Genomic DNA, 63,954 nt, shown 5'->3' on the forward strand with positions numbered 1-63,954 from the left:
TCTGTCTCCCGAGGCCAGCTGATTACGGGATGGGCCGGTCTCTATGTTTACAGTTTGAACATTCTTTATTAGTTGATCTTTAAGCACTTTACTCATGGGTTATCATCATTATCTTTTGTTTTTGGTGTTTCTGTTCTTTTCCCAGCATTTTTGTCTTTGTTGTTGTTAGTTATTTTACCGCCAGCCTGTATTTTGATTTATTCTCCTTCACCTCTATGGCTCTTCGAGATGGTGTTGGGATGTGTTGTGGCTCTATGAGCTGGACTGGTTAACCACTCCTGATTTATTCAATTCAAAGCTTCACACACCAAAGCCATCATTTTACATTTATTGCCCACTTGATGGCACAGTACAGCAAATTAAGCACCATGAAGCTTTGGCCCATGACTGAACCAATTGGATGGAAAGCTTAAATGCTTCATCTCGCAATCACTACAATAAATTATGAGCTTATAAATTGATATGGTGAAGGGAAAGTGGAAACACATTGGGAAAAAGGTTGTGATGTGACTGTGCTTGTGTTACATGGTTTGTGACTGCTTATGTTACTAGGGACAACATTTTTTTATTCATATTCATTTTTATTTAAAAAATAGCAGCTTCTCCACAGTGCTGGGCTTCAGGCGGTTTCTTTTTTATTTAGACGATCTCGCCTGCTTTCGAAAACACCATGGGCACGGATGAAGCTGGGATACAAAGAAATGTAATTGCAAGTTTGTACAAGTTGGGAAAGACATGTTTGTGTCTTGCCACAAAACACAGACCTATTGCATGTGAGTTACGCCATCCCACATGATACTACTCACACGAGCAAGTTTATGCATTCCATGAGGTAACATTGGGACTCTACAGTGCAGACAGGTGAGAGAGTTAGAGGCAAGTTGAAGACGCTACAAAGAAAAAGAAAGCGCAATACAGGTAAGAGAAAACAAAGGGAGATTAACAGACGACCGCCAGAGAAAGGGAGACAAAAATGGCGCTCTACAAAAACATGAAAGTGGACAGCGAAAATAGAGCTTTTTATCCAGAATGGACAGAGTCATTTCTGTTCATACTTCCCACTGGGAGCACTGAACCAGTGTGTCTCAAATGTTCAGAAACGGTGGGACTTATTAAACTAAATATTGTTCCAGGCTCACCAATGAGCACCTTCACATGTGTATGAGAATGGCCCTGACTACATTCAAGCCCAGAGCCCAAGCCTGGCAGGATAAGCTAGAGCTCAATTCTCTCAATGAGCAAAAAAGTGGGGGATGTAAGAGGGGAAGAAAGGGAAACTCTGTTCTGAGGTAAACTGTTCAAATGTAAAGATGTGTAAAATGTACTTCACTAAAGTGAAGACTTGCTTCCAGAGCAAACGAAAATACAAAACCAAATAAAAGTTTCAAACGAGGTAAAACATCACATAAATACGATTCACAAGGGATGTTAAAATATATTTCACAACAGGATACATTTACACAACATAAACTTAACACATACAATGTAACGAAAATAAGATTTAATAACATTTATTGCGGACCGTATTTCTACCCAACTTACCACCTGCAGACAGAAGACATTGATTCTGCCGCAGGATACCCACAATGCCACGTGACTACCAAAATAAAAGCCCTCATCCATTTACGCAGGATTTAACAATATATATACCGATATAACCTAACTATTTATTACGTAACTTATCAACCCGTTACAATTACAATGCTAAAATAAATTCCAGTGGAGTTCAGAAGCTAGTGTGTGTGTGTGTGTGTGTGTGTGTGTGTGTGTGTGTGTGTGTGTGTGTGTGCGTGTGTGTGTGCGTGTGTGTGTGCGTGTGTGTGTGTGTGTGTGTACGTGCGTGCGTGCGTGTGTGTGTGTTTGGGAGGGGGGCTCGAAAATAGTTTTACCTCCAAAAGGGGGGCCGTTAACATAAACTTCAAAACCAACGTCTATGAAACATAAACCGTAAAACTAATTGCCAATGTTGAAACGTTGAAAGACAGGACATGGACGCAACTGTGCGCATGCGTCGTCTAAATCAGGTATCTGAGTCCAAATCGGGTCGCTACAGCACCGTTCACCGTCACTGTCAGGTTGAGAGCGATCGCCATCATGCGGTTCTTTCGGTAGTCCCACAGCTGAGCGCGGCACTCTGTGATCTCGATCACCTGGAGGGGATCACATCTCGCTTCACCACGACGACCAGCAAAATGTTCATCAGCGCTGTTCTCGTTTGAACAGAGGTAGTGCTGACTGTAGATGACGTAGTGCCTGAAAAAACAAACACGGGTTGTTTCTGGTTGAAGACAAACGTCATAATCTTTGTTCATTGTTTGGTACGACAACAGGGCGTCTCTGTTGATCACAGATGGAGTGGATCGACGCTTGCGTGTGTGTGTGTGTTGGTGCTCCTCTTGTCATGTCTGGCCACGGTAACGTCCCTTTGTTGTCTTTGTTTTGTTTAATGACTTTTTAGGAAATGTTCGGTTATATGTAACCAGCAATACAAGTTATGTTTTCCTGTAACATAAAACAGCGGTTCTTAACCTGTGTTTTTTGTAGCGCCCCCTGGAGGTTCACCAGATTATTATTAGAGATTTATGCAAAGAACTGAAATACTGAATGCAGAAATTAATTCAGTGATATATATTAACAAATATGGAAAATACTTTTTATGTATCGTTAAGTGTGTGTGTGTGTGTGTGTGTGTGTGTGTGTATGTGTGTGTGTGTGTGAACAGCAGTACCAAAAAACTGGATGTTTTCAAACGTGTTTATTCACGATTATATTTCTTTCACATTCATCGGTAGAACAGAGCAGTTTCCATGGTTTTTAAAGATAAATCCCACAAAATCTACAAAAGTTTAAATCCATGATCAACAAAAAATATGGAACCAATCCAACATCAATGACAGAATAAAGACCTTTTATCCTTCCAGCTTTCACTACACCACAGACAAACCATAATGTGCTCCTGGCTCCAGAGGGCGCTATCCTACCATAGCTAAGCTTACAGTTACAAGTGCTTGTGGTTGTTATTGCCTCTTTAATGGCCTGTAGTTAATCTACCAGATGGTTGCCTGGGGGTGCAGTGGTGTTATAAATGGCACCCATATCAAACTAATGAGAGTAAATTGGTGAATGGATGAAGGCCTGCACAGAGGGAGTTTACTGTGCAGGCACTTTTTTGCAGTCCAAACCTTTCCCCTGATGTTTCCTTACCAGGGCTGCTTACATACAGCTCGCCCTGTGTCTTCTCTTAAAACTTCATCTTTTATGATATTGTGACGCAACTCAAGCCTGACGCTGTGTGCTAGCTCTGCTCCAGCAAAAGACAGTTTTTGGTCCAAAATAAGGAATCAGAAGATGTTCCAGAGTGAGCACCCATGTCTGGTTTGCATAGATGATCTTTATTGTTTTGCTTTCTTATGTTCCACCTCGAAAACACATTCTCATGACTCCAGAAACCTGCATCAGAAATACAATGACGTCATTGTACTTTTATTATATTCAACAGCTCGACTGCAGAAGGTTCAACTCAAACCTGCCACTGTGAATATGAAGCTGTGAGCATAAGAGAGTATAAGTATAAAGTAAACCTGCATCCATCCATTCTCTGCTACCTATCCGGGGTCAGGTCGCGGGGCATTCCAGGCGTACCTTTTTCCAGCAATGCTTTCCAGTTCCTCCTGGGGGATCCCAAGACGTTCCCAGGCCATGCGTGTGTGTGTGTGTGTGTGTGTGTGTGTGTGTGTGTGTGTGTGTGTGTGTGTGTGTGTGTGTGTGTGTGTGTGTGTGTGTGTGTGTGTGTGTTTTCAAGCAATGCCTCCAGGTTATCTCTGATTTGGTGGAATGGTCCACCAAACGGGAGGCAGTGGCTCAGTGGGTAGAGCTTCCGCTTGGAAGCTTCAGCTTGGGAACCGGAGGGTTGCCGGTTCGAGCCCCTGAGCAAGGCACTGAACCCTCAATTGCTCCCCCCTCTGCGAAGGGTGGTAAAATGTAATGTAAGTCGCTTTGGATAAAAGCGTCAGCCAAATGATCGTAATGTAATGTAATGTTTCCTTTCAAATGGTCTGAATCCAACTTGACCTATCAAGGAATGAAGGTTTCTCCATGTCTAGATGATCATTGGAAGCTGAACCTTCATCCTTACTATTCTTTATCTGAGTACCTGCGCAGTCCCAGCCAAAGGAGGTTGGTGAGCGGGAAGGTGGCGTTACCCAGCACCTCCTCCACCTCCCGCTGCTCCTGCAGGCTGTGGATGGTGAGCAGGTCCCCGTAGAAATCTCTGCAGTAGAACAGGGCGTCCGACCAGCACAGCATCCTGTTCACCACAGTCACATTCCTCTGCCCAACCACAGCAGTGAAGGTGGGTGGAGGTGGGACCTCTTCTAGAAATGTGGACAACAGGACACCAGTCACACTCATCAGTCTTTGTTATCTACATATTTTCAAATAGGACTTTAATGTCAGACTGCCTCTGGATGTAACATCAGATAGCTGCTTATCACTTACCACTCACTTACACTTCAACCTCACATAACGTCATAGTTTTCCCAGAGCCATGAAGGTACACATTAACAAATTGACCTTCCATCCTTGCACACTGAAAGGTGTGGGTCTCTCCAGATGGGATGGAGGAGATGAAAGCACACCTAAAGCCAGAGTTAAACTTATTACAGGGTTACAGAGATGATCCGTCTAATCACCAATCACATCAACCTGAACCCAATTATTAAGATTAATGAACAAGACAGATAGAGGAGGAATCACAATCATCTCCTGCAGGATCACCTTGGGTTGGTGTTGCCGTCGTGGTCTGGTGAGTTGCCAATGAGGATCTCAGCACCGTTGAGCCTCTCAGGAAGTTCATATCTATTGGTGATTTTGATGTAACTGATCCTGTAGACACCTGGCAGGTGCACTCTCCACCAAGGGTTTTCCCCTCCATCTGTGTGGGTGCAGGACCCAGCATAGTAAGACGGGTTTTTGTTCCCATCAATGGCCTTCTGACCACCATGACCATCATGACCACCAGACATTGTTGACTGCACTGCTGTTCCAAGTGTTGCCACATTTGTTAAAGAAGCGGCTGGAATGTGAGAAAATAAACATTAGTGTCAGTACTTCTAATGATAATAACAGATTTGTTAAATTCAAGAATATTAAACAAAAGATGTCCATGAAATCTGCATTTCTAAGACTCTGAAGTTTTCTCAGACATTTCATTTTAATCATAGCACAGTTGACATTTATTGGGAATGTGTAAATTTGGAACAAACAAAAACACACACTTTTGAATGTTGTTGCAAAAGATGAATCAGGTGGGTCTTAAGTTTAAGTATAAAATGTTTACTGTTTGTAAGATGTGAACCCCAGGAAGACGAGCTGAGCTATATAGCACAGCTCATGGGGATCCTACAAATAAACAAAGAAATCTTACCTGCTAAATATGATAAGAGCCATAACTGGAAGACAACGCCTGAGAATGAAATTACACCAAGATTCAAAAACCATGTTTCAAAGATAATCACTACAAATTAAACTCAAAACTGCACATTTAGCGCTCAAAAAATGGGAATGTCATACTCACAAAATGGGTCTCTAAAGGTCTTTGTCGGCTGCATGTTCTCACTGAACTGTCATGTCAGAGCCTCCAACGATGGACGGAAATAGTCTGTCTGCTTCTGTTTTGATGCTACAAACCTTCGCAAAGGATGGAAATATTTTTGCATTAGACTCATTATAATGAGGATGTAGCTCATTTACCATGCAAAGGTATTTAAACTTGATCCATGTCCTTCCTGGACACCAATTTCCTTATCACTGAACTGTAAAATCAACAACTCGCTTAAAAACAAAATCCAACACAGAGACACAAGCATTGAGGTCACAGCCATCTGGACATGTGTGATTGAAGGATTCAGTGACTTGCTGATTAGAGGCTTGAACCAAGGATGTGAGGTCACTGGATGCATCCTGACACCAACAGCAATCCAGAGGAATTTGCGTACCTGTCAAGTTTGAGACGTTTTGGTCAATAAGCTCCTGACATCCTTTTACAATAAGATAATTACTGAGCAACCTGAAATCCTGGCACATTCAACCACTGATGTATTTAATGCATTCACTCAGTGGTTGTATTGGAAAGTAGTCGTCCCCTGGTCCTCTGAGTATGTACATTTGGTTTCCAGTCGCTCTAGTAATCTATTGTGGTCGACAGTATGGAATCCAGCACTCAGATCCAGTAATACTAAGACTGAAATTTTGCCACTGGCTTTGTTGAAGTGGATGCCATTGAAGATGAAGATGAAGAACCATCATAATCATATTTACAACAATCATTCTCACAAAATGCGTCTCTGTAGGTCTTCGTCGGCTACATGTTCTCACTGAATCTCATGTCAGAGGCTCCAACAATAGACTGAAGTAGTTCATCTGTTTTTGTCACGATACTATGAACATACACATAGGATGTAAATATTTTGCATGTGACTCATTATAATGAGGGTGTAGCTCATTTACTAATCAAAGGTATTTAAACTCGAGCCATCCCGGATACCAATTTCTTTATCATTCTACCGTATCGTCAATATCTTGTTTCAAACACACACCAACACAGACACAAGCACATCTGAGGTCATGAACTGTTTCATAGACACGTGTGATTGGAGGATTCAGTGTCTCTTCAAGTGTTGCTGATTCAAGTGCTCAGCAGCACTTCAGCAATTCTGAGAAAACAACTTACACTTGATAGGACCTATCAAGTATGAGTCGTTTTGACCATTAAGCTCCTGATTTTAATGTTTACTGAACAAAGGTATAAAAGCTTGTTTCAACAGCGTTTTTGAGTTGAAAGGTAATACACAGTCAATCAACTGAAAAAGTTTCATTAAGCACTTATCATTAATCATCATCAAAATCCGCAGTAAAAACGATGTATTATTATTTACTTGTCTAATTTAAATAAATAAAACATAAATGGAGACAGAACTTTATAACTTCATTCAACTTATGAACTTCAAAAACCACATCAATGAAACGGAAACCCTCGAGAAGGCTTCCGCTCTCGCTGCGGTCTCAGGTAAAGTCTAGAGCAGGGGTCTCTAACCTTTTTGCCTCTGAGAGCTACTATGACAAAATAAAAGTGTCAGAGAGCTACTCATGTTTTACATTATTAGTAACATTTATCCACATGGCTGATTCTCCACCCAAACCAGCTGAATAAGCGTCTTTTTTGTGAACATTTACAAAATGTCGATATCTAACACTCACATTTTGTATCAAATGCACTTCAGTACAGCAACATGAGCTTGTTTCTTTCTGTATACATTTTCAGTGTCAAGCTCACACTAATGAATTCACATATTAATCTAATCAAAAACAAAACAATGTTATTACTTATTTTACAGACACGATTTCAGCCTGTCCACATATCACTGTCACAATTTCCCTTCACATTCCCTATAATTTAGGGAATTCCCTGTAGTTCCCATATCATCTGTACTTCAGATCATGCATTCAATCTGTTCTGATGTTAGTGAGATGACAGAGTGTGTGGCACTATTTTCATGAGGAATTAAAGAAGCTTGGAGTGTTCTTGCAGAGAAGCGTGTTCTCTGTCGTACAGTTTTGGAATATTTTTTTCAGAGTGTTTTCCTGTTTGGAAGAACATACATTGGATTGAGAGCCTGGGTGGAGCTTCTAAATCCCAACAGTTGTAGAAGCACTGACAGTAGCAGGCATGCTAGCCTGCCTTTTTTCTTCCAACTGAACTGTTGGATGCACAGTTCTCATGTCTGTGAAGGTTTTTTGTGGACCCTGCTTCACATGACGGCTTAACCCTGCAAATCCTGAATTCTGCCTTTATGTTGTCACAATTGTTAAAATGCATCCAAATGCTGCTTTTTTCCAGCTGTCACTCATCTTTTTGCGCACTGCACTCACCGCACATCTCTCTCTCTCTGCTTCTCTCTGTCCTGCTCTGTACCTGTAGTAGACCGTCAGCACGCCCTGCCCCTCCCTCCTTGATGTTGTGATCCTTGTCTGTTTTCACGTGATTTGGTCGAACGGCACAACATCAGTTCAAACGTCCAGTCTTCTCCATATGACGGCACGGAGAAGACCATCCAATCATTCTGTCTTGTATTAAGTTGCAGAAAAAATAAAAACGGCTCTCGAACAGGAGCCAGCCCCCAAAGTTCCCCTAAAAGAGCCGGCTGTTCGAACCGGTTTGTTCGCAAACGACATATCACGCCCTGCCTCCAGCCTGAAAGTCCTGTGAAAAAGTTGATGTTCACTTTGGTAAAGTGCCGCTCCACAGACGCTTTCGCACCGCAAATGAGACATGCACACACTTGTCATTCCCATTCATACATTTTTTGAAATTCCTCATGAAATAGTATATTTGTTGCCTTTTATCGGGGCTATTTTCCGCGGTCATCTAGCCTGCTAACATCGTCAAATGTTACAATGTCACATAACCAAACATGACAGCAGTGTCATTTGTTGGACTGACAGCTGATTGGCTTATAATCGTTTTGTGACAAAAGTGGGCGAGATGTCTGTGAATTTGGTTGAATAGAAATGTAAAAAGCTTTACCAAGTGTGTGTTGTCAAATGTATGTATTCTACGCTAGCTACTCAGAAACGGGTGGCGAGCTACTGGTAGCTCGCGAGCGACCTGTTGGAGACCACTGGTCTAGAGAACTATGTGCTTGATTAATTTTAACCATCATCTCACAAGGAGCGCATGAGAAGGATTGTCTTCATGGCCTCTTCACCATGCGCATTTAGTAAAGACAATAGCCAGTGTTGGTTATCTTGCTGAAGGTAGCTAATCAGTACTTATGGGGTTGTTGTGTTTACTCCGTTTTACAGCACAGTGGTAGAGACACGCTCGTTAGCTTACATCTAACTAAATATAACAACTCAAAATAATGTAGTTGCTTGTTTTTCAAGTTAATCAAGTTTCTAGTTTCAAGTTTATTGTCCTTTGCACAGAAAAACACAGGAAAATACTGTACATTGTAATTTTTTATGACGAGACATCAGCAGCAGCATATAGAAAATGAAATTGACATTGAATTTAGTGCAAAAATTGAAATTCAGTCCAAAAGGTTTTTTTTAGGAAAATGGAAGCAGAAAGCAGACCAGACTGAATAACAGCAGAATAAAAAATATATATACAGACTAAAACTATACGGTTTCCTATAAATAAATCTAAAGTGGCATGAGTGCCAATGATAGCGGAGTGCAAAGTCACTGGTTGAGGAGCCTGCGATGGCCTGAGGGAAGAAACTGTTTTTGAGTCTTGTAGTCCGTACCCGGATGCTCCGGTAGCGTCTATCAGGTCCTCAGCAGAGCAGCTGCCATACCAAGCAGTAAGGCAGCTGGAGAGGATGCTCTCGACGGTACATCTGTAGAAGTTGGTGAGAGTTTTGTAGACATGCCAAACTTCTTGAGTCTTCTTGAGTGTGTGTGTGTGTGCGTGCGTGCGTGCGTGCGTGCGTGTATATCAAAATGTGCGCCCACTGTAAAACAGTACTGTCCCTTTAAGAAACAGAAGCCATTGTTTATCTTTCGCGAGAATGGAATGCGGAATGGGAAAGTGCGTGGAAAAACCCTGCCTTAAGCAAAGATGGCAGCTGTGCCGTCATGTAATCAGATTCTCTGAGTTTCATTTTCTATTGCATGTTGTGTTTTCCCTTTGTAGTTGAGACTGAAGATTCGCCACAACCGTTGTCATTTTATACAGTAAAGTGAGGTAAGAAATTATATCTGCTTTATTTTCACCTTCCTGCCAATCCCTTACATCCAACTCTATTAAGGCTGTTAAGTATTATTTTAAACCGTCAGGAAATAAAAATCCCCCAACTGTACTTTCTGTCAAGTGTTATCAACTACCAGCTACATATGTAATGTATGTAATGTTTACTATATGTATGTAGATGTGGACCCCTAGGAGGACGAGCTGAGCTTTTATGGCACAGCTCATGGGGATCCTACAAGTAAACAACCAATAAACAAATCTTACCTGCGAAATGATAAGAGCCATAACTGGAAGACAACGTCTGAGAATGAAAACATACCAACAATGTTTGAAAGATTAAGAGTACAAGTTAAAATTATACAATACAATATTTAATTTGGTGAATCTTCATCCTAGTTGTTGCATTAATGGTTAAATGGGAGATTTTTATAGACTTCTCTCAACTCTGACTGCCAGCCTTAGAATGAAATCCCATTGAACTCATTGGCTCTAAAATCATCAAACATGTGACAGTAGTACAACATGTTCTGATTAAATACTCCTTAAATTCATATTTAGCTTTCTCAAAATGAAAGGAATATCATACTCACAAAATGCGTCTCTGTAGGTCTTTGTCGGCTGCATGTTCTCACTGAACTCTCATGTCAGAGGCTCAGACGATCGACAGAAATTGTTGTTCTGTTTCTGTCACGATGCTACAAACCTTCGCAAAGGATGTAAATATTTTTTGCATTTGCCTCATTATAATGAGGGTGTAGCTCATTTACCAAGCAAAGGTATTTAAACTTGATCCATGTCACTCCTGGACACTAATACCACGCAACTGTGCTGCCAACAACTCGCCTCAAAGCAACATACCTGTCAAGAGACATTTTGATCAATAAGCTCCTGATATCAATGTACATCCTTTTACAATAAGATAATTACTGAGCAACATAATTATTGAGGTTTACGGCTGGTTTAGCCAATGGTTTCAGTTTAGGTTCACAGAAGAATCCAAACTTTAATGTGCCTTTATTTGCATGACATTTGCACTCGACGAGAAAGCTTCCACCCGCAGCCCTGTTTGTGTTCAATCTAGCATGGCAGCATGAACTGTACTTCATTTATAGACAAAACAACTTCAGTGCCTGTGTGAACTGATAGGCTTCTTCTTCTGATAATAATTAATAAGTATTTATAATTGTATTTACTGGCAAAGAATATTGGACAAAAGGTCCAGGTAAGCTTCTTTCAAGAATAAGGTGAAATAGTTCATGATAAAGTCCCCACTCTGTTAATTTTGATACAGGTCAGATGCGTTCAGAAATAAAATGGGAACATAAAAAGGTCAAACCAGGCTGGATCACAAACTAATTAAACATCATTAAAAAAAAAACAGAGATAGACATGCACTCTTCATGTCTAGAAGCTTACGATAGACCTGCACTTATCAGATATAAATGTACAATGATGTAAAAACTTGTAGTGGGCATTGTCTACAAGACAGACAACATGAAAGTCATGCAGGGGTCATTTGGTCTTAATCTGACCTCTTGGACCTCTACTTCCTGCTCTTTCTCCTTTGGCTCCTCGTCAGCAGCCTCTTCTTTTTCTTCTTCTTTGGCGTCTCTTCTGCCGCTGCTATCTGTGCCTCTTCTAAGTAAAAGAGAAACAACACACTCATAAGGACACTCAGCCACATCAAGTGAGTCTATGTTTGATCCTAACCTGGTTCACTCTCCACCAAGGGTTGGTCTGTGCTGTGACTGTGTGGGAGCAGGACCCAGCTACGTAATTTGGGTTTTTGTTCCCATCAATGGGCCTCTGAGGATCACCACCAATTTCCATTGTTGACTCTACTGCTGTTCCAAGTGTTGCCACATTTGTTAAAGAGGCGCCTGGAATGTGAGAAAATATTTTTTTAAACACTAGAATATTAAACAAAAGATGTCCAGGAAATCTCGAACAAACAAAAAAAAACATTGAATGTTCTTGCAAAAGATGAATCAGGTGGATCTTAAGTTAAAGTATGTAATGTTTACTGTTTGTATTTAGATGTGAACCAGAAGAAGAGCTGAGCTTTATGGCACAGCTCATGGGGATCCTACAAATAAACAAACAGATCTTACCTGTTAAATATGATAAGAGCCATAACTGGAAGACAACGCCTGAGAATGAAAATATACCAAGAATTTTTCAAAGATAATCACTACAAATTAAAATTAAAACTGCACATTTCACTTAGGAATATATCAGAAAATCAATAATTTTGTGAATCTTCATTCTAGATGTTGCATTCAGGCTATAAGGGAGATTTTTATCTACTTCTCTCAACTCAAACTTCCAGCCTTGGAATAAAATCGCATTGAACTTGTTGGTGCTAAACTCATCAAATGTCAGTAGTACAAAATGTTCATATTAAATACTTCTTGAATTCATATTTAGTTTTCCAAAAATGGGAATATCATACTCACAAAATGCATCTCTGTAGGTAATAACTGTGTATTATTATTAACATTATTAACAACTTTTAAACATAAACAGAGACATAACGTGCGTGCATGCGTGCGTGAGAAAAAAAGACCAAAAGACTTTGTTTGTAACCATGAAATAATATTTGTTTCACATTCATTGGTACAGAGCAGCTCACAGTGGCTTTTAGTAAGCAAATTCCACAGGATCTACAATATTTCAACTCCATTATCATCAAAAAATATTGAAGTATTTAAAACATTATGACAGAATAATGAAAGAGTTTTTATCCTTACAGTTTTCACTACACCACAGACAAACCAAAACATGCTCCTGGCTCCAGAGGGCGCTATCCTACTATAGCTATGCTTACAGTTACAAGTGAATCACACAGAGTGTCTGCTGACTCTGAATGGAGGCAGCTTGAGTCAGATCCTCCACACGTTACGTCTGTAGGAACTGAAGAACTCAACTCTGTTCACACCTTCCTGAGGATCTGTGACGACAAAGAGAGGGAGGGGTGAAGCACTGTGGACACAAATGTGTCTCAGGTCCTCTGGAATTGTCTCTCATGCACGGAAAATCAGACCACAGAGGCTGATAGTTGGCTGACACAAAGTTTAAGGGTTAATAATATGCAGCAAACAATTTTATGACTAAAAGGAAGGAAGATGAGACTGGATCCTGACCTGTCAGACAGATGAAGTGAACGTGATCACCACAATCTTGATCCTGCCACAGGAAGTTGGTATTTTGGTTCATGCCACCGCAGGGACTGGTGAACTGCCAAGTGGAGGTGTTTTCTTCCCAGTTGACATAACTCAGGGCCTCACCGGACATCCAGAACCACTTGCCGTCCATCAGGTACCTTTGGAATGGGACAACAGACCTTTCAGCTATGAATAGTGTAGCTGTGGATGTAAACAAACACATCAACAGCTGGATGAAGACAAATCAAGGTTGTGGGTATAAACTGCAGCAGATTCCCATGAAGACGCAGGTTCTTCCTGTCAACATGACAGTTTGTCACAACTAGAGCTTATGGATTGTAACTTAGCCTTTAGTTAATCTACAAGATGGTTGTCTGGTGGTGCAGTGGTGTTATAAATGGCACTGAAATCAAACTAATCAGGGTGAGTTATCTTTGAGAATGGAGGAAGGCCTGCACAGAGGGAGTTTACTGTGCAGACACTTATTTGCAGTCCAAAACTTTCCCCTGACGTTTCCTAACCAGGGCTGCTTACATACAGCTCGCCGTGTGTCTTCTCTTAAAACTACATCTTCAATGGCATCATGACAACAACTCAAGCCAGACACTGCGTGCTAGCTCTGCTCCAGCAAAAGCCAGTTATGGGTCAAGAATACGGTATCACAATATGTTCCAGAGTGAGCATCCCTGGCTTGTTTGCATAGATGATCTTTATTTAATGTGCGTGGGTATGCCTCCAGGTAAACTCTGATTTGGTGGAATGGTGTCCTTTCAAATGGTCTGAATCCAATTTGACCTATCTAGGAATGAAGGTTTCTACATATCTAGATGATCTTTAGAAGCTGAACCTTCATCCTTACTATTCTCTATCAGAATACCTGCGCAGTCCCAGCCAAAGGAGTTTGGTGAGCGGGAAGGGGGCGTTACCCAGCACCTCCTCCACCTCCCTCTGCTCCTGCAGGCTGTGGATGGTGAGCAGGTCCCCGTAGAAATCTCTGCAGTAGAAGAGCGCGTCTGACCAGCACAGCTTCTTACCCACCACCACCACATTCCTCTGCCCAACCACAGCAGTGAAGGTGGGTGGAGGTGGGACCTCTTCTAGAAATGTGGACAACAGGACACCAGTCACACTCATCAGTCTTTGTTATCTACATATTCTCACATAGGACCTTAAAGTCAGACTGCTTCTGAATGTAACATCAGATAGCTGATCATCACTTACCACCGTACACTTCAACCTCACATAACGTCACGGTTTTCCCAGAGCCATGAATGTACACGTTGACAAATTGTCCTTCCATCCCTCCACACTGAAAGGTGTGGGTCTGTGAAGCTGGGATGGAGGAGATGATAGCACACCTAAAGCCAGAGAGTGAAACTTATTACAGGGTTACAGAGATGATCCGTCTACCAATCACATCAACCTGAACTCAATTATTAAGATGAATGAAGAAGACAGACAGAGGAGGAATCACAATCATCTGCGACAGGATCACCTTGGGTTGGTGTTGCCGTTGTTGTCTGGTGAGTTGCCGATGAGGATCTCAGCACCGTTGATCCTCTCAGAAATTTGATCTCTATTGGTGATTTTGATGTAACTGATCCTGTAGACACCTGGCAGGTGAACTCTCCACCAAGGGTTGGTCTGTGCTGTGAGTGTGTGGGCGCAGAACCCAGATGCGTAATTCGGGTTTTTGTTCCCATCAATGGCCTTTTGAGGATGACCACCAGCTTCCATTGTTGACCCTCCTGCTGTTCCAAGTGTTGCCACATTTGTTAAAGAGGCGGCTGGAATGTAAGTAAATAAAAATTATTGTCTACACTTTACTGACAAAACAGATGTTTTAAATAGTAGAATATTAAACAAAAGGTGTCCAGGAAATCTGCATTTCTAAGACTGAAGATTTCTCAGACATTTTTTTCAATCATGGCACAGTTGACATTTATTGGGAATGTGTGACTATGGAACAAACAAAAACACATACTTTTGAATGTTGTTGCAAAAGATGAATCAGGTGGATCTTAAGTTAAAGTATGTAATGTTTACTGTTTGTATTTAGATGTGAACCAGAAGACGAGCTGAGCTTTATGGCACAGCTCATGGGGATCCTACAAATAAACAAACAGATCTTACCTGTTAAATATGATAAGAGCCATAACTGGAAGACAACGCCTGAGAATGAAAATATACCAAGAATGTTTCAAAGATAATCACTACAAATTAAAATCAAAACTGCATATTTCACTTAGGAACATATCAGAAAATAAATAATTTTGTGAATCGTCATTCTAGTTGTTGCATTCAGGCTATATGGGAGATACTTCCCTCAACTCAAACTTCCAGCCTTGGAATAAAATCACATTTAACTTGTTGGTGCTAAACTCATCAAACATGTGACAGTAGTACAACATGTTCTGATTAAATACTCCTTAAATTCATATTTAGTTTTGCAAAAATGGGAATATGATACTCACAAAATGTGTCTCTGTAGGTCTTTGTCGGCTGCATGTTCTCACTGAACTCTCATGTCAGAGGCTCCGACGATGGACGGAAATAATTTGTCTGCTTCTGTTTTGATGCTACAAACCTTCGCAAAGGATGTAAATATTTTTGCATTTGACTCATTATAATGAGGACGTAGCTCATTTACCAATCAAAGGTATTTAAACTTGATCCATGTCCTTCCTGGACACCAGGAAGGACATATTTCTTTATCACGGAACTGTAATATCAACAAAATCCAACACAAAGACACAAGCACAGAGGTCACAGCCATCTGGACACATGTGATTGGAGGATTCAGTGACTTGCTGATTAGAGGCTTGAACCAAGGATGTGAGGTCACTGGATGCATCCTGGCAGCAACAGGAATCCTGAGGAATTTACAGACCTGTCAAGTTTGAGACGTTTTCGTCAATAAGCTCCTGATATCAATGTACATCCTTATACAATAAGATCTTTACTGAGCAACCTGAAATCCTGGCACAGCCAACCACTGATGTATTCAATGCATTTACTCAGTGGTTGTATTGGACCATAGTCCCCTGGTCCTCTGGTCATGTACATTTGGTTTCCAGTCGATCTAGTAGTCTTTTGTGGTCGACCGTTTGAAATCCAGCACTCAGATCCAGTAATACTCAGATTGAAATTTTGCCACTGGCTGTGTTGAAGTGGATGTCATTGAAGATGTTAACAAGAGCCATCATAATCATATTCACAACTATCATACTCAAATGCATTTCTCTAGGTATTTGATGGTTGCATGTTCTCACTGAATCTCGTGTCAGAGGCTCAGACAATAGACTGGAGTAGTTTGTCTGTTTCTGTCACGATACTATGACGTAATGATGTAAATATTTTGCATGTGACTCAATATAATAAGGGTGTAGCTCATTTACCAATCAAAGGTATTTAAACTTGATCCATCCTGGATACCAATTTCCTTATCACTGAACCGTATTGTCAATAACTCATTTCAAACACCAACACAGAGACACGACCACATCAGAGGTTGTGAAGCGCTTCATGGACATGTGCTATTGGAGGATTCAGTGTCTTGCTCAGGAGCACTTCAGCAATTCTGACAAATCAACTCACACTTTATAGGACCTATCAAGTATGAGTCGTTTTGACTATTAAGCTCCTGATTTTAATGTTTACTGAACAAAAGTATAAAGCTGGTTTTAACAGCGTTTTTGAGTTCAATGGTTAATAATCAATCAATCAACTGAAAAAGATTCATTAAGCACTTATCATTATCAATATGCGCAGCAATAACTGCGTATTATTATTTACATGTCTACTTTTAAACATAAACAGAGACATAACTTCATAACTTAATTCAACTGGTGAACTTCAAAAACCTCGTAAATGAAGCGTAAACCATAGAGAAGGCTTCCACTCTCGCTACCGTCTCAGGTAAGTCTAGAGAAATATGTGCTTGATTAACTTTAATCATCGTGTCACAAGGAGCGACTGAGGAGGAGTTTCCTCTATGGCCTCGCAGCCGTGAGCGCTTAGTAAAGACAATAGTGTTGGCTATCGTGCTGAGGGTAGCTCATCAGTAGTTTTGGTGTTGTTGTGTTCACTCTGGTTTACAGCACTGTGGTAGCGACACGCTTGTCAGCTTATGTCTAACTAAATAAGGCTATAAACCTTCACCCGGTTTGTCATCCAGTAATATGTTTTATTAAGCACAATTGTTGACTCAAGTAACGCTGTTACTTGTTTTTATAGATCTACTTTTTCAACTTCACCACACGATTTGTTACTTGGGAGTGTTACCCTGGACATTTAAGAAGGGGTGTGTGTGTGTGTGTGTGTGTGTGTGTGTGTGAAAAGACTGTTTTTAACCATGAAATAATATTTGTTTCACATTCATTGGTACAGAGCAGCTTACAGTGGCTTTAAGAAAGCAAATTCCACAGCATCTACAATATTTCAACTCCATGATCATCAGAAAATATGGAAGCAATCAAACATCACCGACAGAATAATGAGAGAGTTTATCCTTACAGCTTTCACCACGCCGGGGGCAAACCATAATGTGCTCCTGGCTCCAGAGGGCGCTATCCTACTACAGCTACTCTTACAGTTACAGGTGAATCACACAGAGTGTCTACTGACTCTGAATGGAGGCAGCTTGAGTCAGATCCTCTACACGTTACGTCTGTAGGAACTGAAGAACTCAACTCTGTTCACACCTTCCTGTGGATCTGTGACGACAAAAACAGGGAGGGATGAAGAACTGTGGACACAAATGTGCCTCAGGTCCTCTGGAATTGTCTCTCATGCACGGAAAATCGGACCACAGAGGCATAGTCATATGAGTCTATGACTAAAAGGAAGGAAGATGAGACTGGATCCTGACCTGTCAGACAGATGAAGTGAACGTGATCACCACAGTCTTGATCCTGCCACAGGAAGTTGGTATTTTGGTTCATGCTTCCGCAGGGACTGGTGACCTGCCAAGTGGAGGTGTTTTTTTCCCAGTTGACGTAACTCAGGGACTCACCGGACATCCAGAACCATTTGCCGTCCATCAGGTACCTTTGGAATGGGACAACAGACCTTTCAGCTATCAATAGTGTAGGTGTGGATGTAAAAAAACACATCAGCAGCTTGATGAAGACAAATCAAGGTTGTGGGTATAAACTGCAGCAGATTCCCATGAAGACGCAGGTTCTTCCTGTCAACATGACAGTTTGTCACAACTAGAGCTTATGGATTGTAACTTGGCCTGTAGTTAACCTACTAGATGGCTGCCTGGTGGTGCAGTTGTGTTATAAATGGCACTGATATCAAACTAATGAGGGTGAATTTATTTTGAGACTGGAGGAAGGCCTGCACAGAGGGAGTTTACAGTGCGGACACTTATTTGCAGTACAAAACTTCCCCCTGATGTCCTCTTAAAACTACATCGTTCATGGCATCATGAAGACCACTCAAGCCAGACGCTGTGTGCTAGCTCTGCTCCAGCAAAACGCAGTTATGGGTCGAGAATAAGGAATCACAAGATGTCCCAGAGTGAGCATCCCTGGTTGGTTTGCATAGATGTTTGCATAGATCTCTATTGTTTTGCCTTTTCAGGTTCCAGCTTGAAAACCCATTCTCATGATTCCACAAACCTTTATCAGAAATACGATGATGTGGGAATGAAAATACCCCAACAAAGTTTGATAAAGTCTACAAATTGAATTTCAAACTGCATTTACCATTCAGGAACATACCAGAAAAAAATAATTTTGGGGACTTTTTTTTAATCAACTTCTCTTAACTAGCCATAACTTACTTTGCCTTGGAATAAAATCTCATTTAACTCGTTGGCTCTAAACTCATACAGGTGAACTTTCCCCTTCAAATGGTCTGAATCCAACTTGACTTATCTAGGAATGAAGGTTTCTCCATGTCTAGATGATCTTTAGAAGCTGAACCTTCATCCTTACTATTCTCTATCAGAATACCTGCGCAGTCCCAGCCAAAGGAGTTTGGTGAGCGGGAAGGGGGCGTTACCCAGCACCTCCTCCACCTCCCTCTGCTCCTGCAGGCTGTGGATGGTGAGCAGGTCCCCGTAGAAATCTCTGCAGTAGAAGAGGGCGTCTGACCAGCACAGCTTCTTACCCACCACCACCACATTCCTCTGCCCAACCACAGCAGTGGAGGTGGGTGGAGGTGGGACCTCTTCTAGAAATGTGGACAACAGGACACCAGTCACACTCATCAGTCTTTGTTATTTACATATCCTCACATAGGACTTTAAAGTCAGACTGCTTCTAGATGTAACATCAGATAGCTGATCATCACTTACCACCGTACACTTCAACCTCACACAATGTCATAGCTTTCCCAGAGTTATGAATGTAGACGTTGACAAACCGACCTTCCATCCCTCCACACTGAAAGGTGTGGGTCTCTCCAGCTGGGATGGAGGAGATGACAGCACACCTAAAGCCAGACAATGAAACTTATTACAGGGTTACAGAGATGATCCGTCTACCGATCACATCAACCTGAACTAAATTATTAAGATGAGTGAACAAGACAGACAGAGGAGGAATCACAATCATCTCCTGCAGGATCACCTTGGGTTGGTGTTGCTGTTGTTATCTGCTGAGTTGCCGATGAGGATCTCAGCATTGTTGAGTCTCTCAGAAGCGGAACCTCTATTTGTGATTTTGATGTAACTGATCCTGTAGACACCTGGCAGGTTCAATCTCCACCAAGGGCTGGACTCCGTTAGTGTGTGGGTGCAGGACCCAGCAGTGAAAGTCGGGTCTGTGTTCCCATCAATGGCCTTCTGAGCATCATGACCATCATAGACTGATGACTGCACTGCTGTTCCAAGTTTTGCCACATTTGTTAAAGAAGCGGCTGGAATGTGAGAAAACAAATGTTAAGTACCTGTACGTCTCTACCTCTTCTCTATTTCATTGCTGTTTGATGTAATTCGTGGCACGGTTGACTCACTCACTCAGAAATGGGGGCAAGTTATCTTTTGGTTGTGACTAATTCCCGACCTACCACGGGAATGCTGTGTTCCTGTATGTGCAGAGGGGAGAGGATTCCATTTCTGAGACTTGAGCAGTGAGGTGTGGAGCATCCTACCAGGTGATAAAGTGTGTTTAGTTTCTGTGTATTATTGGAATAGATATCACAATGTGTGTTCCAGTATAACTTGTAAGTAAATGGAAAACATTTCAGTTGTGTTTGTGCTGATTTAAATGTCATTCTTTAATGGTTGTGTACATGTCATGTAATCAGATTCTCTGAGTTTCATTTTCTATTGCATGTTGAGTTTTCCCTTTGTAGTTGAGACTGAAGACTCACCACAACCGTTGTCATTTTATACAGCAAAGTGAGGTAAGAAATTAAATTTGCTTTATTTTCACCTTCCTGCCAATCCCTTACATCCAACTCTATTAAGGCTGTTAAGTATTGTTTTAAACTGTCAGGAGATAAAAATCCCCCAACTGTACATTTCTGTCAAGTGTAATCAACTACCAGCTACATATGTAATGTATGTAATGTTTACTGTATGTATGTAGATGTGGACCCCTAGGAGGACGAGCTGAGCTTTTATGGCACAGCTCATGGGGATCCTACAAGTAAACAACCAATAAACAAATCTTACCTGCCAAAAATGATAAGAGCCATAACTGGAAGACAACGTCTGAGAATGAAAACATACCAACAATGTTTGAAAGATTAAGATTATTATTATAAGTAAGTTAAAATTATACAATACAATATTTAATTTGGTGAATCTTCATCCTAGTTGTTGCATTAATGGTTAAATGGGAGATTTTTATAGACTTCTCTCAACTCTGAACATGTGACAGTAGTACAACATGTTCTGATTAAATACTCCTTAAATTCATATTTAGCTTTCTCAAAATGAAAGGAATATCATACTCACAAAATGCGTCTCTGTAGGTCTTTGTCGGCTGCATGTTCTCACTGAACTCTCATGTCAGAGGCTCAGACGATCGACAGAAATTGTTCTGTTTCTGTCACGATGCTACAAACCTTCGCAAAGGATGTAAATATTTTTTGCATTTGCCTCATTATAATGAGGGTGTAGCTCATTTACCAAGCAAAGGTATTTAAACTTGATCTATGTCACTCCTGGACACTAATGTCCTTATCACGCAACCTTGCTGCCGACAACTCGCCTGAAAGCAACATACCTGCGAAGCTTGAGACATTTTGGCCAATAAGCTCCTGATATCAATGTACATCCTTTTACAATAAGTTAATTACTGAGCCTGGTTTAGCCAATGATTCCAGTTTAGGTACACAGGAGAATCCAAACTTTAATGTGGCTTTATTTGCATGACATTTGCACTCGAGCAAGAAAGCTTCCACCAGCAGCCCAGTTTGTTTTCAATGTAGCATAGCAGCATGAACTGTACTTCATTTATATGCGCAACTACTTCAGTGCCTGTGTAAACTGGTAGGCTTCCTCTTCTGATAGTAATTAGTGAGTACTTATAGTACTGACATGGAATACAGGACAGAAGGCTTTAATGTTTTAAAAGAGAGCAGAGCGAGCCATGTCAGGAGTTACGTAAATGATCGGTCCACTTGTTATAGCTTTGACAGACAGACACACCAAAGGGCTTAGGTCATTGAGAGGCTTTATACACTGCCTGGCCCAAAAAAAAGTTGCCACCTGGATTTAACTAGGCCTAGGTCTACGTTCAGCAACATTATGTGCCCAAAGAATGAGGTCAGCTGACTACCTGAATATACTGAATGACAAGATTATTCCATCAGTGGATTTTTTCTTCCCTGATGGCACAGGCATATTCCAAGATGACAATGCCAGGATTCATCGGGCTCACATTGTGAAAGAGTGGTTCAGGGAGCGTGAGACATAATTTTCACACATGGATTGGCCACCACAGAGTCCAGACCTTAACCCCATTGAGAATCTTTGGGATGTGCTGGAGAAGGCTTTGCGCAGTGGTCCGACTCTCCCAGCATCAATCAATCAACGAAATATTAGTGTGTGACTTTTTTTTTTTAGGTGGCGGTGGGTTTTTTTGGCCAGGCAGTGTATTTACAACATTCATCCAAGGTTCTTTCAAGAACGAGGTGAAATATTTCATGACAAAGTCACCACTCCGTTTATTTTGATACAGGTCAGATGCAGAAGTGTTCAGAAATAAATTGGCAACATAAAAAAGGTCAAACCAGGCTGGATCACAAGCTAATTAAACAATTAAAAAACGATTTCTTGATCTCGGACATGCACTCTCCATGTCTAGAAGCTGGCACTCATGGCAGTCCTGCACCGATCTGATATTAATGTACAATGATATAAAAACTAAATATACAGAATCTCAACTCTTTAATCTTCCTCTTCTTCCTTCACCTTCTTTTTCTTCTTCTTCTTCTTTTTCTCCGTTGCCTGCAGAGAGAGCAAGAGAGAGGAGTGAGCATTTACCACATGACATATAACCTGAAACTGATACGAGAGTCATTTGGCCTTAATCTGACCTCTGTGACCTCTTCTTCCTGCTCTTCCTCCTTTGGCTCCTCGGCAACAGCCTCCTCTTTCTTTTCCTTCTTTTTCTTCTTCTTCTTGGGCGTCTCTTCCGTCTCCATCTGTGCTGCTTCTTCTATGTAAAAAGAGAGAACATGAGAGGACGCTAAGCCACACGAGGCAACCAACACACACAGGTGAGCTACAAGTGGACCACCCACCTTCTGCTACTGGTTCCTTCTTGGGCTTTTTGGTCTTTTGTGTCACTGGCGTTACAGGCTCTTCAGCCTCCTCTACCTCCTCAAACTTCCTCTTCTTTGAGGTGGAGGGGATTGTAGAATCCCCAGATGGATCGTACATTTTCACTTCACTGTAAAGGGCAAAAAAAAAAAAAAAACTTTCAAACACCGTCTGTATGAATTGCGCAATCCAACGAGGGATAAGGAGCATGTGGTGACCGTTTACCTCTTGTGCTGGTATTTGTCCGCCTTCGCCATCGCTTTGCCCGTTCCACTGATTCGCCTGATCTGCAAAGGAAGCACGGAGACGATACGATCAGACCACCAGCTAGTGCAAGCACATTCCGGTGACACTTCTCTATCTCCACAGGGTTGCACTTACTCCTTTCTCCTCCAGCTGGCGCAATCTGGCCTCCAGTTTGGCCCGGTTCTCCACTCCCATTTCGGCGTTTGTGTCCTCTCCCAGAGCGTCGTAGCGAATAGCCAAAGACGCTTTGGCAGCCAGCATCCTGGAGATCTGGGTGACAAAATAGAGCTGGTGTTATTTATGCACGTGATTTTGGCAACCTCCAACAGGGCGGTGTGTTGACCTTTCTTGTGACCTCACCTTGCCCTTATTCTTGGCAGTGGTCTGGCCCACTAAAGAGGCGTGGTAGATCAGGCCGTACTTGGGCGTGTCTTTGCGGGTCTTCAAGGCTCTAAAAAGAGCTTTTTCTGCTCCCAGAATCTGTACGGTGGAGGCCGGATGTTTGGCCAGATTGAGCAGGGAACCTTGGTCGGGAGGAGGGGAAGACAAATTAACACATGTGCTCAAAAATAACCCCAATGATACGTTTGTGTGTGCGTGTGACAATGTAATTGTTTGAATCGAGTTGGCGAGTCGGAGTTTTAAGTTGGACGCCGTGTCACTTAAACGGTTAACATCAAGCTCAGATGAGGTAGTGACTTAGAACCATCAGGTGTCAGGACAGTGACATTCTGTCTTCATCATCACCGCTTGACCGTTCTCCTCTACGCCCTCTCCCCGCCACTTACCGGCATGAGAGATGAGACGGGCGCCCACCAGCTCGCCCACCATCACCGTCAGGTTGGGAGCGATCGCCATCATGCGGTTCTTGAGGTAATCGTATAGCTGAGCACGGTACTCTGTGATCTCGATCACCTGGAGGGGAAACAATCACGCTTTTACATCACGACGACCAGCATAATGTTCATGGGCGCCGTCATCGTTAGAGCAGAGGTGGTGCTGACTGTTCAGATGAGGTAGTGACTGAGAAACCCACACGATTTTGTTTCAGGGTGAAGACAAACGTCGTCATCATCACTACAGTCAGTTTGAGCTCGGCACAGTTAGAGAAACGTGCCAGATAGGAAGCGGACATACCTGGTCACACAGGTGCTTAATGTTGTTTATGTCCTGCTCTGACACTTCTGTTCCCATGGAGATTTCAGCAGCGAGCTTGACCTCGCCCTCGATCTCCTCTGGGAGGAGGTCGGAGAGATCGCTGCCAGCGACGTTTGTGCGCTCACCTACAGGAGAGGGGGCGAGATCACGGTTTAGCGCTTCGCCATTAGGCACCTTTTAAACAATTACATGTTGCGTCTGCTCCTCTCATTACCAATTTTGAGCACGGTTTTGCAATAAGCCATGTTGTCCGTGACGACTTTTCCCAACTCGGGGAAGTGCCAGCCATACCACTCTCTGCAGCGCATGACGTAGTTGTTGAGCTCTTTGTCCAGATCGTCTAGAAGAGCTGAAAAGACAGAAAAGAAACACCGGAGTTCAGATTAAACCTTACAAAACACAGCGGAGGATAATATCGTATAAACAACAAAACTTACAGATGGCCTGGACGATCATGGTGTCCACTTTGTCTGGGCTGAACTTCAGCTTGTAGCGGGACAAACTGGAAAACAGTAGAAAGTGTATGACTGCACTATTAAGTCCATGTGAGAGACGGTTGTGCGTCACTCGTTGCCTCAGCGGTAGTGACGAATGCTGAGGGAAATCCACAGGGCGTTTCAGACAGCAGGGTGTAATCACAGGCAGCGGACACTTGATGTGGACCGCGTCCGAGTGTGGCCTACCTGTGAGCCAAACCCAGGGACATGGCGCTGATCTCTCTAGGGGGCAGTCCAGTGATGAGCCCCTCCATCTGGTTCCTGATGCCCCTCATGAGTTCAGCCACAGCAGGACTGTGAATGCAGCTCAGGTTGAGTTTTTCCTGGAAACCAAGGTCAGGCGTTCAAGTCAAGACATCTGACATCTTCATCTCCGTTAAATTATTCATGCGTCAAGACTATTTACCTTGATAACCCCGCCCAGTTTGGCGTCGCTGATAGCCAGCTGCTCGTGAGCTTCCGTGGCGGCGACCTTCTTCAGGATTTTCTTCAAACTCTTGCCGATTTTCCCCTCAACTAGGGCGGTGGCGGCTGTGTGGCAGAGGTCGTACGCGTTAACACACTAAACATCCAAGGAGTAAACCACACAAAGCAGCATGCTGTGGTCTCAGCGGTAGTGACCAATACTGCAGAGCCTCATGTTTGATCAGAAGCAGAAATGCATCACAGACCACACAGATCTTTGTTACATGTGCTGATATGTTCAATGTCTTACCTGCAAGAGCCTCTGTTGTGTCCTGAAACTTCTCAAAGTGCTTCAATTTCACACTGGGGAGCAAAGGAATCGTTTTTAACATTTATTCCACATCTTACTCAACTTGTTGATAGTTTCACACAGCATCTGCCTGAGCACTTACACTTTATTTGCCTTCTCCGGAGTCTCAAACTCCTTCCACAGGCTGTCCACCTCCTGCAGTTTGGATTCATCGATCACCTGGAATTAGACACGAGTTTCCCTCTCATTAGAGAACAAACTAAGTCACGCTCGTTTCGGAACTAAATGGTTTTTAAAAGGGCTCTAGGTGCCGATCAGCATTTATCACAACAAAGAGTTATTTTACAAAGTAACCATCGACTGTGCACAAGAAAGTTCCGTTTACAGCCCGTTAACCTCGGCGCGCACACGTGGTTTCCGGGCCTTCAGAGCACTAACTCCATCCTGAAGCTAAATACAGGACCGACACGCGTGGACACACAGTAAACCGACATAACATCGGAATAGATCGTTACTGAACAGCTGTGCGAGTTATTTTCAATGCACATCAGTAACATTCACACAACTCCAACCTGGGAAGCGTTTACTAGCAATGTGGCTAACCGGGCTAGCACCGGTAATGTTTTAAAATATCCATACATTCCTTCATTGTCACGGAACCGGAACCTGATACGTACTTTAAAGATCGCGTATCCCGCGGCGGTCTCGAACAACACAAGCATTCTGCCGGCGGTTGGAGTCTTGTATGGGGTTGGTTCGCTCTCTGCGTGGAGAGTCTGCGGGTCACCACGTTGCTGCTTCGTCTCCCTGTGAGACACACATGTGGCTAGAGAGGGAGAGCGCCCGGAAGCGGAAGTAGTCTGGTTGCCAGATCCGTTCTAAATAAATAATAAATACCAAACGCGGTTTTCACCAGTTTATCAGGAAAATTCGCGTTACACAAACAAAACGGTGTTGCTGTGGGACAAACTTCACATGCCGGCACTTTTACCAACATTTATGTGGAACAAAGTATTATCCTATGGCTCTGGCAACCAAGAAGACCGACGCCTTACATCTCGCGAGAAGACACATCAAGCGCCATATCTAAAAACGTTAAATAATTCCTTTTAGTCGAACCTGTCACTGGCAAGTTATATCACTTTAAAAAGCGGTCTGAATTACAACGAATTATTATTATCATGTAATTACTATAAAAAATGTATAAAGTTTGTGTCCTTCCTGATGTTGCGGAAATGACGTACGCGGATGTGTGTCGGAGAGCAAAACATGTGAGAGCAGCATGGCTACAAACCTAAACCTAACGCTGAGTTAACTTCGTTGACGACGTGAGGGAAGACTTCTGGACCGACACTATGGACGGAGCGGGACACTATCCTCCGCCGGACTTTGGCGGTCCACCTCCAAACTCTTCCAACATCTTCCAGACGCCACACCAGAACCACCAGCAGCATCGAACCAGCAGCTTCCAGCCCAGCATGTGGAGCTGGTGCGAGACGCCGGTGGAGCCGAGCTGGGAGCACGGCGGCCAGGCGGGCTGGGGTTACGGGTACGGGCCACCTGCAGGGCCTGGTGGGGCTCCAAGACGTCCTTACGGTGAGTAACATGCGGGTGTGTGTGTGAGAGATGACATGTCTTAATATTGTTTACTTTTCTCTAAATCGGTTAAAATGGCAACTTGTGATTTGATCCGTTAAAGAGCACACAGTGATGGAATCATGTGTGTGTCTGTGTCTGTGTCTGTGTCTGTGTGTGTGTGTGTGTGTGTGTGTGTGTGTTGTCATAGCTGTAACTGAAGTTTGTATCCTCAGGGCAGAACTTTGGTCGTGGAGGACATCAAGGTGGAAGACAGAATTACGGACCACCTACCAATCACGGGAAAAGGGTAACTTCCTTTATAAAACATCACATATGACATCATCATGTCCTGACAGGATTTGTGTTTACCAGAAGGCTCCGTGTTTCTAACCCACAGCAGAAAAACAAGAAGGAACCAGAGTATTCCCATTTTTGTGACACCTGTGACCGGGGATTCAAAAACCCGGAGAAGTATGACGAGCATGTTTCTCAACACGTCAAGGTAATTCATTACTTTTTTTTTGTACTTTGTGCGTTTGTGTTTATCTTGTGGTGTTTTTGATGATCCTCATCCCAAATCATCATCTCTCCTAGTGCTCTGTGTCCGACTGCAACTTCATGGCTCATGAGAAAATAGTCTGCTTCCACTGGAAAAATGTAAGCGATGCAGATACCATGGTGCAGATTAGAAGATTGTTCCAATTCCTCCACTAATATCTCTGTTTTCCTCTGCTCACTCTCAGACACACGCACCAGGAGCTAAAAGAATCAAGCTGGACACTCCGGATGATATCTCCAAATGGAGACAGGAGAGACGCAAGTTAGTCATCATGAACTGAGACAGTAAATCATGAAACTCTCTACTTGAATAATTGCTGTTGCTTAATAAAGTCTTGATTTGTCTTTCCAGGAACTATCCCACGCTTCAGAATATCCACAAGAAACAACAGCTTGAGGATGTCCGGGCAGAGGGGGGAGGCGTCTTAGAAACGGCTCAGTTTGGGTGTGTGTAACTTTTATCGACGTGCAAATTCAGTGTGAATCAATGTTTGGAATCGATGTCCAGTTTTTGTCACTTGCCTAGTTTTCTCTTTTGCCTTGTAAGCTAGTAAGTCAGAATGGATATCCAAACCTAACCTTATCCGAGTCTAACCACATTCATGTTATGGGGCAGACGGATGAGAGGCAGAGGCCGCGGACGACGAGGTCGGGGTCGTGGATGGGGCGACAGAGGATTTCGAGGGCACAAACCACAAGAACACAACCCTCCCGCCCTCACCCAGCCCCCCAGGGAGGCGGATCCACTGGGAGCACTTGTCAACAGTGACCCAGGTGATTGACTCATCTGACTTACGGTATCAAACAACAAAACATGTTTGATTTCAACATAAATCCAAGTTTGACCTCTTACATTTCATGCTCGTACAAACAGGACTGCAAACTGACTGCTTCAGTTCCGTGTCTTATGTCCTTCCAGATTCAGACAGGGAAGGCCGGGTCGTTGACCCCAGGGGCCTAGTTGTGGCCCCTAAACAGATGAGCTCTGGCCTGGGTTCCCTGATGGCCAACTACGGCTCCATGAGTGAAAGTGAAGACGACGAGGGACCAGAGTGTAAGTGAACTGCATTCCTCTCGTCAACATGGCACCACATGCATTTACTCGGCACCATTACTTTCAAGTGGTAGTGCATCATCCATCTTCTTTGCGTTGCAGCCACGCCCATCCAGAGAGTCAAAGAGCTGGTGCAAGAAAACCAGGCTCTCTTAAGCGCCGCACCAACAAAGGCCCAGGACAGCCGACCCTCCAGAGGCGCTGAGCCTCTCACATCACAGAACACGGAAACACCCCAGCTTTATCCGGCACCAGATGGAGCCTACGGCGGAAGAGGCCGAGGGGGAGGAAGAGGCCGAGGGGGAGGAAGAGGCAGGGGAGGACGTGGTGACAGGGGAGGACGTGGTGACAGAGGAAGGCGGCGAGAGGCGACACCTCAGGAACGACGTCCTACGCTACTTGAGATGGTGAGGAGTCAGTTGATATTCTGCAAAGATAATCCACTTTTCACTTTTCCCCCTTTCACTGTGTTTTTCCTCAATGATCCCAATTTTCTTCAGTTACTGGCTCCAGATGTCCGACACGAGAGGAACGTCCTCTTACAGTGCGTGCGCTATGTTGTCCGAAACAACTTTTTTGGCCTGGAAAACAAACCTGCGACCCAGGTGGAGATGGAGGCCGCGGCAGCTGTCAGGACTACGGAGCACGACTGCAGGCAGGCAGCGCCGTCACAGCCTGCCTGTGTGGTGAACGGAGGGAAGAGTTCAGCAGGCGGTGAGACAGGAACAGTTGACGAGTGCGGGGCACCAAACTGTAACGTGACTGAAATCTCTGTGGAAGAACTGTCACGGCAGCGACCAGTGGACTTGGCCCAAAGTGAAACGGCCTCATCTAAGCACGGTGCAGGAGATCACATGCATGCTGCTGAAGAGACGACGGCTGGAAAACGTCAGAGCCTCCATTTGTCACCCACAGATAAAACCACATCTACCTCCTGTGTTTATGATGATGACATATGGGAGAGCCCTGCTGCCGCTCTGTAAAACCCCTGTGTTTTTGTTTTCCTGAAATCTCTAACCAGGACAATCGCTCATTGTCTTGGTGTTATGTTTCTGTTGAGAGAAATGTTTGTTTATTTTGTAAGTAATTATGACTATTTCAATATTACTGACTTACTAACTGTATCCAGTTACATTTTGTATCATATTGAGGAAGAGCATCCCTTTATTAATTGAAATAAATCACATCTAGAATGTTCTGACAGAAAACTGAATTTCGTTATGATTTGAGGATTACAAGATTGTTAAGATGTTTATTTGTCTTCTAATATGATAGTCAATATATCTTTGACGTTGATTTAAAGTTAAGTTAATGCATTGAATTGCCTTTCGAAGAAGGACCCAGCTACATAGTTGTAAATGAACGTAATTCTGTAACAAAGAATAATTGCAATGTGAGAAATATGAGAAGTTACTCTTTGTCGGGGAATCGAACCCCGGTCTCCCGCGTGACAGGCGGGGCTTACTCACCACTGTACTGACGAGGAGCAAGACCCTAAGTCGTGAGTAATGCCAAATTAATGATATATTGGACACAAATCGGATGGGCGCTTCGTTACTGAAATGACAAATCGAGTACAAACAAACTCATTTGACAGCGTTTGTGTCCAGGATCAAAAGTTGCCCCGCCCGTCTGGTGTAACCCGGGCTATAAAAGGAACCCGATATATGCGTCGCGTCGCTTAGATACCGATCACCTATCATGACAACCTTATTGTTTTCGGACCGTGTTGTAGCTTTATTATAAGTAGCTATCTTATCTTGAAAATAGCTATCTGACGCCATTAAGTAGCGCTCTCACGCTAAAGATAGCTACCTGACGTCATTAGTAGCGCCCTCGTATTGAAAATAACTATTTGACGCCAAAGTTGTGTGTCGGTATGTAAACTTTTTAGAGGGTAAAACTGTTAAACTTAAAGTTCTGCGCATAAAACTACTTTGCGTGTGTCTCCGTATATATTTCGATACATTCGTGGCGTTTTGTCAAACTGTTTGAATGGCGCAGAGTTGCGTTCGAGTCGAGCCACCGTGTGTCCGCTTCAACGACGTGAGAGTCGGTAAGGTGTACAAGACGACGGTCACGGCGATTAACATGGGGAAAACTTTGAAGAAACTTATTTTTGAAAAACCAGAATCAAAGGTAAGTGTTTCATAACCCCGTTTATGTTGTAATAGTTTGTTGTTGTGGTTTGAGTTAATATGTAGGGATTTGTCTGTGTTTTCCAAGGTATTCTCAATGTCTCCTTTTCTTCAACCTCCTGTCTAGTTGTTCAAATTCACTGCACCCAGTCCCTCCGGCCCGGTGGCTCCTGGTCTGTCCGTCAGCTGCCTGCTGGAGTTCAGTCCCCTGAGCGAGGAGGAGCTCACAGGCCACCTGACGCTCAGTGTGGACGACCTGGAGACCATTGAGATCCCACTGCTGGTGTAGGCGCCTCATAATCATCCCTGTTGGTCACACACACACATCTGAGGTATTTATGCTCTCTCTGTCTCTTCCTCTCTAGGTTCCCATGGAGATGTTCACTCCAAATAGACCCTGAGCTTGACTTTGGCCGTGTTTTAGCCAGCAGCCAGGTGATCACCAAACATCACCCTTTGACCAATCGGGGAGCTGCACCAGGTTTGTCCAGCATCTTGTTCTTGGTTCAGATGATCTCTTAAGCGGGTCTCTTTAACGCGGGTGTAGTTTAATTTCACCATAAGCTGATCTCAACACTTACCCTCATCACCCAAGCTTGTTTCTCTGTGTGTGTTGAAGGAACGTTCCAGGTACAGTACAGTGGAAGCCCCTCAGTCACACTCACACCTTGTAGTGGTGTCATAGAAGGGGGCAACACTCAGTGGCTGAAAGTTGAACTTCGCACAGACAGACCGATTTGGATTGAGGAGACGGCACTGTAAGAGAACAAACAAGTTTATGAGAATGTATAACAAATTAGGTCTTGCACTTTCTGGACTCAACCACACCTGTCTTGTCTCTCAGGGTGAAGCTTCAAAATTGCTCTCCTGTAGTTCTAACCATCAAGGCTGAAGTTGTGGAGCAGCACCTGGAGCTCTTAGACACCCAGGTAATTCTACTTGTATGAAAGCAGGGACACTCCTCTCCTGCACGGACCCGTCACTTAAAACTCAACATTCTGCCATTTCACAGGGTGTTCCATTGTCCTGCCTCTGGTTTGGACCCGTCTACTTTGGGACGTCCCGTGTGGAGGATGTGGTTCTGAGAAACAACACACCTCAGGCGTGCAACTGGGTGTGTCTGATGCATGATACGGCTGTTGGGACTGAGACGGTGAGTCATTAATTACCTGAGGAATTGTGTTGTTGCCTATCTGAACAGTTGTAGTCCAGAATAAGAAGTAAAGTTGGTGTTTGTACTAAACAGAAGAGAATCCATGTCTCTGTGTAGGGAACAGATCTGCAGGAGAGCACCGATGCCGCCCTGCTGGACAGGCTGAGGAACTGCAGCCTAGACAACCAGGACCTCTCTCAGATCCTGGTGTGTCATCCCAACCAGGGTCGACTTAAACCATCTGAAGAAACCACCCTGAGAGTTTACTTCCGCCCCCTTTGCAAGAGGTAGCATGTCTGTGATGCTATACAAATGTCCTTTCAGGCATTTATTTCTGTTCTTTTTCTCTCTGATAGTATAATGGTAATAATGTTTTGCGTAGAGTTTTTATTTTATTGCCTCATTTGTTTGTCTGTAAATTCATCTGATCTTCCCAGCTTTTGTCTGAAACAAATCTACATAACGACACATGTTAACCCAGCCTAATGAGAGCTGATGGTCTTGATCAGCCTGTCCTTTGAGATGTACCTACACTGACATCAAGTCCTGCTTCTTTCAGCAAAGAGAAGCGTTGCGCTGCCTCATCCAGCCGGCAGGACTACTCTCTGTTCCTGCTGTTTGACTCTGTGGGACGCAAACACGGCTTCACGCACAACAATGGTAATCACACACACACACACACACACACACACACACACACACACACACACACACACAAACACACTGAGACCAGTAGTTGTCTTCTTGAGGGCATTAGGGAAACAGCTCATAGTCACATTACAAATACTTTATATGCTTTTGGTTTATTGTCCTACATTCTCTTTGCATACATCTGAAGTTGAGGACCAATTCAAGCTAGCAGTTCATGGTCTCCTCTCTGGTCTCTGTAGGTAACACTGGTGCGGAGCTGGCTGTGACGGGCTCCGGTCTGCCTGTGTCTCTGGTGCCGAGTCCCTCTAAAAGTTTCAATTTCCTCAAATGTGTGACAGGACAGCGCGTGGATATGATTTGTGTCCTGCAAAACTTTTGCTCTCAGCTTCCCGTCAACTTTCGCTTCCGCAGGTTGGCACTTTTCAAAGCAGAGCCCTCCGCAGGCACCATCGGCCCGGGCCAATGCCAGGTAAGGATGTGAGGTGAGAGGTTCACTGACTGTATGCAGTTCAGTCGAATACTGTCTGCTATGAAAAGCTGGATTAACTGGACGACATCAGGTGATGCAAATATGTTACTGCACAGCTCTTGGTGTTAATCAATGTGCACAGTCAAATAGTGGCTCCCATCAGTGCAAGAAGGACAGTTCTCATTCATTCTAGTCTTTATTGTCTAGTTGCTACAGCTACGTCCTATCTGGCCTGAAATCACTGCACTACTCGAGCTACTGCAGTGATTGTAGTCTTTCTATGCTGCCCATGTATACTCTGCATTATGGACGTGTGTGTGTGTGTTGTGTTTTTTGTCTTTTTTCCAGGATGTGATTTTGTCCTTCAATGCTTGGCAGCACGGCAGTTTTAAAGTGCGTCAGAAGGTAGATGTCGTCGGTTTTGTTATTCGACAGAGTGGCGACAAAGCTGCTGCCGATATCACCGGACTTCAGTTTCGCAGCTTCCACACCATCACTCTACTGCTGTCAGCTGTCTGCTGCAGTGAGACCACACACCCTGAACCCAAACTAAATCCTGGTAAACTTGAAGAAGCACTGCATTTTCCTGATAAGCACACGTCAAATATCATAATTCGTGTGCCTGTTTACCCGTTCGATTGTCATGAATGACTTTGATTGTTAACATACTGGCTCTCACATGCAGGCATCACTCCAGCACTGACCAATCCCACTGGGTCATGGCCTTACGTTCGGTCCAGTGACCTGGCCCGTTGCGGTCGTATGGTGTACGCCGCTGTTCTCGGTGCGGCCAAAACCCGACTCCACACGCACCGCAGGGCAAGAAGCCAAAGCTCAGAGAGGGAGGAGTTTGTGGCCTTCCCGAATGACCGAGGCGGCAGCATCAGGCACTCTTCTCAACACACACAGTACAGGTAGAAACAATGCCGCTGATTAGCCACAATTAAGTGAGTGGAATGAATTTGATTGCGTCCCCTTACACGGACCACTGCTAGACTTTGTGCTTTTTCCATCTTTATCTGGTTCAGGACCATTTTCACTGGTGTGCGTCGCTATCACTATGTGGACACCGACTATACCTTTAGTCACGAGGAGGATCAGCGGAGACGGCGACACCGGCAGATCTACACAGACTTCATGAAAGTGCAGCGACAAACACGCCTGAAGAAGATCAATAATAGGTAGAGTTTAATGTCTGTGTTCTCGACTCAAACATTTGCTGAATTCTGACTTCTGCGGTCTTGTTCAGAGTAGGATACACACGTACGCAGGAAGTAAGGTCAGATATTCCGTTTCAGACAACAGGAAATAGTGGAGAATGATTTGGACATTGGGATCATTCCTGCTCACGGGCTTGTTCCTCCAAAGCTCCTCATACGTGACCTGGAGCCCATGAAGAGCGCAGAGGTCAAGCGGGGTCGCTGCATTAATGCTTCCTTAGCAATCAGGAGCAGCGTTACCCGAGATGTGACAAAGGTGCTTGTTATATATGAATTTATGAAATAATTGCATTTCAGTGGCAAATTATGAAGCACAAATACTGAATGACTTGTTCATCCATTTTTACTATCTTACTATATTTTCTATTCTAGTTGACGGAGATCATGAATGCTGTTCCCTCTACCAGCCAGGAGATGGCAGACTGCAGCAGGGCTCTGACACCTCAGGAGCTCTGTCAAGTTGTAATAAGTTAGTGTTTCATATAAAAAATAATCTTCTCAGATCATAATCATCCGATTTGTTAGAATATTTTAAGTAATATTTAGTTTTATCTTAGGAAGGGAAGGACATGATAGATTTTGCTCCTTTAAGCAATGTCAAAATCTCACTTCTCCCTCCACAGGCCCCTTGTCAGTGGACTTTGGTGAGGTGTGTGTAAATTCAGTGTCTGTGCACGACCTGGAGCTGACCAATCACCTGCCAGTGTGTGTCTGGGTGCAGCTGGCGGTGGACTGCCCTGAGCTGCGGGGTTCCTCACCCATCTCCCACGTCCTGCCACCCCAGTCCCACACCACCCTACCACTGATGTTTCAGAGCAACAAGCGGGGGGAATTCTATAGGTCAGTCGACGGATTAGCACCCATTCACGAATCAGTTACAAATGAAATGAAATTAAAGTGAAAAAAGTCAGGTTCTAGCCATGGTTGATCCGAGCTTTTTCTCCTCCAGACCTGTGTCCTACACGGTGAACCAGCAGTACCCTGGTCAGATACTGGTCCAAGCCCACATTGTTACCGTAGCTCTGGACATGTCAGTCAGCCAGCTGGTTCTCAGTCGTACTCCCACGCTGCTCGCCCAGTCTGGATACAGAGGCTCCATCACCCTGAGAAACAAGCTTAACCACGCGGCTGAATTCACGTGGAAGCCAGTGGTCACGGAGAGAGGCATCCTGTTCTCCATTCGACCAGCTACAGGTGCTACAACCAACAACTGCCCGTTTCCTTTTAAGCTGGCACACAGAGATAATGTGTGGATTTTCTTTGGTAAACCCAGGCGTGTGATTGTCCCTCTCCCCATGGGCCCAGGGTTAATATTGTGTGTAAATATCAGTGTTGGCATTTTCCTATCTGCTGTCAAGAGATCATTCATCATGTGCCCCATTCTCTCTCTCTCTCTTTCTCTCTTTCTCTCTTTCTCTCTTTCTCTCTCTCTTTCTCTCTCTTCTCTTGTTTCTCTGCAAGGACCATAATTGTGATTGTGATTGCTCCTGGTCTGGAGTCCTTTACCTGATTGATGAATTGAGGTTAATACAACAACTCTGCTCCCTCCACAACAGGTACAGTGGAGCCATTCAAAGAACTGGACTGCGAGGTGGTGTGGGATCCCTCCTTCTCCTCCCCTGCAGAAGGAGACTTTGACCTTTGTGTCCACGAGGGCAGCACACAACGCCTACACTGTACCGCCAAGGTACCTATCAAGGATAGAGAAGATCTTACATACAGTACATGTCAGTGTAAGTTTCTCTCTGTCTTATTCAGGTTGGAGCCACCAGTGTCCAGCTGGCAGAGGATCGCCTGACATTTGGATCAGTGCCTGTTAATATACCCTCTGTCAGAACTGCAATCTTATACAACACTGGAAGGAACCACGCCTACTACCAGGTACACACACACAGACATACAGTAGTCCCCTCTTGAACCCAGATACTTGCGCACAACAAAACAAATAAAGGTGTGTGTGTGTGTGTGTGTGTGTGTGTGTGTGTGTGTGTGTGTGTGTGTGTGTGTGTGTGTGTGTGTGTGTGTGTGTGTGTGTGTGTGTGTGTGTGTGTGTGTGTGTGTGTGTGTGTGTGTGTGTGTGTGTGAGAGACACTCACACACTCTCTCGCTCACTCTCTCATTCTCACTCTCTCGCTCACACTCTCTCACTCTCACACTCACTCTCTCGCTCACACTCTCTCACACTCACACTCACACTCCCTCTCACTCTCACTCTCACACACTCACACACTCACTCTCACACTCACACACTCACTCTCACACTCTCTCACAGGTCCTGGATGTGTACCCTCTGCCTGGCATGGTGGTGAGTCCATCTGAAGGTATGGTGCCAAGTGGGGGGCAGGCTTTGCTTATGGTCCACTTCAACCCCAATTCCACCATCAGGTTTGACACCAGAGTTGAGGTGAGAAGCGAAGCAAGGCTCCTAATTGGTGTAATTGTAATTTAATTCACACACACGACTCCCTCTGTACATTCTGTTTCTCTGCTGCAGATAGCGCTGAGGAACATGAAGCCCATAGAGCTCAGAGTGGGTGGATCAGTGGAGCCTCCGAATATAGACATCAGTGTTGTGAGTTTTTGCATACCGTATTTGCCTACACTGTTTCTTTGTTTAATGATAGTTGTCCTTGATATAGACAACGTTGAATGTCAACAGTAGTCGACATTCAAATGATTAATACTGTTTTGAAACAGTCGTGGGGCCCTGTATCATTACACACACACACACACACACACACACACACACACACACACACACACACACACACACACACACACACACACCTGGATCACCACCTGAGCTCGGCAGCGGTCGAAAAGAAGAAATGGGGCAAAGAAGATGGGGATGGTGGAGTGAGGAAGGACGAGATAGTACATGTGGGAGTGTGTGTGTGTGTGTGTGAATACATGCGTGTCTGTTAAAGCAATCAGGGTTGCAGTCATGAAAGAGAATAAGTCAAGGATACTCTGCTTTAATACCTTTGCAGAAGCTGAAAGCAGCAAATTATTATTTCTCTTTCATTCTCCTTCTTCCTGCTCCACTTACTTCTGAGCAGGATGTAAATTCTTAAATTTTGTCAATGATGTATATTTAGATAAGTCGTTTTCTTGCTGATTGTAGATTAAGGCTGATGTATGTGCCACAAATGTAATGGGGCAACTAAATGCACTTGGCCAGCGGGCATACACACCAATAAAAAACACCCATAACATACTGTACATCATTCCGAAAGATTTTATGTATGCATTTCATTTTCCAAATTCCTTCCTCCCTCTCTAATCTCTCTCTCTCTCTCTCTCTCTTCTTTCCTCTTTTCAGTCCCATTTCCAGTTTCTCGGGGTGTACACAGGCTCACGCCGAGTAATTCCATTCTCTCTGACAAACCATTCATCAGCTGCAGCCCAAGTCACCTTTGACCTGTCAGACCGTACTGACTTCACCCTCCAACTCACACAAACCTCAACAGGTACAGCGCTCACCATTTTTCCACAACTTTTTACACTTGTGTCACTTTGTTTTGTTTAGTAAACGCGTGAGCTTTTGTGTTTACGATTTGAAGAAGCAGATAAGGAACCGGGAGTGAGTGTTGTGGACGTCCCGGCCCACCAGACGGTAAAATGCTCACTTGTCTTCTCCCCAAAACAGGTGAGATTTGGACCAAACCTGTCTCTTGATAGTTAGAAAGTGTGCTCACAAAAGTTGTTCAACTCCATCCATGTCCTCCTGCAGGTGGCAGGATACGAGTTCGACATTCCGATGATGGTCAATAGTGTGAGGTATCCCATCCCTTCCTCCTTATCATTCCCCACCACCCCTTCATCAGCTACCTCCTACTCGTCCACCAGCAGCAGGAAGCGCGTTGTCACGCCATGCTCCTGGCCTGTCTCCATGACAACTGGGTCGCAATGCGTACATGTCACAGGTGAGGTTGTTTGATCTGGGGTGTATGTATGTGCATGTGTGTGTGTGTGTTATGTGTATATCTGTAAGTAACACTATCTAATAGTTTAAATATTCTGATGATCTGATCTGAAATAATGTCCCACTACTTTTCTTCAAATGTTTATAGTGTTATGTGCCCCACTGGAAATGTCCCCATCTAGCCTACAGTTTGTTGTGGAACCTTTGGCTCTACAGTCTGATGCTCATACTAAGGTATCAGTAAGGATATAAAGTATCTGCAGCTTATCACCGTATTGCCTTTTTCCTGTGTATTCCTTCTCACCTTTTTGTCATTCCCATTCAACCTATCCTCACTTCCCACTATCTTTTTCTTTCATCATTTGTTGTTGTCATCATTTGCTTTTCTGTCTTTTTTGCCCTCCAGACAGTGGAGCTGAAAGCAGTGTGTGAGCAGAGTATGTGCTGGCGCAGTATTGGGGAGAGTGTGTGCTGGTGGTTTGACTGCAGTGCGGCGGTGCGAGATGCAGGGGGCAGGAGAGAGGCAGAGCTGTGCGCCGTGTCTCCATCATCAGGGTGCGTGGGACCTGGCCAGACGTCGTTCGTTGCAGTGAGCATCAGGCCAGAGGCTATCAGTGCAAGTGAGAGATAGGAAGCGCACACACACATTATGATGGATTATACTGCCTTATCTCTCTCTCACTGTCTTCTCCTTTTTTCCTCATGTACACACACACTGTCTTGTCATTGTAAATATAATGAATCTTTCACACACATGCTCAGATCACACATCACTATAAATTTCACTTGACCTCATTCTTCCACACACACTTCCAGAATGTCAGGAGGAAAATATGATGACGGACAGCTAATCTCACAGCCTAACATATGGTATCTCTCAAAATACAATTTCACATTTGGCATTAACTAGAAATACAATTACTATTCGGTGAAAGACTGATATTTTGTTGCACGAACCATCAAACCATCAAATCATCAGATAAATGAATTCAACAAGGGGCTGGAAAGAGGAATCCTGTTTCACTCTGGAACTCAGGCTCTTGAGAGAACACTTAATCTTGTCAACCACCAGAGAGGTCGATGATCTCTATTGTTGTTTTTCTACAGGGTGTTAAGACGCGACTAAAGCTGCGTGAAATTCAGTTGCAATTTAATTCTATTTTATTTGTTGAATTTAAAGGATCCCCTGTAGGGAAAATGAGTCACTGCAATAAGAAATACCCTACATTGTAAATATGGCAGGGAAAACGCAATACATGATGGATACTAAAACAAATAGTATACAGCTAATAATACAGTTAGGAGAATTCAATTTAAGCATTATAGACAAAACATAAAACTATAGTAAGTACTCGTATGAATGTGCTCAGTCTGACTGTTTATTTTCTCTCTTAGTGTCTGGAAAAGTCACCAAGCTGTCCCTCCCTCTTTACCTGGGGAAGGAGAGGGTTAACAGGAAAGGAGAAGAACTCCACCCCTACCGAGAGCTGTCAATCACCATCACCCACCGGCTCCCAAACATCACCATCCACCCCCCTCAGATCCTCCTCACCCCAGTACCCCTGCAAAGCACCATCACATCCACGTTCACCCTGCTGGCTGTGGGATATCCTAGGTAGGTTACACATACACACACACACACTCTACATTCGCCCTTTGACCCAATCAGATATCAGCTTGGTAAGTGATGTATTTAATGAATTATTGTTGCATGTACATGTTGTGAGTCAATCATGCCAGGACTCATTAACCGACAACAAGGTCTCCACTCATAATAGATTTATCTTGCATTGTGAGCCAGTGAGCTAATCCTCATTCCTAGGTGGCTTACATTGTGTTCAGGTTTCAGAGTGGACAGAAGTCTGGCTCCAGCATTACAGCGCTGGCAGCTTTTTCAAACCCAAATCCCTGAGAATGAACTGAGAGACACTGGCATGCACAATGTGGAAGCTCTGTCCTCTCATTCACAATGCATGGCAGGACTCGGTGTGTGTAACAATGAAAGAAGAAGGACAAGGACAACTCTAGATTTTGTATTCTTGAGGGACCTTCCATAGACTAAACCATGTGTGATATGTGCATCCAGACCCTCTACCATCCTACGCCACTTGTAATGGGAACACTAGGTTGTTTGGGTTCCTTATCGTCTAAACTAATTGGAAGCAGCGTTCTTGATTAAATTTGTGATTGCATTACGTAGCGAAATAGTCAGGATGATCATTGTAGGCATAATTGTGCAGCCCTACTGTGACTCACTCCTCACTGAGGCAGAGCTCTGTACCTCATCCGATCGCAAGGAGATTTACAAAAGAAATGCTCTTTGTTCTTAAAAAAAACGATGCTTTTTGACTGAAGTCTTTCTCCGACTGACTTGCGTGGGAGTGCAATCATCACAAACTTATTTGAAGCATCCTTTTTTGGATTCAGCACTGTTTTTTTCTTTTGTTTTCATTGTCTTTTCCCTGGATCATGTGACCTTTTTGTGTAATTATTCACCACGTCTGCAGTGGAACAAGGATATCAGCAGAAGTAGCGGAGTTTGAACTGGATGACAGGACAAAGGTGCAGCCGGTCTCTGTCACGTTTCCCCAGGGTAACACCATCCCTGCCCAGGTACAATCCTGTGTCGGAACATTTTGTCCATTTATATATGTATTCTCTAAATGCCGTCTTCTGAAATGCTTTTCTCCTCCCGTCTGCAACCCCAAGATACAGCCAATAGGTATCCAGAACCAGGAGGACAATGCCACCACTCTAATTTGCTCTGTGTCCTTCTGCTCTGCTGTGCCTGTGTCCCTTTGCACAGCCGTTACCTTCACTGATCACCTTGACAACAGGTAACTTATTGTACTTTTACTAACTTTCCATTACTCATATACAAGAAATGAAATGTATATGCTTATTTGATTTTCTCTTTCCCCTCTATTTCATTCTTTCTCTCTCTCCAGGTTTCAGGTGAAGCTGTGCGCTACAGCCGACAACTGTCTGTTAACAGTGTGGCCGTACTTGGCTCTGCCCTGCTCCCAACAGCATATCGTTCTTAAGACTGGTATGTTACACACACACACACACACACACATACATAGAATTGTGTACAAATGTCATCAAAAGTTTTAAAAATCCAAACTAATCACACTATTCTTTGTTACTTCTGATTGGCTAATGTGACAAAACAGGGGTCAAAAATGCTCAATCAGGGCAGTTCCAGACCGTCCTTCAGCACTATGACTCACCAAGTCCCTCCTCGGCCCCTGCTTCATCGTCCTCCTCATCCTTCGATCACCTGAGCTCTACAAATAAAAACTCAGGTCAGACAATGTGCTGTGGTGCTGTGTATGTATGAGTTAGGGTGTATAATTACACACTTCATATGTATCTCACCATGTGTTTGCATGTGTGCATTGGTTTTTACAGTGTCTATATGAGTGTGTTTGTCTTCATCAGACTCCTTCTCAGACAGTGAGAGTGTGGATGGTCGGGCCAGCAGGGAAGAGGATGGGGGTCCTAACAGCCACATAACAATGAATTCTGGCCTCCCAGAATTCCCTGCTGCCAACTCAGAGGATGGGCTCTATTTCCAGAGTGTGCTGGTGGCTGTGGAGAGGTGGTTTAGCCTCTTCGGTTGGCCAAACGGCCTGAGCCCCACCTTCATACCACACACACCCAGAAGGTAAACCTACTATACCTCTATATACTTGTTAGACTTCCTCTAATATCATTTTGTTTATGTGTCCTACCATTCTTCCAATCTTTTTGTCTCTACCTCAACCAAACTCCAGAGTTGTGTCAAGCATTCTGATGGACGACGACTCCAATCGCCGTAATGTTCGTGTGACACTGAGTAAAAACACCAGGTGTGTATACATGCATCTCCTTCTATGACCTAGTGAAGAACTAGCCCCCTATGACCATGTTAACTATAGAGTTGTCTGTTCTAGGACTGTGTTGGAGATGCTTCATCACCTGACTGGTAAAGAGATTCCTGGTATTTCTCTCAGCCAGTCCATTTCCAGGGATACAGACCTGCGCGTTCATCAGTTGCTGCAGCAACATAAAGCCATGCTTGCATTTCTCAGGTAAAGCTCATACACTCAGACACACTTTTCGTCCTGCCTCTGGCTTTGTTTACACTTTTGTTGTTTGAACTACCTAAGACGTAATATGATGAGAGATGAGATATGAGACTCTGTGTGTGTGTGTGTGTGTAGGGTCCAGGGAGCCTGTCTGTGTCACGTCAAACCAGAGTACCTGCTAGACAAGAACGAGTTCCAACACTGGCGTTCAACGCAGGTACAGGCATACACGTATTACAGACGCGTATTATTCACACACACAATAATTTGATCTGAGATTAAGTTGTGTTCGTGACAGGCAAGGGAGGAAGGAAATGGACTTGATTTCAGCCCTGATGTCTATGAGTCTCTGAGTAAACGATGCTGGACTGATGTGCTGCTACAAATATACAAGGTGAAAAACTATTGATTAAACTCCTAATTTTTACCTTTTGTCATCTAATTTCTAGGATTACAAGTGAGTTTGCAATTCCAAATCTTGCAGCTTTGATCAGTCATTTCTTTCTCTGCATATATCCTCTTGGGAAATATCAGATACTCATTGATGGACAAATTGTTTCTACTTGGCAACTCCATTTTGTGCTGACCCAAATAAAATGAAAGCAATAATTATTCCCGCAATTGTGTCCAGGTGCTGGTATTGTGTCGGGTGTCAGAGAGCGGCCTGAACGCCACCCTGAATCAATACGACAAAGAGGAAACCCCCCCTGTCGGCTCACAGCCGCTATCCAGCAACATCTATTCTCTGTGGGAGCTCCGTTTGCTCTCATGGCTCAACAGGCACTTCCAGAAAATGAGGAAGACTGTGTGGGGTACAACCAGGACACACAACTACTTAGATTGTTTGTTTTCAGAACTTTAAAGCATTAACATCTATTACTGTGTGTCCCCTGGATTGCAGATGGAGTCCCGTCAGCCCGCTGGATTGTGAATTTTGACCTTGATTTGGCGGACGGACTTGTGCTGGCTGCTCTGCTGGCTTCTTACTGCCCATACCTGGTCAGTGTGATGCGCATGTGTGTGTTTTCTGCACAATCTGTGTCACGGATCAAGGAGGGATGATCATTAAGACCTGCAAGTGACACTGTGATTGATGTGTTCAGTATGCAATTAGTCAGGGGAGCCCATGCTTACTAGTTCATTGTACTACTAGTGTGTGTGTGTGTGTGTGTGTGTGTGTGTGTGTGTGTGTGTGTGTGTGTGTGTGTGTGTGTGTGTGTGTGTGTGTGTGTGTGTGTGTGTGTGTGTGTGTGTGTGTGTGTGTGTGTGTGTGTGTGTGTGTGTGTGTGTGTGTGTGTGTGTGTGTGTGTGTGTGTGTGTGTGTGTGTGTGTGTGTGTGTCTTAACGGGCTATTAGAGATCATCAAACTAAAATATGTATGAGATAAGGAGAAGCCTATTGTACTTCTTATAATCCTCTCCTTTAATCCTTCTTATGGCCTTTTTGTCCCTTATTAGATCTGCAGCCACTTCAGGAGGATGTACAGCAGGGCGGCCAACCTGGAGCAGAAACTCCACAACAACATCATAGTGGCTCAGGCTTTAACCACACTTTCTCTCAACATAGATGTCCAGGTAGCACGACAGGAGCTGTGATTAAGTCCCGCATCACCATCACACACATCTTAAAAACGACATCCTATATAGATAGATAATGGTAGTAGTTATACCCTAGATATACAGGTAGCATTAATGAGGAAACACTGAAATTCATCTTCATTTTCTCTCCATATTCCTGTGTTTTCTGTGCAGCCCACAGACTTGTCAGATCCTAATGCAGTGCAGATGTTAATGCTGTGTGTTCACCTATATGAGAGGCTCCCTCAGTACCGCCCACTGCAGACCATCACTTTGTCAGGAGGACTGCACAGCACCCTCAGCAAGGAGGTAACACACACACACACACACATGAGACACAGTCTGGTCTTACATGGCACCTTACTTATATTACACTGTGCACAAGCTTCTGTTAGACTGCAAACAGCTTTGAAAAATAACCCTTACCTCATACAGGCGATGGTGCCACACAAAAACACCAGGTACATTACTGTGCATTAACAGGATTACTGCCACACACACATACATTAACAGGATTATAGGCACTCCCACAATCGCACTAACAGGTTTAGATACAGGCAAATATACGTTGAAATAATGATACTAATAGTCAGGTTAAGCCACTATAAGCCTGTGTGTGTGTGTTTCTGTGTGTCTGTGTGTCTGTGTGTGGTGCAGGTGCGTCTGACGAGCCCATGCTCTAAGCCTCTGCGGTACCAGGCCACCCTGTTGGGAGAAGACGCCCATCTCTTCTCATTCCCAGATGGATCTGCCATCACCATTCCTCCAGAGTACGTCTCACTCACTCAATGCATTAATCCCAAACAAGTGCGTGAACATAGAGGACAAATGAGATTAAATGAAATGACCCACTCCTCTAATCATACTATTGAATACCTGCCAGGGACGACTTATTCATCACTGTCATCATGTAAAAACAGGAAGCTGCATGTGATGGTGTGCAAATGTAGTGTTTGACCCAGTAAAGCAGGTTGACAATACCTAAAATATCCAGTATCGTGTCTCCAGCTGGTCTAAAATAGCAGAGGACAATGCTTTGATGGTGATGTTGAATATTTCAGGTCGAGCTCTGGGCTGATAGTGGAGTACAGCTGCTCCTTCTTGCAGCCCGTGGAAGCGGTCCTTCTGCTCACCTCCAACTCTGCTTTTGGACAGCCCGCCAGCACTCTCACCTTCAATTTGAAGACCCAGATCGATCACATCACCCCCCTAGTGAGTGCACTTGGTGTCCTACTGGTTCATTGTCTTGCCAGTTGATCAAATTGTTGGCCCATTACCTACAAAGTGGTCTTATTCTCCACAATAGCTGAATTTATAATTTCCTTAATGACCGCCTTAGTAGCTTTTTGATCGGTTGGCTGTCATGCAGGTCTGGTAACACACATCCTGTCGGTACCTTGTCTGACACACCAGCGAGCTAAAAACCTCACTCAATGATTTGGTTGCTAACTTTCATTTGCTTCAGAGCTTCCTAGCTTTCTGGCTGTCTCACTGAGATGCATTTCACTAGCATGCTGTGCCTAATACATATCACACCTACTTTGGAGTACACTGTCTTCCTGAAGGCTGTTATAAAAAAATGGCTTGCTGCAGCTGTAGGTTGGTGACAGCTCGATGACAGATGCTTCCCCCTGTCTCTCCTCAGAAAGCTTTCAAGTGCAAGTCTCCGTGCTATCAGCTGAAAATGATCCCGCTGCCAATAACTAACCGGTTCAACAAAGAAGCCAAGTTCCTGTAGGTGTTTACATCAATGTGCAGATGCGTGTGAGTCATCAGGATATTTTTTTTACCTCGTGTGGTTTCATTTGTGTATGTGTGTGTGTGTGTGTGTGTGTGTTTGTAGAGTGGTCCTGGTGGAATCAAAATTCAACCCCTTGGGGCTTGAAAAGGAAAAAGACGGCCTCCTTCAACAGAGCGCCGAAACCAAGTAACTTGTGCACTTTTCACAGCACAGCTAACAAGCACACACTCAGTGGTATATATAGCCACATACGAGAAAAACATTCTATAAACAGTACGCTTGTAGGCCCTTGAGCTTACACTAGAAAAAAGAACCTTTCCGGTAACGAAATCAAAAAAGACGAGATGTCCCTCCAGCAAGTCTCCACCTCAGAAAGTGGATCTAAAATACAACGCTGCTCTCTACAGTATGAAGTGCTCGTCATCATTCAGAGTAGCTTATTAGTATGCCCCTCTCTCTGCATTACAGAGCTTCAAAGTCAAACACACTTGCTCCTTCCCCTAATCAGGCGTTGCACATGACTGTAACGGTGCCGAGGTTATCTCTGGTTCACATGGATCAGTCTGACATACTGTACCTATACATGTAGGAATGATGAAGATTTATCGTGCCTTCTTGCTCCTTCAGTTCTCCAACAACTTCAACAAGTAGGGAGAAGATAGAAGGGAAGTCCTCAGATCTCGGTGAGTACAGGCGCGCGCACACACACACACACACACACGTATAAGGGGATTTTAATTAGTGTTCATCTATGCTTGTTCATCAAAGACTGTCATGTCAGCTTTTTGTGTGTGTGTGTGTGTGTGTGTGTGTGTGTGTGTGTGTTTGTATCCAGATGGAGAAGCCTGTGAATTCTGCAGTGTGGTGAAAAGTATTTGTCTGCAACCAGGCCAAGCAAGCACTCTGAATATCCGCTACCTGCCCTTTCATCAGGGCACCAAGTACTGCTCTATTCTGCTGGTCTGCCCACAGGTGTGTGTCCCTGTGCTGTGCAGGTCTGGGTTGAACATCACTTCATGGACTAGACTGTCTTCTGTCTTCTGTCTTCTGTCTCTGTCTCTATCCCTATCCCTATCTCTATCTCTATCTCTTGTCTCCGTCTCTCTACTTCTGTCTCTACCTCTGTTTTTGTCTTTGTCTTTGCCTTTGCCTCTGTCTCTGTCTCTGTCTCTCTACCTCTGTCTCTCTACCTCTACCTCTGCCCCTGTCTCTCTACCTCTGTCTCTGTCTCTCTATCTCTATCTCTGTCTCTCTACCTTTGTCTCCGTCTCTCTACCTCTGCCTCTATCTCTATCTATCTCTGTTTCTGTCTCTGCCTTTGCCTTTGCCTCTATCTCTATCTCTATCTCTATCTCTATCTCTGTCTCTGTCTCTTATACAGTATGTTGAGTTTGTCCTTGTCTTCCTGGCTCACGCAGTCTGTAGTTGCGGGCCTGTGAAACCCTTTGAGACGTTGTTGACGTTACTTGACTATTGTCTCCAGTAAGATAATAATCTTGTGTGTGTGTCTAGGTGGGAGACATGGTTTACATTTTGAAGGGCACAGGAGAACTGCCTCTTCCTTCCCCTTTAACAGCCAGGCCAAGCCCAAACATTGTGCCATTACTGAGTACTTCAGGTAGGTAACTTGACTCACAATGATTTTGAATTAGGAAGCAACTAATTGATCAAAGCGTTTTCACCACCAACAGACTCTGGTGTTTGTGAGTCAGTGCTAAGCCTCCGCTGCAAAGTGGGGCAGGTGTGTACAGAGGTGTTGCGTGTACCCCTGGTCCACACGGCGCGTGAGCAAGCTCTGGCTGTCTGGGGCGAACACACCATGAGTGATGATGAGCGTGAGAGACGAACGCTGACACAAACTCTGCACGGCAGCAGCGTTAGGGCATCAACTGCAGCACGGCAACTCACCAAAGCACAGGTACACACATAAACAAGCGTGTACTGGAAAGTCAGATGTATGATTCAGCTGCATCCACCAGCTATCAACCATCAGGGGAAAATACTTAAATTAGTATTGCAGTAGGTAAGTTGTGTTAATGTAAATGTCCCTCTGTCATCCATCATTTACACTCTCTGTCTCTTGTTCTCTTGCCTCCTGCTAGATCAAGCTGATGAGAGGTGTCAGCTACAGGGAAGGGATTGCGTACAGTGTGGAGGTCTCTATGCCTGAACACTTCACTTTACCCAAAAAAGTTAAAATCCCCATAGCAGACAACACCAATATACCCCAGCTTAAACCTGCAGGTAAACCTGAAAGATTCCATTAACATTTGAGCATAAGTCTGTCTGGGAATGTTATGAAGGTCTGAGGAAGACAATTGCTGCATTAGCTTGTCTTGCATTGCACTTCATGCTTGCGTACACACACACACTTGACTCCCTTTCACTTCCTGATTAAAATGCAGGCGTGAAAGGGAGAATAGATGAAAATGTATTAACTCACCTCTCGTCCGTTGACACCTTGATCTGTTTGCTGTTTCCACTTGGCATCGGAAGCTAAATATTCATTACAGGTCTCATTTCAATATGTTAATTAATGTCCAGACTTTACACCTCCCCTCTGCCTCTTGTTTCTCTCTTTAACAGACTGCCAGGCTGTGGATATTCCATTACGCTTCGTGTCAAAGTCAGTGGGGCAATTTAAATGTCAGGTGATCATGAATTCCTGGTGTGACACCAGAGTCTACCTGCTGGAAGCACTGGTTACTTCACAGGTACAGTAGATGCAGAGTGGTGGAGAATCAATTCATCATTTTGGACCACCAGCAGCATTTCTGAAAGGATGAGACTTTGATTAAACTTATTTGTTATATACAGGTGTGCTTTACATGTTGAGCTTTTTCACAGTCACGTTGTTGAGCTGCATGGGTAAAACCAGCCTTACTGCATATAGACACCCTCTGAATATAACCTATTCAGAAAATAATATTAATGATGTGGCCTCATCCCTGGGGTGAGACAGGAAATAAACAGAGTAAACACACCTCTACCTACCTTGCCTGGTAAGGACCCAGGGGCAATCCAACCCCGGAACTGCAAACAGAAACAGTATCAGGATATACACTTTGTATTTTTCAATCTGTCCAAGCGAAATATAAATAAAATATTACCTTTCTACTCAGAATAGTCCTCTTGTTTTTATTAACGTGTTTTTTCCCCTCATTCCTTTGTCTTAGACGCTAAGCAAAAACACTTAGGCGCTAAGCAAAAACGCCTGAACACAGGTACAATTAGATTTAATAATTTAATGCATGAATGTGTTTATATGACAGAATATGCATGACCTGAGTTAGTATTTATCACACTTGTGTTTCAAGGATACAGTATTGAAGAGCAGCACTTCTTGTACCAACATCTTTTTACTTGTGGCCACAGGAAGGACTCACTCACTTGGACTTCAGGTCTCCAGCTCATCGTTCTGTCACTCAGGACGTACCGCTGGTAACGGACAGCAACGTCTCATTTTATTCATGTTTATTAATAACTCTTATTTTAAATATTAATGCTTGACACCTTGTATTATATTCAACATTAGAGAGTTCCTTCTGATGTAATAAACTACAAAAGACACAAATTGTGTTTGTGTCTCACGGCATAACAAGACTGACCAAGACTGGACTCTGCAAGCTGAAGTCTGTGGGGAAGGATTCAATGGCCCCAAAGCTCTGAATGTCCCAGCAGGAATGAGGGTCTGCTACCCTCTCACCTTTCATCCTTCTGTGCAGGGCACTGTCATGGTAATGTTTGCTTTGCTTTGCTGTGCTTTCTTTACGTCTGTTTTTGTTTTTTCTCACTTGCTTCTTTGCTTTCTGTCTTGATGCACTTTGTGTTAGACTGGGATATTGGAAAATTGTAGTGTACAGCCCTGGAGTTAGTCAGTATCATTCAATATAAGTAATACTTTTTCAACAATCCCCCTGTGACAGCCGTCTGCCTGCAGGGCTCTGCCGCCAACTGCTTTAGCTCTTTTCATTAGCCTCCTCCATGCTCTCCCCCAGGGAACAGTCCACTCGGGTATAACCACTTATCTTGATGCCTCAAGCAGCAGTGCATTGTCTGCGCTATGTGGCTGTCCTGTTGATATCAGGACATTTAAGAGGACTTATGGTCAGCAGCTGCTTCCAGTGCCTTTCTAAGAAGTGAAATGCTTTTCAAGAAGCCTGGGCTTTTCTATGCAGAGCAGCAGGATATGCTTCACTGCAGCTGAGCCTCCTTCTTTGAAATACCTTTTTTTTTTTATTTGTGTTTTAACAGAATGTTTCATAGTATGGATTAGTGGTAGTGTTTTTATATAAGGCAGATCCGAGTAGACGGCATTGTGGCATCAAAATGGAAAAAGTAAGTGTGCATTGGCCGGGAATCGAACCCGGGCCTCCCGCGTGGCAGGCGAGAATTCTACCACTGAACCACCAATGCATTCACGGAGTTGCCAGGGTGTAGGATGGATATATAAAGTATACAGGCCCGACCTCCTCAAATACGGTATACCGCATTTCTCACCCAACCCAGGCTGGATAGAACCGTAACGCTAACCTTGCTCAGGGGTTTTTTTCTGCTGAAGGGAACCATCTGGCAAATGACTGAGCTTGCGGTCCCATCAGGACGTGTAAGGGAAAACAATCGGACTAATACTACTATTTTATTTTGGTTGTGGTTTGATTTTCCAAACTTTTGCCGACTTCACTGTGGAGAAAAAGTTTATGATGCATTGGCCGGGAATCGAACCCGGGCCTCCCGCGTGGCAGGCGAGAATTCTACCACTGAACCACCAATGCAAGTGAGGAAGAATCGCCTGGGATATGTTGGAGAAACGACAGACGGACACCCAGCGGTTGTATTGGACAAATTATTACGACATGGACGAATGAAAGGGTAAAGTGAACTGTGGACTAAACTTCTATAAACTTCCTCAGGGAAAGCTGTGTTTACAAAATGCCGTTGATGTTGCAAAGCAGTGGTTCACCCTGAGCGCAGCGGGAGAGCGCCCCCTGCCAGTGGACCATGTGGTGATACGCTGTCCCGTCGCCCAGCGCACAAGCAGGCAGCTTGATGTCCCCAACTGCAGCCATGACAACCGAACCCTACAGGTACACAAACACAAAAGCAAGCTTGCAAATGACCACTTTAAGTATTTACACGGACTTTACCCATTGTGTGTGTGTGTGTGTGTGTGTGTGTGTGTGTGCGTGCGTGTCCACAGCTATGAGACTTTTGATTTGTTTTAAAGCCTCCCGGAATGCAAATTAAACCCATTTGCAACTGATGAAAGAGTAAAATGTGTGTTTTAAGGGAAAAGACAGTAATTGCTCAGGGGCACTTGGGCCAATTAGGTTGAGTTAATTGGAAGAAAAATTACCATGCACCTTCAAAATAAGAATATAGATCATTTTTAATTGCTTGAAGACTTCTGCAGACAGCCTTACTCACTGCAGAATGCTTCATGTTTAATAAACTCTACAGGCAGTGACTGACCTGTCTGTTGTGAGCGGTGCTCCGTCCCTGGAGATTGAGCCCAGTCACTGCACTCCATACACCCTGGCCATATCACCATGGAGACGAGGGGAACACTCAGGTGAGGTGTTGAACTGTGTATCTGTCTTGGTGGGGGACCTTGATTTTCTAGACTTTTCTTGGATGGCAGGCATTATAAAATACAAATGCATTATAATGATACATAAGTGACTAACGGTCAATGCCATGTATTGATTTCACAAACGGCTGCCATAAATACAACATTGCAACATACAGGAATGTATTCAGGAGACATAGGAAGCTGCAACTCCAACACACTGTAGTAATGAAACCAAAGTACAGGTATATAAAGCGACTTTTTAATTGATAGAGTATTGATTCCTGCCAAACAATTTTCTAAAAGCATTCAAGTGTCTTTTGTGGTATTAAAGAAACTGAGAGAATATTGAGTCTCTCTCTAGGGAATCAATGCAGCCAGGAGCCAAGCATGAAACTGACAAATTGTGTTCTTATAAATGATGACTGTTTGTTTCTCCGGCTGACTGCTCTCAAAATGAAACCTCTGTAAAGTGCGGCTGGTCAAGTGATGAAAGGCTCACAAGTCACCATGTCAAAACACAAAAATACTCTAATTAAATCCTCAACCTGAGCCTTTTAAGGGAGAGAAGTTCGGTGTTCTGTTTCAAACGTTCTCAACCACTGATGTAGTGCTACATTGTTTGTTCCAACGTTGCCAGACAACCTTCTAATTTGCTTTCGTACTCTTCAAATGTATTCAAAACACCCTCTGAACATTTTATCGCAGGCTTTGTGTCATTTGTAGCAACTGATAACGGGCAACAGTGTGTGAAGGACAAAGGTAGGCACAGAATTGTAGACAGCGCATATGATCATATATAATTCTGTGGATACTGGAAGTGTGCATGTATTTTATATCTACACATGTCCAGCAGGAGATGTAATTGGTGTGTTCCTCCTTAGACATCATCTGTGAACCAGCAGCACCCATCAGAGTCATAGATGTACACTGTGCTGTTCAGGTGAGCTCAGCAGACACAGTTAATGTTTCAAAGTCACATATTCGGTTACAATTCAGAGCCTAACCAGCTCTTCAGGCTATTTTAGAGTTGGAATTTACACGGAAATAGTTTCACTATAACATGACAGGGTATAAGCCTCTCATATCCATGCACAGCGTAGATTCAGAGGTTAAAGATGAGAGGCCCTGGACCGAGCCCCCTTATTAGCAAGCAAACTCTGAATCCATATCGGCTTAAGGGGCGATGTTCTGAAGATGTGATCTGCACAGAGGGAGAACAAGAAAAGGAATAAATTAAGACTCGGGAACAATATCACATTCTTAACATGCTGCTGGTGGTGGTTGTTGGCAGGCAGCATCTATTATTACAGCAAAGCCTCTCCTTGGATCAAAAGACCAGCATAACATCACAAGAAAAACAAGCCATTACCTTAGAAATGTTTTTGTATTCCTAGAGCTCACTCGCCATAGAGATCCCCGTCAACAACCCGCATGTGAAGCTGCTGATGGTGGAGGTGGACCTGGATGGAGATGATCTGACTGGGGCCAAACAGGTCTCAGTTCCCCCACGGGGGACTGAGACCTATAAGGCCACGTTCTCCCCTGGCAAAATAGGAAAGAGCAAAGGCAGGTAAGAGTCACTGAATACGCCTGGGGAGGAGAGTCTTCTAGAAACAGCTTTCCTGTCTTCAAGCTTGAAAAGAGACACAACCAGTTGACCCAAGAACTATATGTGTCAATTTTGGGACAGTGTCAGGAAGCTATAGTTGCACAAAACGATTTAAAGTGTGTGTGAGTATATGTGTGTGTTTTCTGTCAGTGTGGTTTTCCAGTCAGAGCTTGTAGGGGAGTTCTGGTACCAGTTGGAGCTTTATGCCACTCCTCCTCCATTCATGACGCTGCCACAGACCCAATGTCAGCTAGGAAAGTGAGTAGATGTACAAACGTGAACACAAGTCGACTGCTTCTGGGGATCAAAATTGTGTAATTATGTTGTGTAATTGTGTGTTTGTGTGCATGTCAGATGGATCAAACAGACCATTCCTCTGGTTAACCCACTAGCAGAGACTCTCACGCTCACTGTAATCAACAGTAATCCAAGAAACTACACGCTGGAGATGGATTCAGGAATTCTCGTAAGTGTGTGGAAGTTATTGTCAGAGGTGAAACACTTCACACGTCGCATATTCCAATGGAAAGCCGTGAGCATGATGGAGGAGATTTGTCTCTGAGCATTGGTGTGTTTGTACCTCTTTTACATCCCTTTGCAACATATTTCCTGTGTGTGTGTGTGTGTGTGTGTGTGTGTGTGTGTGTGTGTGTGTGTGTGTGTGTGTGTGTGTGTGTGTGTGTGTGTGTGTGTGTGTGTGTGTGTGTGTGTACGTGTGTGTGTACGTGTGTGTGTGTGTGTACCAGTTTATTGTAGAGCCCCACTCCTCAACACTGCTTGTTGTCCGTTTCACTCCTTCATCGCTTGGAGAGGGGGAGCACACAGCACTGATCACTTTCTCCTGCCCCCAGGTATGTAAAGGCACAAGCATACACACACCTGCACATACACACATATAAGTGCACATGGAGTTATTGTTATTATTATTCATCTTTTGCTGTACTCTTGTGTTTTCTGCTGTATTTCTTTATATCCTGGTCATTAATAAAAATAAAAATTATAAATATTAATAAATACATTGCATTTGATTTTGATTTTGACAGCAGTAAAGCTTTATCATTTCGTCAAATTTCACATTTAATTCAAAGTTAAGTGTTGGGTCTTGATGTAAACAAATGTACAACTTACATACTTTCTCTCAAATCTGCCTTCCTCAAGTTACAGGAATGGTGTTGCAGCTTGAGTGGGGTCGGCCTCAATCCAGAGATGGACGATCCAGTGAGCATCTCCTCTGTGATTGGCTCCCACGCATCCATCGCCGTTCCCTTCACGAACCCCACCGCTCTCCCAGCTGCGCTCAGCATCACGCTTACAGGTCTTACAGGGTAAAGGCAGTAGCTCAGTGGGTAGAGCTTCCGCTTGGGAACCAGAGGGTTGCCAGTTCGAGTCCCTGCCGAGGTGCCCCTGAGCAAGGCACCGAACCCTCAATTGCTCCCCCCTCTGCGAAGGGTGGTAATGTAATGTAAGTCGCTTTGGATAAAAGCGTCTGCCAAAATGATCGTAATCTAATGTAATGTCTCAGACTCCTTCAGTCCTGCTCAGACGTGCACACTGTGTCACCCCTTCGCTCCTGTCTCACGCATGTCACACACTGATTTTTCTACTTGTGTCTCAGATGAGGACCTGAGTGGGAACCCGCGGTGCCACCGAGCCACCAGGGACAAACAGTTCTTCTTCATCCCTATGACGTATACTGAAGGTGAGAATTTGCCACATACCGTGTCTTTGCCTCCTTCTACATACGTGTAATCAGTAATAAGTGTAAGTGCCCCAAACAACACAACCCCCACTTTACTTCACAGGGAGGATTTCACAAAAGTTTAGTTTCTGGCGTTCATATATATGCAGAACATTCTCAACCGTCTCCTTTAGGTTACTGGAACTCAGCCTCCAGTCTGAGTTGAGACTTGAGACTTGAAGTACTGCAACGCATTTTTACGACCCTGCTTTTCCAGGATGAGCTTTCAGAAATGATAAATGTATGCGACTGTGTGCCCGCTCTCTCCGTCTTTCGCTTTTAGGTTTGCACATTAATGCGGGTGCCAGTGTGGATGTGCCTGTGCGGTTTTCCCCTCATTCTATGGAGCCGCAGCAGGCCTGGCTCTGCATCGCTATGAAGCCCCTCAGCCACCTGGAGAACAACAGCACCTACAGTACAAACAACTTAAGGTGTGTGTGTGTATACAGTATGTATATCCAAACAGGTTCCAGCATAGACTCTCACTGTAAATAGCATAAAGGATGGATAGATTACATACTTTCTATATATATTATGTATTAGTGTTTGTATGTTTGTTTATTATTTTATTATTTATTTATTATTGTTATATTTATTTATTTAGTATTACTATTTATTATTATTTATTTATTTATTTTATTTATTTTTATTTAACAGTATTTAACAGTATTCTTAAGTTAATTTATTACAATAAACCCCTGCACGTTTTTTAACACTTTATTCATCAGTATTCATTTAGTTAACTTATTTAATTTAGTGTGTTTTTAATTTTATTATTCGCCAAGCTGCTGTTCCTATATGTTGGTTTAAATATGTTGTTTTATATGTTGTTTCTTGTTGCCTTTCTTATATGTTATACGTTCGCACCTAGGACCAGAGCAAATTCCTCTTAAGTGTAAACTTAATTGGCGAATAAAGCGATTCTGATTCCGATTCTGTATATTGCAGAAATCTAAAAACTTGACTGCACAAATCTTTCTGCCAGGTCAGAGGAGGAATTATCAACCATCTGTTGGATTTACCCGCTCCGTGGAATTCCCATGGAGGTGCCTGTTGAGAACTCACTTGGAGTGATTCAGTGTGAAGCCGGCTGCCAGCTGGAAAAACACATTGATGTACTGCTGACTGGAAGGCTCCCAGGGACTCACGGCCATAAAGGAGAGCAAGGTGCGCGTCAGTATGTGGTCTTAACTTTTTTTATTTCTTCAACTATTGACCGGGGAGATGCAACCGTCTCACTTTACTCACAACATCAACAACTCCAGCGTCACGTCGTCTCCTTAATAATTGTTTCTGGGCAGTTTCCCAGGTGATGATGGAAGGCTTCCTGTGTGAGGTGCACTCAGACAGCGGAGAGGAGCCGTCTGAGGTGGAGGGCTGCGTGTCTGTCTTCATCCAGGCGGCGAGGAGGAACCCTGAGACCGGAGAGACGTAACGGTCGGCCTCAGACTGCACTACACTCCCCAGAGGCCACACAGGTGAGCACACAATCGCGTAGAACTTAGACACGTACTACACAAAAAGAAGTGCATTAATACACACAAATATGCAAACAAGGGAAAAAAGAAAAGACATAAAAGTACAATCTCTCTCTCTCTGTCTCTCTCTCTCTCTCCCTCTCCCTCTCCCTCTCTCTGCCTCTCCCTCTCTCTCCCCCACACAAGTCTGATGAGCACCGCACAAATACACACACACACACACACATTCGCCTCCCCCCTGTTTTGAGCAAACACTGCATTCATCTATCTCTCTGTCTTCCTCTCCCTACCTCCATCCCTCGCTCCCCCCCTCCCCACCCCTCTCGTCCTGCCTCGCCATCTGTCTGTAAACTCTGCATTCATTCATTATCGTCTACATGTGCTGAGTCTTAATGTCTGTACCTAAATGTTGCTGTGCTCTCTTAATGGTAAACAGGGAAGGCCCGGCTCATTAGCCACCTCTGGTTGAACAGGACTTGCCTTTGTAAGGTCAAATCCCCTTTCGACCAGACTTTTGGCTCTGCTGTGAGCGAAAAAACCTTATTGATGTCATTTTAGATTTCCACTAATGATCTTAAAATCACACCACACACTGTTTTTAAAAACCCTTAAGTGATAGATTGTTCAATTTAGAACGGACCAGATGAGCACAAGCTACTTAAGATGTCTGTACCTTCCTTAAAAATAATGTCCACATACAGCCACACACACTATGTCGGACAGTTTACTAGCTTACTTTACAGAGAGTTTTGCCAGAATTCGCATTGGGATTTGATCCTTTTTTAACATCAACTCCTGTAATTACTCTTCAGAAGTAAATGTTGTAATACCCTCTGAATATACGGGCTGCGTTATTACAAAGCAGCGTCTTACCTATATTCCCTTACCGCCCTCCCTACTGTACGCACACAAAATCCCACCCGAGTAAACATTGCATTCATTAATCAGCTCCCGCCTTCATCTGTGGAGTCCATTAATGAGGCATGCCCCGGTAGAATCAATACCTCAGAGAGCTAATGACTTCTCCACGAAGGAAATGAGGGTGGGGTGGTGTGGGTGTGTGTGTGTGGTGGCACTAATAGGCTCCTCCATTATCTACGTGTTACTTCTTACCGCCGTGGCTACTGGGATGTGGCGAGTCGCGTATCAAGAGGATGAAAGCCGGGGAATATTAAAGACGAGTTTAGGGAATGCTTTCAAGATAAATAGGTGCTGCTGAAATGACACTTCTCACGATACACAAGTGTGAGGACGATTCGGTTTGAGGATGATGAGACGAACACAGTTTGTAATCAGAGGCGTTCATCCGCACGCCGGCTGGGTGCGGGTTATTGTTCCTCACGAAGCTCACCTGATTTCACTGATTAGTTACTCTGTGTGAAGGCGTCCCAATCAGTGAAATCAGCTGGAGTGGATCCTCGCTGGAATAAAAATACAATGGGATTCCTTCAGATTAGCTGCACGTTATGATACGTAGCCGGGGGTTTTGAATAATTCTGATCATTTTTTGCACATATTGATCCAGGGTCTCGGCCGTTATAGAAGTGCGGTGTGTGACCAGCACGCTTTGGAAGTTCCACGTCACTCTCATCGCCACAGAGCCTCAGGTTGATGATGTCATCTATATTGAAGCTGCCAAATTGGGCAAGACGTCCGCTGCGGGCTTCCGTCTGACCAGCACCACCAGGTCATTTGTTCCTAACACCTACGACGTACAACATATGGTTCATCATTCTCCTATTTGTTATTATTTGTAGTGTAAACAAGTAGAGCCGGACATAACCACACTGCTTGTCCATCCAGAGAAGCATGATAGTATTGATGTTTGTATACTAGGAGGCCCGAGCCGTTCACAGCAGCGTTCCTTCCAGACAGCGGCAGTGAGTTCACGGTGACTCCTCCCTCTGGGACGTTACCTCCTGTTGGTTCTCCTGGCGAGCTCATCACTGTGACCTTTACAGGGGGGGCCACAGGGGGGGCTGCTGCGAGGTGAGCACAGAGAGGCCAGAGGTTCAATCATCATCATTATACTAGACACAGCACGGTCATGATTAATCATCAGTTATGTTGTTATACTATGCAAAGCATTTATTATTCAGCTTTTCATCAGCTCCATGACCTCCCTTGTGGTCAGTACAGAGTTGATAAGAGAAGTTGTTAAGCGATAATAGCTTTGTGGGGTTCAGACCGGCGTACCTCATAAAAGAATGTCCCTGACGTTTTGCACATTCAGCAGGTGCTAGATGTACGATGAGCCATATATGCTAATCCCCCTCTAATGTGCTCATAAAGCCATTCAGTTCACTTCAGCTGTGATGTTACCTCCTGGATTGTATCCCTCTCTTCCCTTATCATCTTCTATTTAAAAAGCAGGGAAGTGAACTGTTATTCATCCACCTTAACCTGTGGGTCCGGCCACATCCACACTGCTGCAGACGGACGCATATCAACCAGAATAACCTTTAAAAATATCATCTCCTCTCTGATAACCACAGTATCTCTTTTTATTAATCAATCAAAGCTCATGAGCCTCAGAGTGGTTGTGTAGGGGACCTGTGCTTGTGTATGTGTAGAGTGTGTAGAGACAGTGTGTAGACTGGGGAGACCCACTTCATGCCTTACTGGAGCGACTAAGTTACCTTTTTTAGTAGCTTTGATATTTTTGTAAGAATTTTGATTTTCAAATGGCTCAGTGGAGGTAAAACCTTTTTTTTTATGTCGATGGGAAAGCGTTGGTGGAATAAATAATGCTACAGCCAATTTCACTTCAATGTGCTTCCTGGTGTTATTCACTTAGACAGCAAATGCAGTTTGCAGCACTTCAAAAGTTTGCTGGAAATTCAGTTGACAGATAGAAGCCTATTGTGCTCGTGTGCGCGTGTGTGTGTGTGTACTGTTGTATATCCAAATATGGAGCTGTCCTATGGCTCACCTTGTGCCTTTGGAATTATTCACGAGGCAGTTATGCTCAGTTATGCGTCCATTAAGCACCATCTGCAGCCTGCAGAGTGAGGGGAACCCACACAGCGAGGGATGGGAAGAGAGGGAAGATAGGAAGAAGAGAGAGAGAGAGGGAGAGAGGGAAAATGGTGATAGTGGAGAGAGGAGATGGAAGGAACAGCTGAGGGAGGAAGAGGCAAGAAAAGAGCGATAGAGGAGTGAGCAGGCAATGGAAGATGTTGGAGAAGAAATGTTTTGCACATATTTTGCATATCTGAGCGTGTGGATGTGTCTGCTGAATCCCATCTGCACTCCTATCTGACAACATGCCTGAACAACAGTGTGTGTGTGTGTGTGTGTGTGTGTGTGTGTGTGTGTGTGTGTGTGTGTGTGTGTGTGTGTCTCTGTCTGTGTCTGTGTGTGTCTGTGTGTGTCTGTGTGTTGTGCACATGCAGTTTTTGATTTTTCTTCATAGATTACCTGCAGAAATGAGCTTCCCTCGGCGCCTTCCTCTGTGGTTGTTGCCCCGGCAACAGATGAGGCAAGCTGACAGTAACTGGTCGAGGGTCTGATATGTCGCCTGCAGTAAAGAAGAGATCACTCTGGAAATCAAGGCCGGCGAGAGTGAAATCCAGACGACAAGCTGAAGTCGCCGCAGATCCACAGGCGGCTGAAGCAGCCTTTTAGATAAGAGGTGGAACGTCTTCAAACCTTTACCAGCAAGTCCAGTTGCCTACGATTTACTTTCCTTGGATACCATGACCTGGATGACTAAGAACCTTCTCAAGTAAAAACTTATGATCTCGTGCAGAATGTGACTAATCCATTCAACTTTACTGTTTAGACTGTCAGTGATCTGAGAACGTAACCTGAAAAAGAAATAGAAAGAAAACCTTTCATATTTGAAACCACTTTAATGCCATATGCTGCTGCATTAACTAATCCCGCTCCTCTCCCAGACATTCCTAAATGGATTATCTACTTGGCTGCTTAATACTATTTCATTTTCATTCCGTCGCAGAGAGTCCTTAAGCCATACATCACTCACACTGGGATTCAATTAGCATGGCAGTAATTAAGCAGGGGGCTGATTCTCCCTGAAATACACACAAAGTAGCTTGACAGCTTGCCAGTAGAAGGCCTTGTCTGTGTGTTAGCATGCGTGTGTGTGTGTGTGAACCAGTGAGAGATATTTGAAGAAGATTTTGTGTATTAAGATGTGTTCAGGTTGATGTGATCGGTAGACGGATCATCTCTGTAACCCTGTAATAAGTTTCATTGTCTGGCTTTAGGTGTGCTATCATCTCCTCCATCCCATCTGGAGAGACCCACACCTTTCAGTGTGAAGGGATGGAAGGACGGTTTGTCAATGTCAATTGTCAATGTCAATGTTACATCCAGAGGCAGTCTGACTTTAAGGTCCTCAGTGAGGATATGTAAATAACAAAGACTGATGAGTGTGACTGGTGTCCTGTTGTCCACATTTCTAGAAGAGGTCCCACCTCCACCCACCTTCACTGCTGTGGTTGGGCAGAGGAACGTGGTGTTGATGGGTAAGAAGCTGTGCTGGTCGGACGCCCTGTTCTAGGCGGAGGCGGAGGCGTAGCACTGCCAAGTAGCCTACGGGTCCTTCAATGGGCCAAATTTAAAATGCTCGCGCATTGAATAGCGACCTTTGATACTCATAATTAATTGCGATAATTTTAAAAACTTGTTAATTAGCACTGTAATTAATTAATCTAATTAACGCTCTAAACTGACAGCCCTAGTTTGTATACATCCACTCCTACCCTATTCATAGCTCTGGTCCGTTATTCCATTCAATAGGGGCCTGATGAACAGCAAGTGGTTCTGGATGTCCGGTGAGTTTCTGAATTTCACCCACTGGAAGGAAAGGAACTCCCCTTGGCAGCTCACCAGTCCCTGCGGTGCCATGAACCCAAATATGACGTTCCTGTGGCAGGATCAAGACTGTGGTGATCACGTTCACTTCATCTGTCTGACAGGTCAGGATCCAGTCTCATCTTCCTTCCTTTTACTTGCATAGACTCTTTAATAAGTTTGCTGCTCATCCGGATCACATTCACAACTCTTAAATTCAGCCTCTGTAATGTGATTTTCTGTCCATGATTTTCTGTGCATGAGAGACAATTCCAGAGGACCTGAGACACATTTGTGTCCACAGTTCTTCATCCCTCCCTCTTTTTGTCTTCACAGATCCTCAGAAAGGTGTGAAGAGAGTTGAGTTCTTCAGTTCCTATCGTAAAGTGTAGAGGATCTGACTCAGGCTGCCTCCATTCAGAGTCAGCAGACACTCTGTGTGATTCACTTGTAACTGTTAGCTCAGCATAGTTTAGCCCTCTGGAGTCAGGAGGCACATTATGGTTATCCATCAAGGTTTCAGCTTTAAGAGATAAAAAACAAACCCTCTCTTTACTGTCTCACTGGTGTGTGTGATGTATTGGTGATGAAGTTAGTGTTTTGCTCATCCTGTACGATTTTTCTGCACTGTGCTCTAATAAAGGTATATGTGAAACATTCTAATAAAATACAATTTTCCTTGTTTTTTTACCTGACACATCCAGAGTCCCATTCCCTTCACTGTGGTAGATAGTGTTCCCGAGCATCCTGCCTACAGGTTAGCTTTTTCCTGTAGCCCCTTTTATGCACATTTAGAATTCAAGCTGGAATTCTCCTCAGAAAAAAAAATCTTTCTCTGAACATACAAGGAGATTTTCCATGAAATAAAAACCATGCAGGAAACCGAATGAGTCTCAAACTGTCTCTGTCCGGCACTGGAAGCAAAGTTAAAGTCACGGCTGTTGTGCAATAGCTGAAGTAAATATCTCTAATCGCTGCCTTCACTGAAACCAGAAAATCAGAAGCTTTCATTCATCGTTCAGTTATTTTCCTCCTCCGCTTTCTGCTGTTAAACTGTGATATATCAGATAAAAGGGAACATTTAAGGAGTCTGGAGATGATGTGTTGACTGAGTGTGTGTGTGTGCCTGTGTGCCTGTGTGTATGTGTGTTTGTCTCTGCCATGACACAGTGCCAGGAGGGGGATTCTTGTTAGGCTGTGAATAACTAATGTGGACTGTTTTCATTAACACATCTATCAAAGTACTGATGTCAGTGAAATCACAGAATCTTCACCCCTCCAGGCTTTGTGCTCTCTCTCTCTCTCTCTCTCTCTCTCTCTCTCTCTCTCTCTCTCTCTCTCTCTCTCTCTCTCGTTCTTTCTTTCTCTCTCCTTTTTCACCCCCCCCATCTGTTTCCCTCTGCTCTTCCTCTCTCCTGTCTGCCTTCCTCCTCCGCCCCCTTCATCATCACTCATTATTGCCCTGATGGAGGGAAAAACAAGACCATCTTTCCCCTTCATCAATCCCTCCTTTCCCTCACACGGTTGAATAAACAGATGGATGTCTGTGCCCCTTTCTGAACCTGCTCACCTGTCACTTCTCTCTTCATCTCTCTCTCTCTCTCTCTCTCTCTCTCTCTCTCTCCCTCTCTCCCTCCCTCCCCCCGCCCCCCTCTCTCTCATATCTCTGACCTTGTCATTAATATGCAGTAGAAACAATACTCCTTCGTCTGCCTCCCACATTCTCGCTGTTGCTCTCTTGGTTTCCCTTGACTGCAACAAAAGTCACTCACACGAGTCTCAAAATTGTCCGTTACTCCGCACTGACGGATCCAAGGTGAGGAATTTCAACTTGTTTCCAATTCTCATCAGTTATTATGAATGAATGTTTCAAGTAAATGAAACGGAACCTTGTCGTCTTTTGACGACAAGGTTTCCCCCCCCCCCCCTCTCTCTCTCTCTCTCTTTCTCTCTGTGGGTGTCTAGGACCCTGTAGTACCTGCTGATCCCTTGGAGCCGTGACGTCAGCGCAGTAAACGCTCCATATCTCCGGTGCGCGGCGGCAGCGGGTGCCCACAGGCGCAGCGTCCGTCCAGCGCGCATCGGAGGCGGCGGCACCTGCAGCCCGCAGCATCGGCGCCCATCCCCGCCTTCAGCCAGCGCGCACCGTAGAGGCGGAGGACGGACTGATTACACCCCGCGCTGCCTTCTTCTGCTGTGGTCGCGTCTCCATCCCGCCATGTCCTCTGCTGTCACGGAGACGGAGGAGGCGGCGCGCAGCTCCCCGCTGACGCCGCTGAAGCTGGTCGGGCTGGTGTGCGTCTTCTTGGCGCTGTGCCTTGACGTGGGAGCCGTGATGAGCCCGGCGTGGGTGACGGCCGACGACCAGTACTACCTCTCTCTGTGGGAGTCCTGCTGGAAGCCGGCGAGCACCGAGAGCTGGCAGTGCAGCAGCACGCTGGACTCAGGTAATGAGGAGGGAGGGAGGGAGGGAGGGAGGGGAGGGCAGTGATGAAGGGCAGCGATGATTGATGGCAGTGATGATGGAAGAGCGCTTTCCTCTTTGTTTACCAGAAAGTCAGCCCCAGTGTCCACAGCGCATAATGTGTTTAACTCTGAACAGGGAGGAGAAGGGAGGAGAGGAGGGGAGGAGAGAGGAGAGAAGAGGAGAAGAGAGGAGAAGAGAGGAGAAGAGGAGAAGAGAGGAGAGAAGAGGAGAAGAGAGGAGAAGAGAGGAGAGGAGAGGAGAGGAGAAGAGAGGAGAAGAGAGAAGAGGAGAGAAGAAGAGAGGAGAAGAGAGGAAAGGAGAAGACAGGAGAAGAGAGGAGAAGAGAGAAGAGGAGAGAAGAAGAGAGGAGAAGAGAGGAGGAGAAGAGAGAAGAGGAGAGAAGAGAAGAGAAGAGAAGAGAAGAGAAGAGAAGAGAAGAAGTCTGGTCCCAGCTGACATACTGTGACATCCACCCAGCCTCCTACAGCCTCATTCTGACAGCTCCTGTCAGCCTGCTGGCTCCACTGGGACCCCCCTCATTCATTACAATCCAGGAGCTGAATTAGGTGCAGTGGAAGTGAGGGTGTGTGTGCGTGTGTGTGTGTGTGTGCCCAGTGAGGGTGCAAGCATTTGTGCAGCAGACACATTTTAAGATACAAATGTATTCTGTCCAGTTTTCTCTCATTGTTAATCTGTGTTGTTGACAGTGTAACTGGTGTTGCTGGACTTGTGTGTGAGTGTGTGTGAGTGTGTAAGCTGCAGGTCTGTTTACTGACAGACGGAGGCAGATGGATGATCAGTCAGTCAGATATCAGTGTGCAGTAATGTATTCCTTTCTGTTTGCTGTGGGTGTGTGACACGTAACCTTGTA

General features: G+C 44.3%; 4 protein-coding genes and 4 non-coding genes across 9 annotated transcripts in view; 3 read left to right on the forward strand and 5 right to left on the reverse strand.

The window, feature by feature from the left end:
- Positions 1-22,031: 22,031 nt before the first annotated feature.
- nop58 (NOP58 ribonucleoprotein homolog (yeast)) lies at positions 22,032-26,105 on the reverse strand. Of its 2 annotated transcripts, none has more exons than XM_076148790.1 (15): positions 25,939-26,105; positions 25,404-25,480; positions 25,262-25,314; positions 24,953-25,077; positions 24,733-24,869; positions 24,487-24,551; positions 24,264-24,398; positions 24,029-24,174; positions 23,680-23,806; positions 23,252-23,415; positions 23,027-23,161; positions 22,871-22,932; positions 22,627-22,775; positions 22,420-22,538; positions 22,032-22,330 (listed from the first exon to the last, which is right to left on the reverse strand). In XM_076148790.1, the coding sequence occupies exons 1-15, from the start codon at positions 25,981-25,983 to the stop codon at positions 22,271-22,273; spliced, it is 1,599 nt and encodes a 532-aa protein (XP_076004905.1). In that variant the 5' UTR covers positions 25,984-26,105; the 3' UTR covers positions 22,032-22,270. The 2 variants fall into 2 exon arrangements, with proteins under 2 accessions (XP_076004905.1, XP_076004904.1); XM_076148789.1 differs by having other exon boundaries at positions 22,420-22,541.
- On the reverse strand, positions 23,567-23,646 carry LOC142999346 (small nucleolar RNA SNORD11B). The gene has a single exon (XR_012963306.1). It is a non-coding gene; the product is annotated as a small nucleolar RNA SNORD11B (small nucleolar RNA).
- On the reverse strand, positions 23,892-23,977 carry LOC142999345 (small nucleolar RNA SNORD11B). The gene has a single exon (XR_012963305.1). It is a non-coding gene; the product is annotated as a small nucleolar RNA SNORD11B (small nucleolar RNA).
- Positions 26,106-26,486: 381 nt separating the features above from the next.
- nufip1 (nuclear FMR1 interacting protein 1) lies at positions 26,487-29,440 on the forward strand. Its single transcript, XM_076148761.1, has 10 exons — positions 26,487-26,857; positions 27,073-27,146; positions 27,237-27,341; positions 27,434-27,496; positions 27,583-27,659; positions 27,750-27,842; positions 28,014-28,171; positions 28,317-28,451; positions 28,554-28,858; positions 28,952-29,440. The coding sequence occupies exons 1-10, from the start codon at positions 26,617-26,619 to the stop codon at positions 29,432-29,434; spliced, it is 1,734 nt and encodes a 577-aa protein (XP_076004876.1). The 5' UTR covers positions 26,487-26,616; the 3' UTR covers positions 29,435-29,440.
- Positions 29,441-30,446: 1,006 nt separating this feature from the next.
- On the forward strand, positions 30,447-60,292 carry LOC142999316 (cilia and flagella-associated protein 47-like). Its single transcript, XM_076148809.1, is given in 69 exon segments — positions 30,447-30,590; positions 30,717-30,874; positions 30,955-31,070; positions 31,209-31,347; positions 31,434-31,518; positions 31,602-31,742; positions 31,860-32,029; positions 32,302-32,402; positions 32,633-32,862; positions 33,211-33,421; positions 33,548-33,776; positions 33,891-34,043; positions 34,161-34,338; positions 34,455-34,551; positions 34,706-34,922; positions 35,032-35,276; positions 35,639-35,769; positions 35,841-35,963; positions 36,355-36,486; positions 36,577-36,654; positions 37,405-37,552; positions 37,652-37,731; positions 37,816-38,008; positions 38,156-38,241; positions 38,414-38,627; positions 39,403-39,622; positions 40,515-40,632; positions 40,738-40,844; positions 40,956-41,056; positions 41,205-41,315; positions 41,434-41,677; positions 41,787-41,861; positions 41,946-42,083; positions 42,216-42,297; positions 42,379-42,474; positions 42,712-42,892; positions 42,982-43,079; positions 43,538-43,654; positions 43,832-43,966; positions 44,315-44,427; positions 44,719-44,873; positions 45,307-45,391; positions 45,501-45,593; positions 46,026-46,081; positions 46,234-46,370; positions 46,911-47,016; positions 47,090-47,316; positions 47,501-47,642; positions 47,985-48,112; positions 48,774-48,838; positions 48,991-49,135; positions 50,312-50,485; positions 50,859-50,970; positions 51,676-51,729; positions 51,840-51,910; positions 52,365-52,540; positions 52,730-52,837; positions 52,934-53,045; positions 53,326-53,430; positions 53,738-53,894; positions 54,195-54,278; positions 54,601-54,748; positions 55,303-55,484; positions 55,619-55,743; positions 55,746-55,795; positions 57,321-57,482; positions 57,632-57,784; positions 60,028-60,096; positions 60,226-60,292. Coding segments are annotated over 69 exon segments (9,183 nt in total).
- trnag-gcc (transfer RNA glycine (anticodon GCC)) lies at positions 49,744-49,814 on the reverse strand. The gene has a single exon. It is a non-coding gene; the product is annotated as a tRNA-Gly (tRNA).
- trnag-gcc (transfer RNA glycine (anticodon GCC)) lies at positions 50,103-50,173 on the reverse strand. Its single transcript has one exon. It is a non-coding gene; the product is annotated as a tRNA-Gly (tRNA).
- Positions 60,293-62,834: 2,542 nt separating the features above from the next.
- The window catches only part of LOC142999331 (transmembrane protein 47-like), a 6,958-nt gene continuing 5,838 nt past the window's right edge, over positions 62,835-63,954 (forward strand). The window contains exon 1 of the mRNA XM_076148830.1: positions 62,835-63,063. Within this exon, the coding sequence (XP_076004945.1) occupies positions 62,835-63,063 (229 nt within the window). The remainder of the gene's footprint in view (positions 63,064-63,954) is intronic.

Source organism: Genypterus blacodes, unplaced genomic scaffold (genome assembly GCF_046128005.1).
Source record: "Genypterus blacodes isolate CSIRO-AG114 ecotype Tasmania unplaced genomic scaffold, CSIRO-AGI_Gbla_v1 ptg000043l_1, whole genome shotgun sequence".
Taxonomy (NCBI): domain Eukaryota; kingdom Metazoa; phylum Chordata; class Actinopteri; order Ophidiiformes; family Ophidiidae; genus Genypterus; species Genypterus blacodes.

What these genes read in the sequence shown, in the direction of transcription:
- nop58 (XM_076148789.1), bottom strand. Translation starts at nt 25,983, where the DNA reads ATGCTTGTGTTGTTCGAGACCGCCGCGGGATACGCGATCTTTAAA. An exon ending in CTGCCAAGAATAAGGGCAAG is followed by an intron (nt 23,162 to 23,251) that starts GTGAGGTCACAA and finishes TTTGTCACCCAG; the next exon opens with ATCTCCAGGATGCTGGCTGC. An exon ending in GCCAGCTGGAGGAGAAAGGA is followed by an intron (nt 22,933 to 23,026) that starts GTAAGTGCAACC and finishes CTTCCTTTGCAG; the next exon opens with ATCAGGCGAATCAGTGGAAC.
- nufip1 (XM_076148761.1), top strand. Translation starts at nt 26,617, where the DNA reads ATGGACGGAGCGGGACACTATCCTCCGCCGGACTTTGGCGGTCCACCT. An exon ending in TGGAGACAGGAGAGACGCAA is followed by an intron (nt 27,660 to 27,749) that starts GTTAGTCATCAT and finishes TTGTCTTTCCAG; the next exon opens with GAACTATCCCACGCTTCAGA. An exon ending in AGACGACGAGGGACCAGAGT is followed by an intron (nt 28,452 to 28,553) that starts GTAAGTGAACTG and finishes TTTGCGTTGCAG; the next exon opens with CCACGCCCATCCAGAGAGTC.